The sequence below is a fragment of the Buteo buteo genome, chromosome 19, assembly GCF_964188355.1.
Source record: "Buteo buteo chromosome 19, bButBut1.hap1.1, whole genome shotgun sequence".
Classification (NCBI taxonomy): Eukaryota; Metazoa; Chordata; class Aves; order Accipitriformes; family Accipitridae; genus Buteo; species Buteo buteo.
Window position 1 is genome coordinate 19,400,710 of NC_134189.1, and position 72,089 is coordinate 19,472,798.

Sequence of the window (72,089 nt, forward strand, 5' to 3'; positions counted from 1 at the left end):
ACCCCCTTGCGTTTGCAGGTATATAGATACAGGTTGCAGAATAGAAAGTCTGACTACCCTGCAAGTGTCAGACAAGAGACACTGACAGACAACAGAGAGAGGAGGGATACTACTGGTATGGTTGTTCAGAGGACCAGAACTCAGTCCTCTGAGTTATGCTCAGGCTCAGATGTATGCTATTAACACCATATTTGTATTGTGGCTTTCCAAAGCAATGTACGTGAATGAGAGGGAGCTTGAGTTTTCCACCTGCACCTCCAGAATGTTGAGATAAATGAGTAGCATCCTTTCCTTTATTATCAGTCTGCATAGCAACTGTCTGCAAGCTTAGTAAAACAGCAGTGCTGTTAGTGGTAATCAGCCATTACCCAAGCAAGAGGTGGGCTTGTTCTGAGCTCAGATGTAGTGTTAAATCTGCTGCTTTTGTAGTAGTCAAAGGATAAAAATGGGGCAGGGAATCGAAGGCAAGTTTAAACAGTGAAATAGTGTTAAAAAGAATATGTAGGTGTAGAGCGATGGAAAATTTATATATGCATTTTGCTAGACTAGTAGTGCTTACATGATTTTCATACTAGCTAACTTAGAACTGTGTTTTATAAGTGGGTGACTTGTGTCTTAAGTTCCTCACAGAGTTCCCATTATCGTTGTGTTTACAGACTTCATGTCAGCCTTGTGCTGCAAAGAAATGCTGTTTATACAGATATAAATCAGAACAATTAAGCCGCAAATTCTTAGTGGAATGTAGATGCTGAACTCTCACTGATGTCAGCGTGACCAGGAGCCCAAAAACATTTCAGAGTCAGATCCTTATATTGTAGTCCAGAATGACATAATGCCATAGTATAATGGCCTCTCAGGGCAATGCCCAATTTTGGGCATTTCTTTCTTCTATGAACAGTTCTCCTCTAATGCATGTCTGTGAATCCAGCCTTATGCGAGTCAAAACTTTCAAAGCTTTTCAGAGACTACAGTAGCCAAGGTCTTCCTAAAATCCACACCAATCACTGTGATGCACTACATTTTTATAAACCGTTCCTGAGATACCATTGTTGTGTGAGTTGTTATTCTGTGCAAGCAAAGGAGTTGTGCAAATAATTAACTTAGATTGGTCTATTGGAGAGGTCAGACTCAGGAGGGCTGGATTTCTCAGTGTCTGAAATGAATAATTTGCCTGCAAACAAAAGCAACAATGCATAGTCTGGCCCAGGCCACTGCTATGCAAAAAAAGATTTTTGAGTAAATATTTTCTCCCTTATGCTCTCCTCTTTAATAAGGCTTCAACATTATTTAGACGTGTTTACACATTCAGTATCTGAGGTAAAAAATCCAGAAAATTTGTCAAAATAGCATGAAGGTGGATTCCTACCAGTATTGATTTCTGAAAGGGAATATTCGTAATTCTTGCTCTGTGAGATGTGCTACATGAAAACACAAAGGGAAGAAAAGAGACATTTTGCCTGAGATAGTTTTCTCTGTGTTGCTAATTCTGTATTTCAGACAGTAAGACAGAAATGCAATGAAGTCTTTGTTCATTCAGCAGTCTCCACTAGTAGTAGATGCTGGAGCACTCTCCCAGTATCACTAGGAATTGGGAATGATTACCATGTCTAAGAATCACGTCAAACTCATTTTCCTACTTGCATATGACAATAGAGTAGTCCCTGATCCTCTCAGACTGAAGATCGGTCTAGAAGAGTATTTATTAGTTGACCTTATGATCATTTTACTGAATTTGTTTTTCCTGTAGCAAATTGTTGGGCAGTAGAAGGAAATAAATTTTTTTAAATGGCTTCTGTACTGGTCCAATTCTGAATGCTGCAGGGTTTTTGTTTTTGGTTTTTTTTTTTGAAAGATAAAAGTCAGAAGAAGAATAAACAGAAACATCTCTGTCAACATGCTTCAAGGGCACCCAAAGTCAGTAGAGTGGTTTTCAAACAGACGGAAAAGAAGTTAAGACCACAATCATCTTAGATCAAGTGCCTATATTCCACTGAGTAGGATTTATGCTTAAGTGGTTTGTTGAATGGGGTTAAATTTCAACACATTAAATTTCAATCTTAATGCTGATCATGGGCTAACCTGTTTTTTATTAAGTCCTTAGTATACTGAAAGTCTTTACTATACTTACATAGCTGAATGAATGGAAATGCGTCTTTCAGCACTACACCTTTGAGTTTGCAGCATAGTCTTTCAAAGCATAGAAACCTTTGTTTGCAGCCAGAGAAGTAAAATGATGCAGTCCTGGCTACTTGAGGAGATGCAGATAAGCTCTGTGAAGCTGAGCTGCCAGCCCTGATAATTCCTCCAAGGTCACACAAGATAAAAGAGATGTACTAAGAATTCATACCTCGCCTGAGCTTTCTAACATTTCTAACAAAACCCCACGAACCTAAAAGAGTCCCCTTTGATGTAACAGAAAGGAATAGCAATTATTATGAGAAAAGGAATCATGAGAAAAAGGGAAATTCCCAGAATATTAGGCAAGTGAGGCTTCAGTCTTTCTGTGGTTACCACTTGCAGTTAAGGAGAAAATACCACAAGTTACACCAACAGACTGACAAATCCCCATGCTAAATATGATACAAACACTGTACTGACCACAGAAAACAAATCTATATCAAAGCAAATATGTGTGTGTCTATCTAGACACAAGTGTTTGTGAGTGTCTTTGTACACGAGTCTGAATTATAGGTGGGGGCGTGGCATTGTACAGAAGAAAAGACAGGCAAAATAGTGTATTAGTCTTGCATTTTAGTTTTACAAGTTACAGCCATATCAGACATCACACAGAAAATCTTGGATGTTTCTCAGAAATTGTGTTTGTGTGTGCCTATGCATTTATTTCCCAAAAGAACTAGTGGGTTTTCTTCAGTCTCTAATGCCTAGTGCCTGGCTGGAGATACAGAAAGGGAGACAGCTCTCTCAGAGAATGTGGGCTGTATGTCCATCCTTTGTGAAGAGATCACTTCAGGTGCCTGGGATGAGGTGACTTAAAAATGGGAACATTCCCAAATCTCAACTCACAGGGGAAAATGGCATACATAATTTGTAGCATAGCGTTTATGCATTTAACAGTCCTGTCCCTCAGAGGGATACTTGGTCATTGCAGCATTTATTTTAAACTTTAAATAGGACAGTAGCATTCTGATGCTTATCCAAGTTGCAGGATCCAGCTTAGTAGCCAAGCTACCCTGGCATCCTTCTCCAAAGCCAAGTCTGAAAGGATTAACAGTAAACTTGGCCCTGGTGATTTGATACCTGCAGAATGGTTAGCTCTTCCTCTTCTTCTCCTGGATGAAGCAGCAGAGGCCACAATGCTCTGCAGAGCTGGGAACATCAGCCTCTCAGACCATCTGATATGAATGTCTTTTGTTTGGTGTGTCCTGGAGTCCATGCACTCCATGCCTGTTTGGGACAAAATGTATACCAGAAAAGTCCAGTGTGTCACATCACTCCCCAAAACTTAAGATGTTTCATAGCCTCTTCTCCCTATTGGCCATTTCACAGGGTTGCTGTATAGCCATCTTCTAACTGGAAGGAACAAATCTCCATTTGTGTGATTTGGAGCGTTTTTTAGACTCGCACAAAGCAGGCATGAAGGCCATCACTTCACAGCTGGAATGATCTGAATTTGCTGAGTTCAGGCAGGCTGTTAGGGCTGGCCCTAGAGCATTTCTGAACAACTCCCTGATCTTCCCTAAACTCTGCAATGACCCTAAATGACCAATGTGCTAGAAAATGAGCTATTCTCTCAATGAGTTATTCTCTCTGCAGACAGCTTTGTCCTCCAGCAGCTTTCTGGTATGCTGCTAAAAATGCTGGGGAGCCCTCAGCTGGCTGCTCAGGCAGCCTCACTTCGCATGACATTTGCACAGCAAAGCTAGCAGCTCAGGAGAGCCCACACAGTAAACAGGTAAATGGCAGCAAAAAGGAACAGTCTACCTGACAGGGTCTGATTCTGCAACAGCTAAGGCCCTTATGATCAGGCCTAAAAATGCCAGCCATTGCAAAAAGAGCGGTCAGCAGCACTCCTAGCAGTTCATATGCTGTTCTGAAGCATGAATTCCTTTTACTTTCATAGGTGTTCTGCTGTGGTAGGAAAAGAAAATTGTTTAGCTATTTGTCATGCCACACAACTGCTATTATCCTCTCATCAGTAATTATGGTTTTGAACAGGCACTTTTCTCTCTAAAACTAAATTATTCCTTTCATGGCAGCCTAAATGCCATAAGACCTGGATTTTTTTGATTAGTATTTTAACAGATAAGTAAAAAATTGTTAGCAGTGCTGATATAAAATTATGTCTATCAGTCTGTGGCTTTAAGGGGCTTATAACTATATACAGTTATCCTTAATGTGTTTGGGATTCAGGATTGAGGGAGTCTCTACCGATTTGGGAGTATCCTCAGCCAGGATTTTCTCAACAACCATTTACCCCATAATGCAGGGATCTGAGGCTGAGTTTGAGGCTCAAGTCTTCTACCAAGGTTAGAGTGCTTAATAATACATGATTTTGTAGTCTACAGTATTAGGAAAGTAAGATCAGGCTGATAAACACTTATGATCCATCAAAACTAATTGATGGGGGGAGTGTACATCCCCACCAACAGATTTTTCCAGAGTTCCCTTGGGTAAGCAATTTACCATGGGTATTGAATGGAGCAAAATCATAGCTGTGTCTCAACTAGAGAAAGAGAGAAGGCTAGCTGAGCTATCAGATATGCGTTCCCCACTTCCTTACTACAGGTCCTGATTTTATCAGCTACTAGGACCTGGATGTAAAGCTCCCAGAATTTTTTTCCAGACGCTTTTACAACAGATTTGACTAGAGTTTGATCATACACTGAATGCCAAATGCTTAAAGGGTAACTAAAGACCCTCCACATCTCAAGCAGTCTTATGCATACCTGTACACTCCTTCTGCATTTCATAAGTTTTATTTATTAAGGAAAGTCTGTCCATCATAGTCCAGCTCTCCCATTGGGTTTCAGACCACATGACAGCTTGGTAGGTGGCCAGCAGAGCTAAGATGCCTGATCACAAAGCCCCTTTAAAAAAGGAGGAGGATGCTGGTGAACAATTTAGACACATCACTTAGGCAGGTTTGCTTTATTATTCTAATTTTCATACCACTTTGGGATTTATAATGAGGTTTACTAGATTCTGAAGCAAAATATAGTAAGACTTTACCCTTTTCTCTTTAAAACAGTTAAAAGCAAGTGCAGCTGACCTCTTAACTGTGGTTGTATAACATAAAACTAAACCACAGAAAATAAGACATTTCTACCTTAAATTCTGGAAAATATTTTAATTAAGTAAAAATCTGAGTTTTCTTATAAAATATTTCTAAGGAGGTTCATCAGTACACCTAAATTGCAAAGGTAATAAACAATGAGGCTTCCAGTGGGGTCAAAAAGATGCCTACATCAAATGAAGATCAAAGGAACACCTTTGAAGGTTAGGTAACTGAAGACAGGAAATACCACAATGAAGTTCAAAAGGGGAAAAGAAAGAAGGGAACAAAAACCTGGCGTCAAGAGGGGAAAAAAAAAGGAAATAAAATGTTATCATACTGCTTTTTTAAAGTCAACAGCATCCTCAGCAAACAAATGTCTGTAATGTATCCCTTTAGAAGAGTGGATATTACTTGTAGGGGTACAAAATAGAGCTCAGCCTCTATCTCTGAGTTCCTTAAGTTTCTTCATAAGGGTTGCTCTAGCCTTTGCAGCCCACACTGCTGAGTACTAAGAGCTCATTTTATTAAGGATCCTGTCTTTGCTCTTCTTTTCCTCTCTTCCCCGTGTCTGTCAGCCTGAGGCAAGGGCTTTTCTTCCAGATCAAGATCACCCATTTTGCTGATTGTGTTGTGATTCTGTTTCCACGGACTTCATAGAACTAAGGTTTGTCATGAACCAGGATTTAGTGAGAGGGATAAAACAGCCTTTTGGTCAAACAAAACTATAGACACTAGAGAACTCATGTTAATAAATACCATCAGTGCCACCTACTGCTCTATTTCTAAAGTACAGTGTGTGTATACCAGTAATTGCTACAAACCATCGTAGCTTCCTCCTGTAAAATTTGACTCAATGTGTATGAGCATTTTTAACACCTGTGCCTTTTCCCCTACAGTTAACGCAGGCAAACCTTGAAACCGCAGTTATGTTTAGAATAAGCCACACCTAGACAGTTAGCTCATTATAAACTCCCACACATTGAGAGTGTTTCTTCCCCTAACACACTTTCTCATTTGCAGCTTGGGAGGCTGAAGTTGATTTTCCAACTAAAAATGTCTGAAGTGGTTCTTCTGGAGGGACTGTGGTGTGAAGACAACATCCATGACTCACTTCCTGAAGTGATGTGTTAAGTTAGTTTTTGCAGAAAACTTTGCTCCACCCAAATAGAAGGAGTTGGATCGAAGCATCAAGAGGAGACAGCATCCTAGGATGTAACAGTTTCAAAAAGAGTTTTAGGTAGGGCAGAATGCACAGCATTGTCCCTCCATTGCTATCTCCAGAGAACTGTAGGAAATTTGGGAAAAGCAATACACACTTTGTACGATTTCTCCTCAAAGACCTTGCAGACTCAGCTCTCTTATTGTCCAGTATCCGTGCAAGCAAAATTATTTCACATCTGTGGACTGAAAAAGAATTTCATAGGATAACAAATGATGTCTGGCAGAATTGAGACACAGTGAATAATGCATTACCAGAGGGCATTTGTATACTTTGGTGATAAAAGCAATATGAGAACCTAGATAAGCCGGAGTCAAAACCAGTTTCACTGGTTTCCAGATTTCTGGAAAATACTTTAATCAATGTTATATTTTAAAAACTACTGTTTTGGGTAGGTTTCCATCTTCCCACTTCAGCAGTTGTTTGCTGTTTTTCTAAAAAGGAACAAACTGTACGATCATAGTCACAACCTTTCCCTGCTTCTATGACAAAAATGACACATTGTTCTAGTGTCAGCTGAGCATCCCTTGCACTGTTTGCACCTCATTGCACTTCGCTTGGAGGATAGTGAGTGACTACCTTTCTGTTCCTTTCTGCTCTTGGTGACTGCCCCTCCACTGTGCGTGCTAAATTTGCCCATTCTTAATGTCAGAATATAGCTTTGCTCCTGGAGAGCTCATTTTGCCGTAGGTGCACAGCTACAGGCATTATCTCCTTTATGGCAGTAAACATAGATAACTCCAGGCACATCACAGAGATCCCACACTTAATCCTGGCAGGCTGTAAATATAATGAATAGGGCCCTTTGCTCTCTAGCAGTTGAGAACATTTGCAGGGATGATAGTTTTTGAACTGCCTGTTGGATCTAACCTTTCCTAGGTACTTCAGATAGTTTTCCCTCACTAATAACAGAAAAGCAAGAATCTGGGATGGCACAGTGGGGAAAAAAAAAAGCTTAAGACATACAGATTGGATAAAGTCAAATGTACTCAGAATATGAAGGAATACTAATGTTCATAGTGCTATTGAGCACTTTTTCTCAGAAGATCAGAAACACTTAAGAAAACCCCTGAGTATTTTCGCTAACCTGTGAAAGATAAAAACAAAGCACAGGGTAGTTACGTGAGTTGCCCAGGTTCACGCAATGATGGTGTTGCCAGTGCTTGTGAAATTATCTCATGGTATCTGATGATTCTTTCGAATCCATTCTCCAAGGTTTAAGGGGCTATATAATCTTTTGCTAAATCCAGAAAGTAAAAGAAGTATAACCTAATTACAAAAAAAAAAAAAAAAAAAAAAGCTGGAAAAATGTGACACCTAAGAACCTGAAAACCACAGACTATATATACAAAGAACTTAGAAATTTTATTATTACAACTTCATTCCAATGTTCTAAAATTATGTGCATGTTTTTTAGGCTTTTGAATGCTTGAGGACAGTGATTATGTCAGTGAGCCAGCGCCACCCCTTTATCTGGCATCACAACAAGAGGTTTGTATGTCATCTGTGGAGAGGTAACTGGTAGGAGCAGGACGGCTTACACGTCCTGAGTGGGGCTCAGAGGGCTGTGGAGGACAGCGGCACCCAGCCCGCACTGACGATGGGGCCGCGCACCTGCAAACCCACCTGGTTTCCCTCTGGGAAGCTGCAGCTCACCCCAGTTACCCGTAATTAGAGTGAGCGGGTGTGAGTTCCTTGGGCGGCGATCTCATTTTTTTTGCTAAATAAAAGCTCGTACGTACGGCCTAACCCTACCAACAACCCCAGCGACGGTTCTGCTCGTGAGAGACCCCGGCCCCTCCGCCTGCCCCCACAGCAGCGGGTGCGCGGGGCCGAGGGGGCGGCGCGCGCTGACATGGCGGCCGTGAGGCGGCGCCCGGCGCCCCCTGTCGGCAGGGCTGGCAGCAGAGGGGCCCGGCGCGAGGGCCGGCAGGGCGGGAAACAGGCCGCCATGGTGAGGCAGTTCGGGGCCTGACCGCTCCTCCGCCTCGTTTAAAATGTCGGGGGTTGCTGTGTATTCGTTGACACAGGGCTGACGAAAGCCCGTGGGATTAGGACGGGCCTGCGGGCTGCTTTGTTCTTGCCTTCTCCGCTGGTCACCCGAGATGGCCTTTGTGAGACTGGCAGCTTTCAGCCTCGCCCTCAGGGTTTCCAGGGAAAAGCGTGAAGGATTTGATGGTTCAGAAATTAAGTGACCCTTAAAATATTACTGTTTTTTCTTCCAAGTAACACGGGTTTTAACCTCTAGGCTGATCTGGTTTCCTACCTACTCCAGGTGGTAAAAGCCACACTGTCCCCCAAAATAATGATTCTCAGCCAGGCTTTTTTTCATAAACTGGTATATAGGGCAACTCAAACCACTGAGACAAAAAGACACCCAGCCCATAAACCCCTGAATCCTTCCCTGCGCAGGCTGCAACGCCTTCCAGTCAGCCTAGAAGGGAAACCTCTTTCCCCCAAGGCACAGCCCAGCCGGCGCGCGAAGTGGCACGGTGCAGCTGAGCCCCCCTGCCAGCTCCACTGGCTGGAAAGGCCTGGCAGCTTTCACCCTCACCTTCCCCGTCTCTCCCTGTTCCCAGGGAGCTGCTCTATCTCCTCTTGCCAGGCTCTTTGCTGAGACAGCTCTAGTTCCTAATGTGGCAAAAAAGTTTTCTGCATCCTTAGGTTAGTTCAGTGAGCTGTATCCATCAGCTCAGGGGTGGGTCTGACTGTGGTAAGTGCAGAGAAAGCATGGGAAGTGTAAGCAGAAGAGCAAGTCTTTTGGGAGATAGTTAGCCGTTAAGGTAGGCTCAGCTGTATTATGTTATGTCTAAGAGACTTTTATGCAGGTGGACTGCCTGTCGTCTAAATCAATAGCCTTGGACTTGTTTTGTCTTAAGTGGGCTCAGAGCCTTTCCCTCTATGCTACTACGTAGTCTGTGCCTGCTGGTACAATATTCTCCACAGCGCCAGAGATGCCCTGGATCTCACCTGGAGATTTGCTCACTGCTGATCTGCAGGTTTTGGGTAAGTTGTGCCCTAAGCTCAGAATCGGATTCAACTTACACAGCTGTCCCAGAAGCATTGGCTTCTCAACCAGACGTGTAAGCACATAAGCATCTTCCAAGCAGGCAGCTGCTCTGTGGAGCTTTGAGGATCTCAGGTTGCGGGTTAGGGACCGACATCTCTGCAGATGTGTGTGCACCACTTGCAGCATCCCAGCTCTGTGCTGGAGCAAGACAGGGGCATACTGTTCCATGACATACTACTCACTAGTTTGCCTGAGCAGAGGGCATGGGCCCAGGCGCTAGAAGAGGGCTGTGGCATAGAAAAAGAGAAACCAGGCGCAAAATCAGGGACCGGAACTGCAAGGAGGGCTGAAGTGTGTGCCAAAGTAGGGATAAAGGCTTTGTAGCTCTGTTTGTAAAAGCTCTCAGGGCTGCTCGAGAGCAGAATGAAGCCAAGGACTTGTGCAGAGCCCTGGGAACACAGCTGGAGTTAATTGTGGAGATAGGGTATGAGGTAAACTAGTGCTTACAGACTGATGAAATGAACGAGAATAGGTAACAGCAGTTAACCTGGCAAGTAATCTAAGAGACATCATGTAGAAAGAATCTACTAACCCAGTTGGTAAGTGGCCAGCAGATAGAGAAGGTCCATGTGTGTTAATGGGAGGGTGTATCTTGAGGGGAGGACTCAGGGGCTGGACTCAGATCAGGTGGTGAACTCAAAGTGTCCTCCCTGCTGGAATTTGCTCAGGGCAGTGCTGAATATACAACTGTCGAGTTTCAGTTGTCCCTGAGGTGGTAGATAGTGAATGCTGTGGCTGAGGAGCTCAGAACCCTTTTTTACCTCCCTCTAAGAGAAGAAAAAGAAAGAGCCCTGGCCCCAAAACAGTCAAGGCCTTTCTCAGGTCAGTCTTAAATTCTTACCTCTACCAGCAGCTGCTTCTCAAGCCCTGAGGATTTCACTGAGCCAATTTAATGCTGGTGGTCAGACAGTTTAAACCCATTAGCTCCCAGCTATCTGAATAATTTTCTCCTCAGAGCCCAGCACACCAGCAGACTGCTCTAACCAGAACTGCAGAGAAGTGCTACATTAACTGGACATTTGCTAACTGTTGTGGCCTGCGTGGTGAGCGTTTGAGGGCTGAAGAAAATGCCACTGGCTAGATCACTGTCCATGACTTCTCTTAATGGGCTTCCTCAGTGGGAGGATGAAGACCTACCAGTGGAGGATTTGTTGCTCTTTGAAGTTTCTTGGGAAGTTACCAACAAAGGTTTGTACAACACTCATAAAGAGTTGGTATCGCTTTTTCCACAGGAGTGGAGGGAGGCATGAAGGGCTTGGACAAGAAAGGCATTAAGGAGAGATTGTGGAAAAGTCAGCTGCAGAGCTGTTGTATTGGAAGGAGCACATGTGGCAACCATGTGTAATCGTGCATCCTGTGTGTGGGCTGCATCTTCCTGTGCTTCTGTGGGATGAGCATGTAGTCAGGACATCTGTGTGTCTTTACATGTTTCACCACCAGGGACAGGTTGTTTAAACAAACATCTAAGTATTATGCCTGGGTGTGCAGATGTATGGATATATAGATGTTGCTTTGTACATATTTATATTTTACCTTCCATGCAAATTCACTTGGGAATGTAATGCATGAAAATGAGCTGTAAAACAGACATCAGATTCAAAGTAGTTTAGCAGTCTCCCTCAGCCTTCTAGAGCAGTGTGGAGAAGAGGCCAAATTTGAAACAGGTATAAATAAACATAGCTGCATTGAAGCCACTGAACAAAAAGCAGATGTCAATGACCAGCAGTCTTTATGTCAGCTGAAACCCTTTTGAACTGGTCTTTGCAACCACAGGTGGTACCAGCCAGGGACTTCATGCTTTGTGTATGTGTCCAGATTGAAAAATTGTTCACTGCACACAGCTTGTCAGGCAAAGTGCACACTGCTTGTTATGCAAAGATCTTTCTGCCTCCATTTCTAATTCACTCATCAAATCATCCCCTTTCAGCTAGGTGTAGCTCAGCAAGGGTGAACAGGCTCCGTTTTTGCCACAAAAGTTAGTATGAGTAAATGATTGACCTCATGTGTCTTACTGTCCTGGCAGATAAATAGAGAGATTAGTCAGGAGAGGGGATCTGTAATCTATTAAGATTTTAACTCTAAAGGGGAAATGTGTGTGAGAGGAACAGACAGTACTAGGGTTTATCCCCATGGTGAAACTGGAATTACTATTCTGTGATAGCTTCCGGTATTTAATCTGCACTCCAGTACAATTTTACATTGCTCTTTTTAGGGTGGTGAGGTGTATCAATACCCAGAGGCAGTGCAGAGTAGCTTTTGCACTTCAGATCCCTGTGGGCTTATTTTTCAGCAGCTTCAGTCAAGCTTTTTGAGTTAATTTACTACTGTCAGAAATTGGAGCATGCAGTATTTGCTTTTGCAGTGTGCATGGTAAGTAAGGCACTGGCAAGCAGATGGCAGCAGAAGTCTAGGAAATTCAGGTGTTCTTGCTAATATCTCTGAACTCCATAGTATATATATTTTCTGAGTCATCTGAACCCACTGCTTATGGATATCACACAATATGTTTAAGAAAAAGTAAAACACAACTAGATTTATCTGTCTTGCTGTGTATGTACAAAAGGTAGTGAATCATTTAATCATCCATATAGCTCTTGTTGACTTCACTGAAGCCAAATCAACTGACACAGCTAAAATTTATTATTCTTACATTTTATGAGATAATTAATATTTATGAGAGTGAATATTTATTCATTTAGTTTACAAATAAGGTGCTGTTAATTACATCACTTACAAAACCTATATATTCAAACAGGGCTGGCTGAACTAACCATTGCAATTTCTTCATTAGAACTGGATCTGTGTGCAAAGTTTCCATTAACCAACCTTGACTGGAAACATCTGTGCACAAACTCTTTAATAAGCCTATTTCAGCTTATTTTTCTGGTTATTTCTTGATACTGAAGGTTTTTCTCTGAATCTTCCAGGCAACTGAATGTCTAAGTCACATGGTGGGATACTGTTCCCTGGTGACCTAACTTTTATAAACAGTTCTTGGAAAATGTTAGGGCACTGTGTTTCTTAGGAGAGAGAGTAGCCAACAAAATACAGGGACAGTCATCACAGAAGATACATAGGCTTAGGAAATAATAGGTTACACTGTATGACCCCACATAGATTTGGTACTGCTACATGTTTTAGTTTTAATGTTGCCGTATATGTTCCTAACATAGGGGGAAAGAAAAGCATTAGCTGGGCTTATTGCCTGACAAGCTAATTTTGAGCACTTAACGTGAAGGTTTCTTTCTTCCTTTCTGGCAATGCAAAGGTGTGTCAGAGTAGTTCAGCGTGAAGTTGGTTTGTGCTGCTGAAGTGGTGTAAAGCTGCTGCTGCCTACAGGAGAGAGTTCAAGTCTTTGTGTTAACTTTGTGCACATCACTAGGTGCTTGGCTATGGGTACATTTCCTCATTGACCAGTGCTGCTTCTTAGTGATTCCTCCATTTCTCTGTGGCAGTGACAATAAGGCTGAATGTCTTTTCCCCTGTGAGGAACATGCTACCAGAGCTCATAGATAGCTATCTATTCCTGTACCTGTAAACAGTGCCCTTTACAGCTGGTGAGCTGTTTTCTGAACCTCTTAAATATATTCTCCCTCAGAATCTGAGGATGATGAAGAGGTCCTGCAAACTAGAGCACATCTGATTATGTAGTGTGAGAGGGTCTTCATGTTCCAGGCTGCCCATGGGGAGCAAGCATTTAATGAGATTTCCCTGATGGTGCTGGCTGGTACTGAGGCATGAGATGCAGCTGTAGGGAAGGACAAGTCAGTTGTATGAATTCAGTGCTTAGAGATCTACAGGTATCTGTTATTTCCAGAGTCTCATCACTTCTTTCTCAGCAGCTGGTACAGTGAAGGTGTCGCTCTTTTTTTAAGTCTAGATCATTTAACACATGCTGTAACAAGGCATAGCTTACTACTTCTCCGTGCTTCCTTTTTATATTCTCTGTCCTTGCTGCTGCCTGTGCTAAGTGACAACCTCTGACTTATGTGTTGGAAAGCACCGACATCTCAGTTACTCTTCTCTCTCCTCTTCTCTGTCTGGAGCAAGCAAAGATAAAGTAGCTGAAGGAGAGAATGAGAAATAAAAAAGGCTCATTCTCCATTGTCTCTCTCCCTTTCCCTTCACCGAAGTCATGTGAAAAGGAACTTGCCACCTAAACCAAGCACAACATTGAAATCATCTTGTATTGAAAGTCCCCTGCCAAAGAAATGAGAAAAGTGTAGTTTGTTTTGCAGGATTTTCCTCCCTTTATTTGGCTCTTCACTGATGGGCAAGAACCCATACCGTGAAGTGGATCTACTGTGTTTCTGTGGTAGAAGGGGAAAAAAGCAGGCAGGCAAGGGCCCCAGTGCACTGCAGTGCCACGTGATCTGGTGGTAATCATGGGGAAGCTCAGCATTTTTCACCCTTCGTCCTCTCTCCTGGCCACCATGCTCTGGTAAATACAGGTCTGGTCATATCTCTCTGCACATTGGGAAAAAAGACTGGTTTTCTTTCCTCCGTAACATGAAGACCAATAAAAACTTTAAGGACAGGAGCACAAATCAAATGGCTACGAGCTATGTTGATCTTGTGTCTGAAGCCCCACAGATGGAAATTTTCAACAGGGAGCAGTCAAAGATGATTGCAGGAGTAATGGCAGCAGTCCTGGACATTTTCCACAGTGAAAATGGCTCCATCCTCTTTAAGCTCTTTTAAATGTTCGCCCGTTGAAAACCGAAGTATTTAATCTGGGTAGGGGAGAGAAGTCTAAATCTGTAAGTTAGAATAACAGTTAACTGTGGTTTAGTGGGTTTTCTGATACATTAATGAGAAGGGCTGAGAATGTTCAAGATCTGCTCTGTGCTCTATAAAGATGTCTTTAAAATCATTCCAGTAATATGTAGATTAGTATCTCCTGCTGTACTACTAACAGCTTTTAGATAGAAAATAGAAGAATGCTTAAAAATGCTGGGCAAACAGCCAGTTTGTATCATCATTCATCTGTGAACAGATTAGCTCAAGAGTCACTGGTAGATGAATCCTAAATAGTTTTTCCATCCCTATTGGAATGAAGACTCTGCTAAAAACAAACCCTGGTTCAGCTCTCGCTGGAGCAGAGCTCTATGTACAGTTTCTCTGGTGAAAATCTGGACTCTTGTAAATTAAATCCTGAATCCACTGAAGTCAGTAGGACTAGCATTTTACCCCCTCTGTGGTAAGAGGTGATGAAAGTTCCTTGGGAGAAGGTGAATGCTGTAATCTGTGACACACCTGAACTAGCACACTTTGGGGAGTGGGGATGTGCTGGCATAAACTTGGCATAAGCACAGCATCAAATCTCTGCATTTCTAGAGTGGGGTGGTATATCAATGTCAAATCAATCTTAAATGAAATCTTGTGCATTGGGGATGATGCACACAGAAATAGCTTCTGCATTGTGGACATCTGTCATAAATTTCAGTGTTTCAGTATTATTTCAAAATATGTTTGAAATGCCAGAATTTCACAGAATTTCACTTCTATCTTCTGATGAGTCCTGGCCACAAATGTAGCCAAAAAATACAGGGAAAAACATCTGCTCTCTGAAGATGCTGGGGTTTTTTCACCTGACACAATTTACAACCTTATTCTGTAAGTGGTCCCCAGGTATCTCAGCAGGCAATCAATCAATCAATCAATAAAATTTCAACCAAACATTAAAAAAGGATAAGTTCAAGCCCAATTTTATCCCATCTCTATAGATCAGAGAGACATTCTGAGGGGAAGGGGCAAAAGGATAGTTGATGTAATTAATAACTGTGGCAGTGAAATCAATTTGAACCCTGAACCTGGGGTCCCACTGCTCTCTTGGATTCCATGGCAGCCACGGTCCTCAGGAAAGCTACAGTACCTTCAGAGTGGCTCAGTCAGGCCATAACAAAGAAGCTGAAGAGCCCTGGGAGCATCCTCATCCTCTGTCTCTGTGTAGCAAAGATGTGTGAGGAAGGACTTGGTGATCAGCAACAATCTCCCCATATCTCTGTCTCACTTGCATAGCTTCACTTATCTCTCTCCTTCCTTTTTGGTTTCTGCTTCTCTGTCCTTTTGTAATGAGGGGTGGGTGGGAGAGCAAGTAAAATGAATGGTGGGTATCTTTGGCAGTTTTGAGAATTTTTGGCAATTCCATGCTCAAAGGATCGCAGCTCCAGAAGACACTTTTTGTCAGTGGGATTCCTAGGTAATCCTGGAAGCTGTGGACCCTTCCTAATCAGGCTGACAAAAAGCATTGGCAATGCATCTTTCCATATAACAGCTTGCAGCAGAAAGAGCACATCTATGTATTAGATCTTGCACGAAGATCTCTGCTTCTGCCTAATGTTGTCCTCAGTAGTGATAAGATATCAGGGGACTGTTCTTGACTCACAGACTTTTTATTCATTTAGATGGTTCTGATGTCTATCCTAGAGGGCTCTAATGGCTGGATTTTAAATATACAAAAGAAATAATGCACCAGGACTCGAAATGAGGAAAGAAGAAAATGGCTGGAGTGATGCAGATAACTCCTTTAGATAAATTCATGATAGTGGTAATGTATATGAAAACATTCAAACTTTAAAAAATAATTTTATGAAATATTTTCTGAGAAAATACTCTGGTTTTATCTTCTGTTTTTTAAAGAGGTCACTAAAAAAAGTCAAACTTCTCTTAAATGAACAAAATCCTTCTTTCCCAAACATTTTAGTTCCCCTTTCCATGCCAGTTTATTTTTCGCTGGAAAAAGAGGAAGAATGGAAAATAAATAAATGGGGAAAAATATTTGTTGTTGATTTTCTTTTTAACTTGATTTCCTTCATTCTGGTGGGAAAGTTAAAAACCTGTTTTAAAAAGAAATAATAGAAGTATTTATCTCTCAAGGACACTTTAAAATGATTAAAATTTAAAATAATTGAATAAAGCATTTTGGTGGAGATCAGAACACTAAACTAGACCTGTATCCACATTTTACTGCTAATTTCCCATGTTTGTGACAATCTGAACCTATTCTCTGGATCTGATCTCTCCTGATTCTGCGTCTATTTCTCATTTTGTCTTTTATTGTTTGTTTTAAAACCTGTTTCAAAGTACAAAACTTCAGAGGCTACATACAGAAACTTGCAACATCATGGGATTTTGGTACATACCTGTTGTTTGGAAAGGTTTTCTCTTTATAATATGACTTTAAACCATCATATGAGAGAAGAATAAGGAGGTTACCAAATTGTTGCAAGTAATTTGAGACTTCTGTTAGGCTCCAAGTGAATATGTAAACCCTTACTCAGTAGGATATGTAATGCATTCATTACTGGCACAGGTATTTCCAGGGAATTCAAAGTAACTGAGCAGATATAAGCTATCTCTTAATGATATATAATGTGTTCCTTGAATTTGCTATGGAGAAATGTAATTTCAAAAGTCAATATGTTATCCTAAACATTACTCTGTTCTTCTAAAGATGTCTTTTAAGTTATGCCCAACACTTTCCACATACATAGATTCACTTGCATGGTTTCCCTCCCCTGTAACGTAAAACTTATGCACAGCATGCTTTGAGAGTCATATTTCCACAGTAACAGAGAAGGCAAAAGCAAATTTTGGGACCACGTAACCCAGAGCTTTTATCACAGCTATCCTCTGAAGAGTTTTCACAGTCCGTAAAACGTACTTTTTTGTTTTTATCCTAAGTACTTTTCATTACATTTCAGGCAAATCAGTGACCTGAAATGTTTTTTACCTTGCCATGCAACAGATTATAATGGCAGAGCACAGCATACTCTCCTCTCTTTCCCTCAGAACAGGTCTTCCATACATCTTTGGCAGGGCACGCTTTATACACACCATGATCCTAAGGAAAACCTTGTGAAAAGAAACACTCAGTTTCTGGCTATAAAAAACAAAGGTCTGGGCTCTACTCAGCTCCTGAGCTGCAGCTTTCTTACTACTCTTAAAATTAATAGCTGTGGAAACTCAGCTACCTTGCTGATCCCAATGTTGAATACCTTGCAGTATGAAAGAGGCTGATCTCCACTCTTGTGGTGGTGGGGAAAGAGCTTTGCACCTCTCTAGTCATATACAGCTTGCAGGTACATGTTTTCTCTTTTGCCCAGGTCACCAAGCTGCTTTGCACAAAAATATTCCCTTATTGTAAGCTCTGTATTTCTGCCAATTAAAACCAACTAGTTGCATGACTAAGACTTCTCCCAAGCCCCGTATTTATCCATGTTGAAGTGCCTTATGCTCATATTTACCACCCCATAAGAACAGACTTGTCATCATAACTGTATCACTTTATGGGTTGAACATTCTGACTTGTCTCGTATAATTAAAATTACATGTTTATCTGAATACAAGCTATTCAGGTAGTCTCCCTCGGCTTGTGAGCTGATGAACTTGGAGGGAATATATAGTGTCACTTACCTAAGATTTCTCTAAATCCCTGTCCAGAGCAGCCATGGAAGAGTATGATGACTGTAAGTTAGTTTCTTAGCTTTCTGGTCCTAATGAAGCAGAGAAGAATATTGTAATGCATAAATTTCCTTCTGCAGTTCCATGTCTATATGCTGTGAAACTCTTGAACAGTGAGCTTGATTTAGGAACATATATCTGTAAGATTCTTGTCATCTTAGGTCTTGAATTACTATGTAGGGTAATAATTTATTGTAATAATTCTACTTAGCAAGCTGGTAGATTGGAACTGCATTTGGTTTTCTTTGTAGAATACCTAGAATCCTGAGAGATCTTGACATAAAAATAGTAGGGCTAGGGATCCTTCCAGCATTCAAAACAGATGGAATATTTGTAGAGAAAAGGATTTTAAGTGCACAATTTCTTTCCTAGGAGCACAGTTGAAAATGTAGGTTTGTTGTTCAGTTCCTCAGGGCTGCAAGATACCAGGCTTGGCAGAAGGTTTTCTGTAGTTGTCTGGTGATACAGGTTAATTAACTTGGGAACTAATCTCCCAAAGTGCTGAGCAACTTCAGCTGCTCTGTTGTAAATAGTGGTCATTTGTGGCAGATTTTTAAGAAGAATCAGGTAACTTCTCAAGATTCTTGCCGTACGCAATTAGATGCAGTGCACTGGCACCTCTGACTACCTTAGTATCTTTAAAAATGTAAGTCTGGAGTTCCTACTATCAGTCACTGGCAGGTTCCAGTGTTGACTTCTTACGTAATTTTGATGTCACTGCTGAAAGGCATAGCACAGTCATCTTGCCTGGAGTATTACCAAACATTTCCAAATTCAGTGGAGGATGAAATTTTTATGTAGGAACACTAATTCCCTTCCTATTTTTAATTTTCTTGTTTGCTTGTACCTTCATTTGAATGAAGCTCAAATGAAGTTGAGCTTCATTTATCTTACCATTCTTTAAAGTCACTGGAGCTATGCTAAGCTTGTCTCTGATATACAGCAGCTACCTAGCCTCTGTACATGTTGTTGTAGCATTCTCTTATACATTTTAATATTGTGTTTATTTTTAAAGTGGACAATATTTTGGTAGAAGGTGCTATAGATATTTATATTGGCAGCGTAGGCTACATTTGTTACAAGTTTAACAACTCTTTAGAATAGTAATGGAACATGACACCTTTTGCTTTGAGGATACTGGTTTAAATCCATTTTTATAGTCAGTAGTAAATGAAGTCCATCAGTCCCCCAACTTCTCTCAGTGACTGGTGTAAAACAAGCTGGAAGTGCCAGCTCAGTTCTTACCACATGTGTTTCCACATCACGAAAAATATGATTGAAAATTATAACTGCTGCAATAAAAAAGCAGAAGGCTGTGCTTGGGATGTAGTATAGTCAAGATTGGGCATGGGAGAGTGGAAGCATGAGCCCCAGGATTTGAATCCCACAATCTGAGTGTAAAGATTTCACAATCCAAAATGGGGGGAATAAGAATAAAATAATATATTGGCTGAACATTTGTGGTGTGACTTTGAACACCTAAAAGAAATTTGAACAATCATAGACTACCTAAAAATAACAGTTAAGGATAGAAAGCATCCATTTGAGATTAGAGGAGAAATTCAGGGCAGCCATATGTAGTCACCCAGGAGTGAGCAAAGCGTTAAATTGTCATTTAAGAATTACACACAGTCTGCTATCAGTGCATACTCCTCAGTTGAACTGTGAAGCTCTGATTCCATTTAAGAGACTGAACTTCTGTTTATTTGATAGAGTCTGGGTTTCACTTAAAATCTGAATATGTGAAGTGATTTAACTAGAGGTGTATCTGATCCACAGGTGAGTTGGAGCTTACTCCAGAGCTTTGTGGCCTGTGTCCCTTTCTACTTTTTGTTCTTTGTGATCTTCTTTTGCAGTGGGAGGCATTTACACTGTGATCCAGACAAAAGCCAGAACTACGGCAGATGAATGGGGTGAAAACTATTTTCTGGTTGGTCCCTATTTTGAGCACAATGTGAAGACTCAGGTGGAAGCATGTGAACCTCCAAACCCCGCAGTTAAGAAGGCAATGGACACCATGAAAAGCCAAGGGTGTCAGGTAAATCAGATGTGCTACTGCTTCCCAGGGCAACAAAGCTGACTCTGAGGAGATTAGAGTTTTGGTTAATGCTCTTGCCGTTCCACTTGACACAGCAGTCCTGGTCAATGTCACAATGGGAAAGGCTCAGAATCCACTGTTAGAACAGCAGAGTCAATTCATTAAAGGTTATTTTTGAGGAAGAACCAGTTTATCCAATTATAGGTTTTAACAGTCATTTATCTGCAAGTCTGCTTAATTGGATTAATGACTTATTTATCTAGTCTCTAAATGCAGTGAGATTTTAGTAGATATAATATGACCTTAATTTGACTGAACCCTTACGTTTGGCATTCTTGTGCTGGAGAGAGGAGAGCGCTCCATTAGTTCACAATTTTTTTTATGTAGCACTATATTGAGTTGAAAGCCAGAAAGGGACAAACAACAGGTAGACGTAAGAAAAGCACCCAACTGACAAAGAATCTGCTTCCTCAGATCAATGCAACTAGCTGTCTGTTCCCTAGGAAGAGAGGTTAAACCACAGCACGAGTGAATTCATCTGTTTCCTACACAATTTTTAACCAGTGTTTTCTGTGTGATCTCAGTCAAACCTCATAGCCTTTCTGTCACTCTGTTTCTCCAACAATAAACTAGGAATAAACTTCTTCCTACAAAGGTGATCTGCTGAAAGGAATAGAATCTGCTGTGTTGATGGGCAAGCTACTATGCTGCAAACAGCTGCAGCCTTGAGGACAATTGATTACCTGAAAATGGGTGAAAGATAACACATGCTAAATCAGACCTTCTTTCTTGAAAGTCTTCATCGGAGATCTAGAATTCACCTTCACTCTGATTCAGCATTGAGTCCCTCAGACATAGTAGTTTGCAGGAGGAAAAATTGTGTGCTGAACAGATGCAAAAAGCATTGAGATGCAGCAGCAAGGAAGCATTCTTACAAGGTTCTGTGGCTGAGGGGCATGACACACTTTAATGTAGAAATTCAAGTTCTTGGACTGCCACCAGCTGTGGAACCGGCAATGTTATCTCCTGTTGTAACAGCAGTTCTGCTGTTCTTAGGATCTAATGCCCTATTGCATATTATGTAGAAGTGTACTGTTGGATGTGTATGTGCCACAGCTTGGGAAAGTGTCTGTTGGGGACGCTAACATGTGATGCTTGCATTGTTCAGGCTGAGGTTCAAACTGAGAGGTCTAATCTAACTGCCATTTCTTATTTCTAATCAGATTTTTGTAAGTGATTGATCAAGTTTTCCATGTTGCCTCGGTTGCTTACAGAGATGTCTCTGCACGCTGTGTAACACTCCTTTGTTTGGAAAACAGCTAAAGACTTGTGGGGCAGATTAATTGCAATGTTATATATACACTTCATGCTGTCCCAGCAATATATTAAATTTAAACAGCTAACTCTGCCACCCTAACATGTGCATTGTGCTGCTGGAGTATTCCTATATAGCAGCAAATCTGTCCCAGGTACGTCAAGTATAGCTTTGATCTCTAATAATGACGCTCTAGTTTCCAGGAGCTGTGCTTATCCTATTAACATTTATGTCTGGATTTTGCTTATGCATCACAATGGATCCCTTTAAACAAGGGGACATAGGAATGCTTCCAAACTTCTTGGGTCAGGTGTGTTCCTTGCCACAACCTGACTCCATATTTAGATGAAGTCTGGGTTTACACAAACTCCCTGCTTTTTATCCTCATTTTGCTGAAAAAGAAACCTGGATAGCCTGAAATAAGTACATAAGGAGCTGACCCTCCTTCACACACGTGTTTTTATTACAACCTGTGGTTTTTTGTGAAAACAGGTCTAAGAGCTTTCATCTCACTGTTTTCAAGACCTGACCTCTATTCAGCCCATTCCAGGATCAGGGCTGGGTTCAACCCTTGAGGTCCCAGGGGTTAGTGAATGAAAAGAGATTGAACAGTGGCATAAAAGATTCCTCTGCATGGGATATAAACTGCACTAGCCTCCCTATAGTACCTTGTTCTTCCCAGTTAATCTGTTTCTGCTGCTATAGCCATTTTGATGGTAGAATTAATGTGAAATAATTTGACTGCACAGACTGGTACAATCTGTAGTGTGGGCCCAGCTGCATTGTGTTGCCTTATGACAGTTCAGCCTGCTCTCCTGGTTGGGCAGGTAGGTTATATCAGTGAAGTTCTAAATAGTCTTAGAGATGTTTAACTATACCGATGCAGATAAAGCAGAAAAGCTGTATTTTTAGGCTGATGTGGGTTTAGGTATTATTACACCTTCTGACTGATCCTTCCACTCTGCTGAAGGGCATCAACTGTGCTGCTTGGGCAGAATGAGGAAACGTTATGGTAGATACTGGTCCCAAGCACCTGTCCTACAAAATCTTTCACCAGTAATCTAGCATAAATGGCAAAAGATTGGTGACAAATCTGACTGAAACAAAATAATAATTTTTAAATAAGAGCAAAAATGGCATAAATACTTCAATAAGAACATAAGACCTCATTATTCAACTAAGTATAGTCTTCCTAAGCTTCTTTTCATGAAAAAAAGTTAACATTGCAATGAAAATCTGAAATGAAAGTCTTAAAAACAAAATGTTCCAAAGATTGTAGTTTCCTTTTACCCCTGCCTTTAGTCCACTGTATTTTGCAAGGAAAACCACAAATCCTGGTTATGTAGGACTATGATCACATATTCTTTATGTAAACCACCTAAGCTTTGATGGAAGAAAATAGTTATGCTAATTGGCCTTTACATTCACTTTAACATTTTCTTCTTATGTCCTTGCCTCTTTCCCATAGGTCTTTTTTGGAAGATGGTTGATAGAGGGCAGCCCATATGTCTTATTGTTCGATATAGGATCAGCAGCTTGCAATCTGGACAGGTGGAAAGGTGAATTTTGGGATGTCAGCAACATAGGGATCCCTTTTCATGACCGAGAAGCCAACGATGCTGTGATTTTTGGATCGTTAACAGCCTGGTTTTTAAAAGAGGTACAGTTTTTAAATCTAGAGATTTTCAAACCTCAGCCTTGTCAGCAGGGCAAAAAAAGCTTTGGGATGTGGTTCCTATTTTCCAGTTTGAAAACTAATTTTAAGGAAGTTGACACCTGATGTAAATCAAATTTGTATTTAAAACTTAAATCTTAACTGGTCATTTAACTATATTTTTCTGGGACAATGGGGGGGACTGCCCTATGTGAAATCTGCTGTGTCTTTACTGTCACTTCCCCCTCTGTTCTCAACTCCCTTATTTGTCACCGGATGCTCTTACAAGTAGGATCTCAAACTCCCTTTTTCTCTTCGATAGTAGTCAAGTTGTCACACTTACTAACTGTCCTTGAAGCCAGTCAATCCATATCTCAGCAGTTAGATACTACCTTGCACAGGGAATATAGACAGAAAGAATTAATGGTAGCACTGTGACTTCACATGTCACTCTACCACAGCCTACCTGAAAAGACAAAACTTTGTTAATCTGCAGAATCATCTGTCTGTCATAGGTGCTCATGATTTTCTTATGCAAACAAGAGTTTCAACAGCAGAAGAGCAAGTTACAGAAGAGTAACTGTGCTTGCCAGAGCTGCCCAACACTCTAGGAGGATACTGTTCTGAGGCAGTACTGAGGCATGTGTGCTTCTTGGGCTAAGAATTAGCTTTGATGGGAATCAAGACATGTGACCACTTAAAACACTGTACTGCCTTGTCATATGAAAGAAAGCAAGCACACAGAAGGCAGCATGAAAAAAAAAAGGTTCTGGGGCTGGATGATGAGCAGGATAATGTGTGTTTCATGTATGTTCTTTCTAATTATTTTCAGCTTTCCTGTCAGTTTGATGACAAGCCCAACATAATTGCCCACTTCCATGAGTGGCAGGCAGGAGTGGGCTTAATACTGTCTCGATCTCAGAAACTTCCTGTTGCCACAATTTTTACTACCCATGCGACTCTGCTTGGGAGATACCTGTGTGCAGCCAGTATAGATTTTTACAACAATCTTGACCAGGTAAGAGACATTTTTCTCATTCCTTCTTTTTTCAGCTAAACAGCTCCTGGCCTCTTTTCTGTATACTGTGCTACACCATATATTGTAGTTTCTGTCTTGTGTGATCACTTATTATTGACCCACAGCTGAGTGATAGGTTGTCAGTTCCAGAGCACAAGAAATGCTATTTGTAAGACCATGAGGTGTCTAGGCATGAGTGCCTTTGTCTCTGTGTCATCTGACAGGTCTTAAAGCTCAGTGGAGTCTAGAATACTTGCACTACCTTCAGTGAACTTTGATTTACCAGATTTGCACTGCAGAGCACTGAAACTCATTCAGCCTCCAGTCAAGTCAGTGCCTTAGCCCAATCCACTGATATACAGAGTGTTATTGTAGCAGTATGGGATTGCCAACAGAGATTCTTAACCTTCTTTTCAATGGTTTGGGACATTGTTCAAAAGCAAGGGGAGTTACAGGCTCAGACTGCAAGTCAAGTGTCCTTGAGAATCTTCCCCTTTGTGTTCACGAAAGCCATCCATTGCTTGAGTTGATTGCTATGGTTTGGGAATTACTGTTAGCAGCATGAGTAACCAGTGAATGTAAAACCTCTTCAGCTGTAGTCATCATCTGACTCTTCAGGTGCAGCCTCACAGCACTCTTTCTTAATGAAAGGCAGTATAAAAAACAGCTGGTAGCCCTCCCCTTGCTGAAATTACCCTGGAATTCCATTAATTTTTTTTCTCTTCTTCTTTCCCCAGCCTACTTCTTAATTCTTGCAAGTCATAATAAGTCCTTCTGCTTTCAAAGTTTTCAGGTTAGGCTTAATTTGTAAGTGGCAAATATAGGAAATATTTTCTAAGTTCAAAAGACCACATCTGTTTCTTGGAATTTTTGTAAACTGTCTAGTGGTTTTGGTTTTCAGTGTTCTCTTTCCACACAAAGCATTAACACAAACCAATATTTCAAGGACCCAGACGTCTTTAGCACTGCCTTCACCAGACGTGCCTTATATGATCTGGGATTTCTAATAAGGTTACAGACAAACTGAGTTCAAGAGATTTTTGCATTCTAGCACTTATTGAGGGTAGAGGTAGTTAAAAGGCTGAAACAACTGCCTTACTGTCCATGCATTTCCTTGGCTAAAATCATTGAAGAAAAGTACTTAGCTGGCAGTTTTCAACTGGATGTTTGAAACTTGACACACTGTGGAACAATGTCTTCCAAAGACAAGGCCCAAGCAGTAGCATGCTACTGGCCTTTTTCAGAAGCACAGAATAGACTGCCATTCTCTTGTACTTCAAGGAAACAGTCATTCACCTTTCTCCTCTTACTCCTCCTTTTTTTTTTTGTTTTCTTTCTCACCAAAGGCAGCTACTGAATCTCCTGAACACATTAAGAGTAAAAGACTGTCTCTGCTCATTTACTCCTATGCATAAAGGTTACAGCATGGTAGTGTGTAGGGGGAATTCTCTCTGCCCAGTATGAGGTAACTAACATAGGTGGTTACTCCTTCTAGGCTCCCTATATCATCAGTGGAGTTACACTGGCCTCTTCACAATCAGTGTAAGGCAAACATCCTCAGATTACCATCTGAAAGATCTGCCTCCATCACCTAGGAAAACTAGTCTCCTAAATTAGCTACATTTGTTAGGTGCATTAATGAGGCAGCATGAATAACCCAGTCAAGCTGTCAGACCCAAGTTTCAGGAGTCTAGACATTCCTACTCCCTCATATTCTCCTTATGTGTATATATGAAAAATCTAGCTTTAAAGTCACATTAAATTATTTTTCTCTAGATAGAGCTAGATTGAAAGAACTAAAACCATGCAGTTTCAAGTTTAACACTTGAGAAAGTGGGGACTTTTCAGCAGTAACTTTATTCATTCACCCTTGCATTCTTACAGATAATTTGTTAGTAAAGAACCCATAGTAAAAAAAAAGGGGGGGGGGCATTTAAAATGAGAAATTAGAGTTTAAAAAAAAAAAAAAGAGAATGCCGAATGTTTTACAAACTGGTGCTAAAATTACTATGTCAGAGCCTTTCCTTCCTTTTGTAAAGGAAATTCTAAAAGAAATTTGGTTTGTTTTGTATTCTGGGTAATTTGGTGAGCTACAAGTGGTCTGGCAAAATAGTTTGCTTTTCTCAAAAGCAACTTTTTTTTCCCTTCTTGATAACTTTGGGGGCCTCACCCTTTTCTGTGTACTCAAAAGAAGAAGTAATGATCTTACATCTGAGCAGACTTACAGATTTTAATATATTTATATTCTAGTCACAGTATTAATATAATTTTTACTGTTCACACATGACATGGCCAACTTCATGTGACAAGGTACTGTCCATCCTTCTGCAAAGCTTCACAAATCCCATTGGAAACTTATCAGCTACATCACAAATACAGAAATTTCTATTCAGATTTTATTCTAAGAATATATGGAATGAAACATATGTATCAGTTTAAAGTATTATTATAAACTGCTGTAAATAATATTTAAGGGAGGAAACGTGGATTTCTAGACCATAATGCTTTATGCCCTCTGTGGAGAGATTGACATTTAAAGGTACTAATAGAGGAAATGATGCCAAGCTGTTACACTACTGTTTGACATGCCTATAGGGTGCTAAAGCTCATCCTGGCAAAGCTGACTTTTAGTAAGAGATCAGATATCTTAATGAGGGCTCCTTTGGCTGTAAAAGGGTCAACGTGGCACAAAAGTCAGTTGAGAAACATGAGAAGTTGATCTAGAATACAGTAATTAAATGATACAGATAGCGAGGTATTCAGAAGCTATTCTTGTTGCTGTCTTCTAGTAGTAAACTATTAAAGTCAAACATGCAATTTGTCCAGTGAATAAGATTCTCCAGGGCTTCCTAATGTTTAATCTTTGGATGAGACAATATATTTTTAGGGTGTGTCATCCCCTCCTACCCCAAAGTATAATAGCTGGTTTTCCTGTTTCAGTGCTATTGCATAATTTTATTCCTTTGAAGCATAATAATAATTGACTTTAAGTTCTCACTTTTGATCAGCATTTCATGGTTAGAACACAATTTCCACCAGCTTTAAGCACAGTAACTGAGATAGGTGGGAAAGATGCAACTGTAGTATGTGCTGTGCCAGATATCACAGAAAAATGGTTGCAGCACAAAAGGAAAGGGTATGGCCTAATTGTGCCTAGAGACAATCAGGCATGTACAGATCCTACAGAGAAAAGAGGAAACCTCATGTTCCCTTTTCTAGTCCCCAACACAGTCCACAAAAAGCTGGCTTAGAACCCATGCTAGAGGGCTCTACTCAGCCCTCTGAGGCCAAGCACTTTTCTGCAGTGTTGAAGGATTTAACAATGGGATCCACAGGCAAAACCACGACATGATTGCTTGATGATAAAAGATATTTACCTGGCATCTTCACAGTCCTCTCTCTCCTTTCACAGTGCGCTGGGTGTGTGGGACCACTGTGCTGTTCCTCACCATAATATTTCCTTTTAGCCCTGACACTGTAACACACTCAGCTTGTTCTCCACTGTCCATCAGCCTTGCACGCTCTGCACACACACATGCATGCATGCGCACATGGCCACACAATGTGGCACTCTTCCATGCAGTGTTAAACCACTCCTGTAGATAAGCAGGACCAGAAGACACAGATGAGTTGAAAGATCTCTTTTAAAAATGTAAAGGATTACTGAGATTTTCTCTATTTCTCTGTATTCCACAGTGAGAAAATGCCACTTTAATTTACCTTCCTAGCAAAGTTCAATAGGTGCCACTTGGCATAAGTATAGAAGGTACAAATGTATTCCCTGAAGTAAGCCAGTGAGGTCAGTAGTTTTAGACCAGAGAATACTTTGGCCAGAGTCCCAACCTATTTGGAGTGAACATCAATACCAGTGATCAGGCAAAGATCTGTACAGTGCAGGGTGGCTGACATTTTCTCTAGCACTTCTATGAACAAAAAACCCAAGTGATCAGCCCCTGTCAGGTGATAAAACTGGAAGGGAAGGTTCCATGTGGTCTTCTGATAGCCCTCACGAACACTGAACCTGCGAAAATTTGACCTTCAGCCTTACTAGTCTTTTGGGGAAAGGGAAGAATGATTTCATGAAGGATTGCCACACTGTGATGCATGATTCTTTATGGACTCCATAAATCATGTAGAGGCCTCGACTGTAGGCTAACAAAACTCTTTGTTTCGTGAGCTGAGGGCACATGTCAGCCTGTAAGCTGTAAGAGGACATTTTCTGGGGGACTGAAAACCTAGTCAATGTAGTAGATCAGAGCTGTAGATTGCTGGAAGAAAGGAGGATGCACTACGGATGTAAGACTGTGATGTTGTCTGACTCCTGACCTCTTCCTAAGCCATCTGCTCTTTGCCTCAGTCAGACAGCATACTGGTTCTTATACAACATTACTATATGAGATTATACAATTCTTATATTCTTACAGTCTTAACTCAGTTCATCTGGACTGGGAGAAATTTAGCTGCCTCTGCTCCAGTGGAAACCTGGGTGTTAAACTCTTAACAGTTTGCACAGGAGCATAGCAAACATCAGAACTAACTGTTGTGTCCTCAGCAGCATCTAACAAACAGATGGGCTGTGTTTGAGCTAAGGAACCCGGAGGCACTAACCATATAACAGCTATTCAGTGTATGGTTTATTTTCTAGATTTACATTTAAATCACTCTGATACTGGAGAAAGGAAAGGAAGGAAAACAAAAAGAACAAAACAGAAGGTGACTTGCACAGTAACTGCTAGTGTGTGATTTTTTTATTTACTTTTAAGCATCTGAAGAACCCTGGGTAAATGGCTGGGCCAGGGACTGCTAACTGTACCTACAGGTTACTTACTTGAACCCTTCCAAAGTCAACCCTTTCTAATTTCAGTAACAAGCAGGGTATGCTATGAGCTTAATTCCCAACAGAAATATTATCATAGATTTAACTATGCTTAAGAAATTTTGTAGATCTAAGTAGTCTAACCAGCAATGCATTTTTTTCCCATTGTCCCCATGTCCAGTGTAGCTTTTACACCAGTGAGAGTAAGGTTACGTTTGTTGCTAAAATAAACTGAACCAAAATAGCTAATCCAGAAGGTAGGAAGTTTTGTGAAAAAAGTTCTGAGCCTGTGGAGCCTTTTTCTCTTCAGGAGGAACTGACTTCTCAGCTGAAGATCAAGAATATTAATCTTTTATTGCTTTCCCCATTGTTTAAGGGGACTGGCTTGTTTAGGGTTTTTTTTGGTTGGTTGGTTGGGGTTTTTTTGGTCTCATTTCACCCCTCTAGGGTTTGAAATAGACCAACACCTTTCATAAATTGACTGAGAGACACTGATGATCCAGGCTAGTTCATAGGTGAATAGCCAGTTGTATTGGGAATAGTCTTTTTTGGCAAATGATCTAACCTGGAATTTAATCTGAGAGGTGACTATCTGAAATGGTTTTGTGGACCACTGGCCCAGCATAATGGAGAAGTTTGTAAGGTTCAGCCTCTGATGCTTCTTTCTAAAAAATCACCTTGAGTTATAATGGAAAAAGTGCTCTAAGGAGAAGAAAAAAAATTAGCCTCATTCTTCATTGGCTTTTTCCTTATAGCATGTTGCCCTGCCAATGTGTAACACTTTTATTTAGACCAAGCAACATTCTACATTTGGCTCATACAAGTGCAGCTGAATCTAGTTTGCAAAGTGGTGGAGAATTTTATCCCAAGAAGTCTAAAACGAAAAGTACTAAAAATCCCAATGAAAATGAGTAATCAAGAACTTTTATGCTGACAATATAGGATCACAAGCTCTCATTTCATTTAGTACACTACTGTGAACGGCTGCCACTGAGCTCACTGTTATGCAAAGCTGATCCTCTTTGTTAGTAGAGCAGCTAATGGAAATCTGATTTAAGCCAGGAAGTGTAAATTTCATTCTTTTTTGGCATGGCAGAGCTATACCAGAATGAAAGTTCTATCTGCACAAGGTAACAATCAATGGGTGTTAAATTTGACGTAAACTGGATTTGAAAAAGAGTAATTCTTACATAATTCAGACAATGGGAGCAGTGAGATTATGCTAGAAGTGAGGATCGTTCCATTCTACCTTTTGGGAATTTGCATTTCAGGCCTATCTCTGCTCCTGATTCCACTGCAGAATCACCTTGTGAACTTGAATGCACCACTATTTTTAAAGACCAGAAGAGATAATTTCATTCTCTGCCTAAAATCCTCAGCTAAAAATTCATGCATCAAAACTATATCTTTTATTTGAGATACAAACTGCTTACAAAAATATTACCCATTCTTGAGGTAAGGTTCAAGTGGTGAGGGGAATCTATATCATTTATGCAAAGGTGACACAAAGTTACTTATTATCAAAACTACGTATTTTAATTCCAGTTTGAATTTGTCTTGGTTTAACTTCTGTTGGCTTTTATCATACTTTTTTTTTCTTCTTTATGAAAGCATAGTCTAGTATCAGTATCTGGACATTGTATGCAGACTGTGACAAATAATTTATCTGTTTTTCAGGAAAGTATTTACATAGGTAGCATAGTCTTTCCTCCTTTTCCACTCTCAAATATTCTTCTTGTGCTTTTGTAAATCGTTTGCAATTTGTATTTTTCATTTTGAAGTAGGAATGTCTGATTTGGATTTATTACTTCAGTGACTGTTCACTGTTTCCAAGAGAAACATAGTACTAGTATCCCATAACTGCTTGATATTCTCTTCTTTATGCATTCAAAGATCGTCTTAGCTTCTTCAACAGAATGTCATACTGGGAGGTTCATTGATTACCTACTGTGCCCCCTAACATGCTAAATTTTAAGACATGAATGAAATGTTATGCTCATCACATGGATCCATAGAAAGGACAGAAATGAGCTGAAATTTTTCCTCAGAATTGCATTGCAGCAAATGCAAGTTTTACTCCAAAGCATTATGCCTGCGGAACACCTTCTTGTTTTGCTTTGAAATTAGAGTGGCCTTATAAGGGAGGCATTTTCTCCTCTAATTCTTGCCATTATGTAAATTCTAATAATCTGCTTGGTTTCTAACAGTCAGAGTCAGAGGGGTTCCTCACTGGGAGTAGCAGTGGAATATTTACAGGGAAGTGACTACTGAAGTCAGTCTTTAAAAGTCACTGAGGGAGGAAGCAGTTGGACTTAATGATCTTAAGGGTCTAAATGATTCTATAAACAGTTAATCCGACTTAGATCTGTTTTTCTCTTGATGCAGCTTTCATTTGTGGCTTTTCTAGTGTTCCCATTTGCTGATAACGGCAAACAAACAAAAGTAAGCATGACGCACTTTACAGGTATTTTGCTCTGCTCTTGCTGAACGTGAACACTATGGAACATAGTCCAGAGGTGCCTGAGCTAGCATGGACAAGTGTTCAGACAGCAGAGCCAATTGCTGAGCAGAAACATTGGTTTGGGGGTGAAGAGCAAACTAGCTGCACTGGTGTTCTGCTTCTTTTTGGCATATTGGCTCAACACAGTGCCATGCCCCATGATGCCTCTAGTTCTGGGGCTAATACTGTCACAGCAAGCTCTGCTTGTCTTTGCACAGTACTGTGTGGACTAAATTTGTCTCCTGCACTGTCTCATCAATTAAGTTCCATTTAACCTGCCCTTCAACTTGTCTAAGGCTTATTTTCTGAAGTCACTTATCTAGCCTGCTCTGAAGTGCGCAATGAGGTTTCCTACTCCACACTATTAATGAGGTCAAAGGTCAAGATCTTGCTTTACCAGTTGGTAGAGGAAACTGCTGGAGAGCGAGAGCAAATGAAATGTGAGAACTCTGTGACCTTGGTTTACACTTGCTAATAGACATGGAATTGTGTACCTTTGAAAAAGCATGCCAAAAGTCATGCAAGCATGTGCAAAATAAAATATTTCCCATTTCCAGAAGATGAAAAAATGAATAGCAATAAAGAAATAAACATCATTATGTGTATGTGTTAAATGTGTAAACTGCTTTTGTGCAATCAAAGAAAAAAGCTGGCAAGAAATAAGCCATAGTGCTTTGAACAATCCTTTTGTGAACCTTTTTCCCAGTAGTGTTGGAGGGAGTGTTTATCTACAGTTAGTGAACGTGTCCCAAATTTAGTTTTTAATTACATTTTGTAAAGAACCCATTCTTGGTGAGAAAGGGAAAAGAGAACAAAAACCTTTTAAAGTTTGGCCAGCTATTTGTTTGCTAGTGATTTTTAAATTATTTTTAATACAAAGTCAGATGTATTTGGAAAAACTTCTATAGTTTTGACTGTGCAGTGGTACCCCATCCCATTGGTGTGTTTGCCCAGCATGCTAAAGAACTGTCCCATTTTGTATCTTTGGTACACAGAATCGTTGAACAATCATAATGATTTTTGGCTTTGTTACTGTTCAATATGCAGCTTCCTACCTTGTTTATAACATGTAATTAAGATTTCTGCTTTGAAGAACGTATCTGTGATTTTCTTAAGAGCTGTTTTGCAGCATTTATCAGTGGTATGTGTATGCTCCAGAAACATTAATTAATTAGTTTACCACACTCATATGAGGGGAGGTAGCTACATCATGTGTAGCGTTCGCTACATATCAAGGTGCCACGCTTAGATCACTGGTCGGCCCGGACCAGGGAAAGAGACAGATAACACACACAGTGTGAGCGCCAACTTCCGCCTTTTATTGTGCAGTTAATTCCTTTTATACTAACAAGGGGAGGTGGGGTTACAGGTACATCACAAGGCTGCGACTAACCCTCTAACTTTCCGTGACATCGCGAGATCTTCCGAACACAGACCCCTACAATCATGCACATTTTTTTAGGGAAGCTTTTACTGGAGTTAGCAGTACCAAGTACTTTATAACCTCAGAGCATAGGTCCAGTGGATTTCAGATGTAGATGTGAATGCTCAACACTTCAACAGATCAGACTCAAAGATATCAAGGTAGTCTCCCAGAAAAGGAGGAATACACAGTTAAGAACTGCATGTGAGTCAGTTTAGGGTAAGCGAAGCATTGTGTTAGAGATCTGTGGCACTCAAAGGAGTCAAATTAATTCACTTTTATTTTTCTCTTCCTCTACCCTCCTGCTCTGTGCTTTTTCTACCATTCAACCTCTGTGACAAATGAGATGTATGTTCCAGAGAAAAGATCTTCTTTTGTGACACAGTTGTATTTCATGCATCAAAATTCTCATGGGGAATGCAGTAAATACAATATATCATGATACAACTGAAAAATGGTATCATAATGTATAGCATATTATGTGGTAAAGCATATTTCCTAGCTTTTCTGAAAATATCTTTGGCAAGCTTAGAAACTCTTGACATACAGAATCATCAATACCAAAAGAAAGCATCTAGTTTCTCTAGGACTTTTTAGCCAAGATTTTTCAAGACTCCTTTTTTGATCACATTAGGGTGGCATTTTCAACTAATATCGTGGAAGCCACTTTCCCACCAGCAGCATAGCACCACTGCAAAATTAGAGTGCTCAGTGGATAAAAGCACCTAAGTTTCTTAGCAAAACAGTTGTAAGATATCTATATCTACGTATATATATATATACCTGAGTAAAAATGAAAAATTATTTGCTTAAATCTTGTTCCCTGAAATGGTTCACATTTGCTGAAATTTCTTAAAACATGTTCTATACCAACCTTAAGCGTGTACTCAGCATGAGAAGTCGTGGCCTAAATAGCTTTACTTCTGGCTAAGTTCTAAAGTACTAGAAGCAACTAGCCATGGCAAAGGTCAGAGTGTCCTAACTATAGAAAGTGCTGTCTGCCCAGCCTATAATAATGGTTAAATCTATTATGGTCAATGAAGTTACAGAGTCAAATGCAATCAAAATCAGACTGTGCACCTAGCATTAGGCATTGATAATGACAGAGCTCATTGAGAGTCATTGTCACTCTCCATGTAACTCACACAGTCTATTTGGTGCCCATGCTGTTGACCTTAGGAGGTCAACGCTTCTGTTCCCAGAAGTGAAACATCATGTAAGACTAAGAGGATTGTAATGTAATTGTAATCATTGGCACACCATTAGCATTATTCTTTTTTAGATTACATTGTAGCAATTTTGCAGTAGACATCATTATTGAACATTCGAACCCTTAAGCATGGGTTCAATAGGTATTGTGCATTTTCTTCCCATGAGGATAACATAAGCTCAGTTAAAAAAGGGGTAGCTGCAAGGTTTAGAGGTGATTTAGAAGTACTTTGGTTTGGGGGATTGTCTTATCTAGCAGTTTAACTTACATCTGCCTCTAAAAATTAGTGGAGTTCAAATAAAGTAAAGGGAGCAGCAAATAACAGTGGTGGAGTTGGAGAAAGAACATCTCTGAGTATAAGAAAATATCTCATTTACTATTTTCTTTGTTCCCTTGGGATTTGTGACCGAGTCCTTACATCCAATCTCTCCACCACAGCTCCATTTCTCTTTTGCCTACTCATGATTCCCACCATTCTACGTAATCCCCAGGTTCTCTCCTCATCCCCATTCCTTTTTTCTTCTCTCCCCTATACCTTCAGTGACCAGCAACTTCCCTGCTCTCCCAAGTTTTGCAACAAGCCCAGGCAAGATGGAGCATGGCATATTGCCAGCCAGCAGGCCAAATAGCACAGATCCTTACCTTTCATGGGATCATTAATCTAGGTCTCCTTCCAATGCAGAGCTGCCATTTTTTCACAAATATGCAGGAACTGAGACCTCTCTTGCTCCTTCAAGCTCTTTGAAGTCGATAAAATGGTTCAAAAACCAGAAAGACAAGCCAATCGCATGATTCTTATTCCATGGGGAAATCAAGCTTAAGAGAGACCTTTGTGGTAATAAGTCTGATGAGCATATCACACAGGTGTCTTTTTTGTTTTATTACTTAACAGTTTGACATTGACAAGGAAGCGGGAGAGAGACAGATTTACCATCGGTACTGTATGGAACGGGCATCTGTACATTGTGCCCATGTGTTTACCACAGTCTCACAGATAACAGCTATAGAAGCAGAACATATGCTTAAAAGAAATCCTGGTAAGACCTGAATTGTTTTCTTATTATATTTCTTCCAAGTACCTACATTTCCTCAGACTGAATGAAAATAATAGAGACAGGTATACAAACATGAAGAGCAAGGATACATGCATAGATATGTCTGGCTACACTACAAAGAATAACCAATTTTAAAAAGAAGAGTGAAGATAATATCACTTGAAAAACATTCTAGTAGCATATGTAATCCAGAAGAAATCAGGTTCAGCACCTTTTAATAAATGCTTTCAGTACCATTTCAGGAGAGCATTAGTTTAACTCCATGGATGTTAGGCTTTCTTTGCAAGGACATCTCAGCTTCAGGAGTTTTGTCTATAGCAGGGTTTCCAGTGATGGTAATGTATTCAGGTCAACTGACAAAAGCAGAAGCTGGAACCTTTGTAATACATTTCACCAGCTTTTACAGTGTGAGATTTGTTGCTTTGCTAGAGGTGAGTGATATATTCTTTTAGAAATGTAGCAAAAAGTTTCATATGCAAAACAGAATGTTGGATGAGTTTTGCTTTCCAGTGCTAATGCTGGTTTTCTTTACTTAATATTGAAAGAGGTGAGAAGGCAAAAAACAAACTGTAAATCAATACAGTTTGTTTCCCTGTATCTCTCACAGCTAGGAGTAGCAGTGTGGTTGTGGTCATCATGATCTTGGGACCTAACCATGATAAGTTTCATAGATAGATATAATATTTTTTATTAGACCAACCAGTACAGTTTGAAAAAATAGTCAAGATATGTGCCCAAGAGTTTGTCTGATTTTCCCCTTTGTATTCGTCTCATAAAATATGGAACTTACCAACAAACCTTGTTGTGTTCCATGCATGGAGTTTGAATAAGGTCATGAACCCAGTTTGATGTGTCATTAAAGTTCTCTTTAAATCAGCACAGTGCTTTGTAAGGACAAGCCACAGTATTCCATCTGCAGGTAAGCATCATCGGGGAAAAACTGCACAACAATTTTGAGACTATTTAGGTGTGTTCACAGTTTGGTTGATTGTTTTAAGTATAGCAATGCTCAAATGACTTCGAGTTTTTTTGGTTTGCTTATTCTTTGTAGATTTTCTTTTTAGGTGAATCCCAGTGCTAATTATAGTTTGGGACTGTTATTCCTGTTAACTTCAATGCTTCAAGCCACATTGTGGTTCATGCATCAGGATAAAAGAGTTGTCCATTGGATCCTTTGCCTCATTCCTGACTAACTGTCAATAGGATGATGAACTTAGAAGTTTTTTTCCTTTTTGTTTAAAACATGAAAGCCACATCTTAAAAGTAGTTTAAGTGTTCCGTCATCTAAGCTGGGATATCTCTGAAAGGTCTTGGTTTTTACCAAGTGCAGAGCACTTGACCTCTGAGAATCAGACTTTTGAAGCTGCTTTATATTGGCATGAGGCTTCTCCCCACTCTTGAAAATCATAGTTTATGTTTTAAGATTTTAGGAGACTGAAAAGAGTCTGAGTGGGAGAGAAAATCTGCAGACTGCTCACAGATAGAATGTCAGTTGAAGCTGAAGAGAATTCTATGCACAGAGATTCATAGGCCTGAGCTTTTTTTCATTATTCTTGCAGCTTTGAAGAAACCAAGTAAATATATTTAATGTTTGGGTTAAAAAATTGTTGACATATCATGCTTCATGTTGACAGAGCTAGAAAGAAATTCAATAGGAATTGGTACCCCAAATCCTAGGAGACAATTCTAAGTGGAAAATATATTCTGATGGGAATAAGTACTTTAATAGTTTCTTTGAATCTTAGACCACAACTAAACTGTGTAGAAGTCTATTCTCACACTATTTATTCTCTCTGAAGTTGTGAAATCAACATAGACATTGGCTGTTCAGAAAGGTCAGCAATCCTTCAGTAGATCATTAAGCTTGAATTCTGCAAAAGAACATGAATACTGAAAGAATGTGTACACTTCTCAATCCACTTTAAAAATAAACTTTTAAAAAGGGAATGCAGAATTGGCACAATTAACTTTTATTTGCATTAGAATTTATTGAGAGGTAAACTTTGTAACAAAGTTGTTAACTAAAAATAACTGAGGAAATGTGTTTAGAGCAGTCTTTGCTACTTCTCATTAACATTAAACTTGGATTATAATTTAAATTGTAAATCTTATCACTTGGAAAAGCCCCTTTAAAAGTCAGTAGACTCGATTGCATAGAGAGCTTTTGCACCAGGACAAAGGCCGATTTGCCAGTCTAAACCTGGCAGAATGACTGCTTGCATTACACTGATTTCACTTGCTGCTGTTGTTAATTGATCAATAATTTATCAAACTATATTTGTTAAAAGCTTGAGTATCTGATGTTGAACCTGTTTGCTTTGGCGTATCATGCAAGATTCTGTCAGTGATCATGTTATATTCCTGTGATTTGGAAACTGATATTATGGGATTTCTAATATTTTCATTCAGGTATAAAACCTGTTTCTCACTAGCAGTAGAGAAGACTTTGAATCAAAATTCCAAGAGACTTAGGTATCAGTTAAGATCTAGATCTAGACTTCCTATCTGTATATATTTGATCAAAATCATAGAAGCAAACTCTGAAGAAGTATGAGTCAACCCTGAATCTTAGTGGGCATGGTGGTGTTGGGTTGACAGTTGGACTTGATGATCTTAAAGGTCGTTTCCAACCTTAACAATTTTATGATTCTTAGTAACTTACCAACAGAAAACAGCACACTGTGCTATTATTACTTAAATCAATGCCAGTTTATATCCTATAAATACAGAAGTCAAATAATTCTAATGTGACCTACTTGGGACAATTTTAAAACAAAAATGTCATTAAATCATTAAACAACAAAAAACCCAAACCGCTTAAAATAGGAACAAAGCTCTCTTTCATCACTCCTTCCCTAGGGCAAGGGCACATTGCCTCACACATATTCAAAATATTATTGTATGTTGAGCAGAAATAGTGAACTGAGTGCTTTGGGCTACCATGTCTGTTCTGTATCTCAAAGGCTTCAATAAGAGATGGATTGAGCCCTAATCCTGATGAAAAGGTAAATGAAGCTGGAGTTGAATCAAAGAACATGGGAGTAGGTTATATACAGGCTGATGATGATGGGTGAGTGTCCAAAACTCCCTGATAAATAAATGCAAAAGAGTGGATGGAAACTGGTCAGAAATACCCAGTCAAGGATTCTTACTTTATTGGGAAGAGCTTGAAATTGTTACAGTCTCAAAGCTATGTCTTGCATGAGCTAGTTCTTCCATGCTGAACAAGAAGCAGGTCAGAGGAAGGAGAAGATACATTGTTGGTGAAGACAGAAATGGAGGGTGTTTCTGCTCTGTTGGGTCCTCCACTCATATGCGGCCACACAGGTCTTTGTTCAGAGCAGCTCCTAGTGCTGGGCAGCAGAAGATAAGAACTCAAGTTTTCTTGTCAGGCCCACCAAGACTCTCCTTTCTTGACACTGAGAACCAAATCCTAAGGAACTAACAAGTAAAGATTTCCTAGTAAAGGCTGGTCTTTAGTTTTAAATGTAGTATTTCATCACAGATCCATCAAAATTTTTGGTATTTCATGGTTACCAATAAAGGTTATACTTTTATCTACTGCTGTTTAACCTGGAGAGTCTCAAAGCACTTTACAAGATAAAGATTAATCAGAGATCACTTACCTGGCAGAGAAATCCTTCTCTGGTAAAGTAGACTGTAAATTTCAAGGAAGTCGTTAAAAATGGCCATGGCATTTGCATGGAAAATGTCAGGCAAGTATATTGGACAGCATATGGAGAACTGATTGTACTTATTTTAAGGTCACCTTGATATGTAATCAACCAAAGGAACCATAGATGTTTTAAAGACATCTCCATAAGCCTCTCCAGAAATAACAGACAGTTTTGTATTAGGTCAGATGCTTAATGCTAGACATGCAAACCTCTGCTTTTGGGGGAAGGGATGGGAAACCCTGAATGTCAGGCATCCTTGACTGAAAGACCACAATAGAAGTAACATTCAAGTCCTGTATCACTGGCAAGCAAGAGACTGTATCTCCATCAGTAAACCTGATGTATGGGGGGAGTTAATCATGTGCACTGAGAACAAAGGAGATGCTATTTTGTTTGTATGAACCATGTGTGGAGGGAATGATATCTTACTGAAGGTCCTTTGGATGATGCATAGAACTTTTAAAATTACTACAGTTAATGGTTGTGGTTACTAGACACCTGATGACACTTGCCAGGAGAACAAGCATTAAATCGGCACCAGTGCATCCTCTAATATAGCATTTCTTGCTTCTTTGAAGATTCTTTGTATTTGAAGAATCTCTGGTATCATAAATTAGTATAGGTCTATTTAAGTCAGTTGTGTTACTATGAAATACATCTGCTGAGGAACTGGCCTTCCCTTTCATTCCTATACATGGATTTCATAAGCCAACTCAAAGAAAAGAAAATGGCATTCTTTCCATTTACTTCAACTAGATTTAGGGCAAGCCTTTAAACAGCTGCTGTGATCTACCAGAAAGGTGAAGAGTGACTGAATTTCAGTGTTGGTTGGAACAAGCTATGTCTATCCTCTGTGTATATTCTATAACTCTACCTTAGAAGATACTGGAAATGAAAAAAAAATTAATTGTAAGATGCTTTGGAATCCTTGAGGAGAGCAGCCATAAAAGTGTAAAGCATACTATTCTGTGGCTATTTTTAGGAGAAATCCAACAGATTACTGAAAGGTGGTCTTTTTAAAAAAAGTTTCTTATATTCTCCCTTTTCTGGTAAATCTTCAGAAATCTTGACAGAACAGACCTCTTCTGTGCCATGCAGGAAACAAGTGCATAATACAGCACAGTTTCTGCTTTCATGAGCTTTCAATCTATAGTAATAAAGCAGGCAACAGTGATACAAGAATAAAGAGCATATTGCACAAAAAACATATGGCTAAATGGAGACATTACTTAAGTCTTGACAGTACAAAAGGGCATGGGGAGACCTCAGTGTTCAGCAGGGTCTATGCTAATGTTGAGTACAGGTCAAAATGGTACAAAGCCACTTCAATGCTGTAGACAGTGGAGTGCCCCATGCAATAGCTTTGTGGAGTAAGCTGGTGGAGACCATTGTGTTAGACAGTGCTGTTCTCTATGCATGAGTAATAAGGATACCTAACCTGTTCACATACTGACAACTGAAAGACACGTTGGTTCTTTCCTTAAAGATTTCTCTGACTCTGAAGATGTCTACCTCTGCCTTTTCTCTGCTTTTCCAGATGTTGTCACCCCAAATGGCTTGAACATTAAGAAATTTTCAGCAATGCATGAGTTTCAGAATTTGCATTCCATGTACAAGGCTAGGATCCAAGAGTTCATTCGAGGTCATTTCTATGGGTATGCTTTTACTTTTCAAAAATTAGCAATGGTTGTCCAACACTATTTAAAGCAAGAACCAAAGCAGGAAGACTAACATGTACTTCATAGAGAAGTCGAAATGTTACCAACTTATACAAATATCTGTCTGGGATTTCTCAGTCAGAAGATAAATGAATTTTAGACACTGGTTCTAACTCTGCTTAATAGATTGTGGGATCAGGCAGAAGGTATTGATTTTTTCATCATTTACCCAAGATGCAGTTTATCCGATTAAGATAGTCAATTTGAAGAACAGCAGAAAAGCCTCACTTTCATTATTTTCCTGGGATAATAAATTGCTCCAGAATAGAAAGCTGTTGTGTGTTTTGTTTGATTATATCTTGAGAAATAGTTTGTGCTTGTCTGTTTGCTTGGTTTCAGCCACCTTGACTTCAGTCTTGAGAAGACCTTATTTTTCTTCATTGCTGGGAGATATGAGTTTTCCAACAAAGGAGCTGATATGTTTCTAGAAGCCTTATCAAGATTAAACTTTTTGCTTAGGGTAAGAAATCTTCTGCAAATCCAGATAACATAGAGCCTATGCTCAAATTTACCATACTATGGAAGTCACCTGCAACAATTTCCATGCCATACTTTGGTTTATAGGAAAATAGTTGTGGGATATTCAGTTTTCATAAAGCTCTCTCCCTGAGTCATCAGAGTATATAACAATCTCGGACTGCTTAAAAATAATTGAATACGTAGTTCAAGAAGTTAATCCGTGGTTACCTCCCTTGTTTTCAGAGAAAAATACTGAAAATATGATTCAAGAATTTACCCTGGCGGTTTACACATTAGAAGGAAAAAAAAAGTCCTTTAATGATGCAATTTAAAAAAATATTTTTAAGCAAATTGCTTAATTCATTAGGACCTGACAATATTCTTTTAAATCTTTGAGTACTATTATCACATTGGATGGGAATCTTGCTTTAAAATTCACAGTGTGGCAGTGGCCTGATGAATAAGCATGGGGAAGCTGCTTACTCCTCCATGCTTCTGTTTCCTCAGGTACAAAATAAGTGCAATGTTTCTAAATGCCTTTATGGAATACTTTAATGAAGATAAGGCCTAGGCCTTGTCATGATCAAAGAGCAGAGAACTTGCCACCTACAAATGAGATCACTGAAAATGTCTCTAGATGTGTCCCAAAGACTGGTACATTAGAGTGAAAAATAAAAAAAAATGCTAATCAGTTTTTAGTCATCTAGCAAGGATCAACTGGCTGTTGTCCCAGACTCTCTCTTTTGTACTCTGTCATTTAAATGATACAGAAAATCTGGATAAAAATCTTGATACTATATTGTCAGCAGGGCTGAAAAAATATTAATTTTCAAAGCCCTAAGTATACTTGTTCTACCACCACCTTGTCCTGGTTTCAGCTGGGATAGAGTTAATTTTCTTTCTAGTAGCTGGTATAGCGTTATCTTTTGGGTTCAGTATGAGAAGAATGTTGATAACTCACAGATGTTTTCAGTTGTTGCTAAGTAGTGTTTAGACTCAGTCAAGGATTTTTCAGCTTCTGATGCCCAGCCAGCAAGAAGGCTGGAGGGGCACAAGAATTTGGGAGGGGACACAGCCAGGGCAGCTGACCCAAACTGGCCAAAGGGATATTCCCTACCATGTGACATCATGCCCAGTATATAAACTGGGGGGAGTTGGCCTGGGGGGATCGCTGCTCAGGAACTAACTGGGCATTGGTCAGCAAGTGGTGAGCAATTGCATTGTGCATCACTTGTTTTGTATATTCCAATCCTATTATTATTATTGTCATTTTCCTATTGTTATTATTATCATTATTAGTTTCTTCCTTTCTGTTCTACTAAACTGTTCTTATCTCAACCCACAAGTTTTACTACTTTTTTTTTTTCTCCAATTCTCTCCCCCATCCCACTGGGTGAGGGGGAGTGAGTGAGCAGCTGCGTGGTGCTTAGCTATCAGCTGGGGTTAAACCACAACACACCTTTTACAAATACACCATTAGAGCCTGTGGACTTTCTGGAAATACTTAATCCATTCACTCACACAACAGATCCCCTCGCATAACTTAAGTGTTTCTTCCACAACTTTGCCAGACAACTGACTTTTGCTGTTTGGCAATGCTGTGCAACATCAGCTACCTGTTAATGGCATTTACATAGATATTAACTATGACTGCTGATAATGTGAAAGGTCTTATGCGGTAAGAGGGAATGAATTGCTTAAGCATTGATTGCAGCAATCTCTTATGGTTTCTAATGATTTATATGACATCAATGGCCAATGGATGGTCAAAGGAAACTGAGGCTAGTTTTCCAAAACTCTAGAACAGTATATTGGGACTTGTTTCTCCCATAAGCTGAGCCTAACTTTGTTGCATTACTGTTCCAATATGCATGCCAGCACCTGATTAGCTGTTCAAAGAACACTTGCTCTGTAATTATTTCAAGAGGTAATTCCATTGGGAACAGCAGAATACATGTACTACTTGTGAATCTGGGAACGATGCTGCTTCTTAAACAAGTCCCAGCCTGAACCTAAAAAATACATATCACTGAATGGAATTGTTTTATTTTATAGAGTCCTTTTCCTTTGCTACTTGAAAACCCTACTAACATTTTGGAAATGTAATATGAATGTTGGGACAGATTATTAATACACACAGAGATCATAGCATGATGGACTCGAACCTGCCTTGAAGAGAGGGAAGGGAAGAACCTTAAAATGATAGATGACTCCCATAGGTTATTTTATACTAGACATTTCCCTGTACCTCAATCTGAGAGAACACATGCTAGTAGCATGCATGTGTGTCTAAAGTTTAGAGTGGAGGCAATTCAAAATAATTTAATTTTTATAGCTCTGAACAGAGTTCACCCTTAGCTTTTCTTTAAATAGTTGCTGACAGGAGTACAACCTCATTCTGCTCCATGCAAGGAATCCCTCAGGGACCTGGTATTCTGACCTTCTTAGTGCACAGGAGAACCCAGCAAGTAAAACCATCTATAAGTAAAGGGTCAGATTTTACAGAAAATGCTTTTTGCCTTTGCAGTATCTGGATGTGAGACATGAGCGAGAAGTCACTTGCAGTTTTTTGTGTGTCTGGCAGGTTCTTTGCCAGGGGTTCAGGTAGATAGTGGTTGCTACCATGCCTCTTTCTGCCCATACAGGTGGGGCACTATTCCTGTAGAAAGTAGTTCTGCTTCCTGCTGTAGGGAATCCCTCACCCCATACCTGGGCATACCTTAGCTAGTAAACTAATTGCTGACTCCATTGAGCCAACATAGTTTGTGTTAGGTGAGAAAATATGTGTAGGATTTTTATTTTTTGTAGTTTATGTTCACATTGTAAGCCATGGCCTCTAAACCATGAGAAGTCAGGAAGATCTCTATTGCCCAAATTGGAATTGGGTGACACCTGTTTACCTGTATCTATCCTCAGGTATAGCTCTGACTTGACAAAAACTTCATAGCTAAAGGGAGACGTATAAGATCAGAGCCTTCCTGGACAAACAAACAAAGTGCACTGGCTTTTCCTATGACTAATTCTTAGTGTTGAAGTTGGTTGTGATACCTTGTAGTGAGATTTTTTTTCCTCTCCATCTTGTGTCCATGTAGGTTCATAAGACTGATGTTACAGTTGTTGTGTTCTTCATCATGCCAGCAAAGACAAACAATTTCAATGTGGAAACCTTGAAAGGACAAGCAGTCCGGAAACAGCTCTGGTAATTGCCATTCTCACTGAGGTCTTTGTACAGTGAATTGAGGAGACATGCAAAAGTTTCTGATGAAGAATAATGCTCTTTTTGCTTTGCTGAAATTGAGAATTGTGGGTAACTAGAATGTAGTTGTGGGAATGAAAGAGATAGGAATGAAAAATAAGGTCAAATATTTCTCTTTTTTTGTCCTAGGTTATTTTTTGTAAACTTGCCTTGCCATTCTTTGTAACAAGTTAGCAAATAGTACTTGTTTTGCAGTGGCAAAGTCAAAGGTTCTAGAAAATCCAGTGTTCTGGATGTCTTCTGACTGTTTCTGGTACTCCCTTTGGACATGCCATTTAGCTCCTACAAAATAAGGACCACCTGCTAATTTATCGGAGTGAGCTTCTCTGCCAGTGGTGGGAAAAAAGAAATTACTTGCACATCCTCTTTTATTTAGAGTTATGGAAATTGTACTGTCTAATCCAGCAGAATAACGGTTGGTACCAATTGTCTATCATTTTCTATATAGCCTACAATAAGCAATGGCCATACCCAAGCAGTGAAACTTACACCTATAAAGGGAAAATTGTCACAGCCCTTCTCAGTTTAACAGTTTTCATTTTACAACTTCCCAAACAAAAAAGCAAAGCACAGACAGACTTAACCTTCACCTCACTTTAACTGCTATGTGATTCTATATAGGAAAAGATATATGTTGTGAGGTACTTCTGAACAGAGAGACATGGCAAAACTGAAGGTTCAAATTCATAAAGAAAATCAGTAGTGGGTTATCAAGGATGAATTTTGTTTAAAAAAGTGAAAATGCCATTTCACTCAACATATTTACAGATTCATTATCTAAGCAGGGAAATGGAAATGTGTACCTTATCAGGTGGCTAGAGCAGTTAAACTCTGCTGCAGAAGTACGGAAGCTGGTCTGAAAGCTAAGGGACTAAAACCCACAAGACCTAGCTTCTGCTTTTATGCCTGTGTCTCCCTGTGTTTAACCTCTGTCTGATGCCATTTCTATATTTAAAAGATGATAGAAATCTATACAGCTTAGAGGTCTGTAGACGAAAGTCACTTTGTAAGAGAAGGATACTATTTTTCTTGTTATCTCATTAACTGCCTCCAGCAGATGATCTTTGGCTCAGTTTCTGGATAGCAGTAATCAAGTTGAAGTCTTTGATTAATGAATACTAAACTTGCACAAAAACAGTGACAGAAATAGTTTAACAAGGATCATTGAAATCATTTAGCTTTTGCAATATCTGGAAAAGAAGACAGGTATGAGAAATCTATCTACTCTCTAGATTATCTCTGGAGTCATTACACAACATCTTCTTGGGACTTACAGGAAACATTCTACCTGCTTACCATGCTGGAAACAGGTACCACAAATGTAGAGGTTGGAATTAATTGTCCAACTCTGGCTTCTTAAAAGTAATGCATCTGAGCTGCCTTCACTGCCAGTGGAGAGTGATGGTTCACTCCAAATGATGTTTCATCCTATACCACTTCAGGAAGTGTCTAAGATGAATGAAGGGAATCATCCTCTGAAACGGACTGTCACCCTCTGCAGATGTGTGGAGAATCTGTACAACTAGCTTAAACCGTAGATGGCTAAAGCAGAGTAATGTAGCCAGAGTTTTTAATGAGAACTCTGTACACAAGAACTGTAGGAAAATAATGTCAGTGCAGTGAGGAGCAGCCATAACTGCAACAAGTGCTTTTGGCCTCTGTTTTGTCTTTGATATAAAGTATGTAATGTTTGAATATAATACAACAGGTACATATTAAATAAATAATATATGGATATTAGGAAAGTTTAAATTAAATTAAATATGCAAAGGTTTTTCCATGTTGTATCTCTACTACATGGTTATTTCTCTGGTACTCAGTAATGCAGCCACAATAGTAACAGTAAAGGTAAACCTAAAGATGTGAAATCATGCAAAAAATGCTGCTTCCAGCTATTCTTCCCACTGTGCTCTGTGAAAAGCAAAAGACCCTCTGCATCATCATATGCAGCATTATCATGGTGATAATCTGGAGCTCCTGGATAAAACCACCTGATATCAGTATTACAAAATAATTTTAGATGATTTCAAGGATGCCACAGAAATTAAATACAAGAAGAGGTTGGCACTCATAAAGGAATAGACGATGGCTGATCTGGGATATAAAAATCCCTTGTTTCCTCTGCTTCTGAAAAAGCAGTCTATCCTATCTGGGTTAAGTTTTGGATATTTTGCATGGCATGAGTCTATGAAAATACAGTCATGAGGGGACAGGCTTGCTGGGATTTGGATCAATTTCATTTGACATTTAGCTGCTTTACAACTCATCCAAAATTAACTCATCCACTATTGTGTCTATAAGCAACTAAATACAGGTATGTGGATTCTCAGCTTGGTAAAGTTTAGGATTTCACTTAACAAGTTTTGTTGTAGCCCAAAGTATAATTCTTAGAAATCAGAAAGGCAGGAAGAGTTCCATGAAGTGGGCGTTTCACTCAAATTGAGAGTGCATTTGCTATTTTGACAACAGCACTTCCAGCTGTACTTTCAAGTTACTTCAACTAGGGGTAGGATAATATAAATGACTCTGCATTTAGAACAGTTGTTCACTGGAGTTCTTTCTTAGCTAAAATATAACATTTGTCTGGCATGGGCTTTATTATTAGCTTAAAACATGGCCTGAGCTTTCCAGGATGTTTTTGGTTTGCAAACTAATTTATGACAAACTACCTTTTAGTCTAATGCTTGTTTTCAAAAGTCTTTGAGTCAGGAAATAGGGCAGAAAGTGAAGGGATGCTTACTTTAAAATCCCCATTTGTTTAACTCTTATATTTTACGTCTTTCTACTAGGTCAAGAGAAATTGGAGACCTTTCAGTCTTGATTAGTGCCCAATGTTAATGATCATGTTTCTCTACGTAGAGTCATATATATGCTCTCTTTTTCATAGCTGAGATGAAAGTGTGGTCTACTGATGAGAGCAAAATATTAGAAGTAATCACTAGTGAGGTCTGTTCCTGGCTTTCACAGTGCATTCATCTTTGGATGCAGATCAAATCCTCAGTTGTGCTGAAATCCATCAGTACGGCTGCTGGCTGGATAAAAGAATTTTGAGAACCAGACCTTTATCTGCTTCTACCTTCTTGGTTCCATCAGTATATATGAAAGCACAATTTAATTTCCAACAGCAGGAATCTCTTTTATTCTTTGTCCTGGATTTTTCTGTTTTATGCATGTATTTATTTATTTTTCTAGGGACACTGCACAATCTGTGAAGGAAAAGTTTGGAAAGAAACTCTACAATGCCCTGCTAAAGTGAGTGTATAGGTTACTTCGCTCTGCCTTGCAGAACCACATATTCAGCTCGCTTACCTGTGGTGTTTCTGTGCTTCTACTCTTTGTGTAAGAAATTTTGACATCCATAGGAAGGGCATAGGAGAAGCGTATGGGACACTCTGTTCCATATACTTGTTACTTGTCAATAGGCAAATCACAGAGAAAAAATTTAAAGGTACTAGCATCCCATTGTGGAAAGAGTCTTAAGAGACATGGGGGATGTCTAAGTAACACAAAGGCTTACTCACTGTCAAAAATGAACTACTTCAGCTTAAAAAAGCACCAGTGACAAAGTAGTATGTATTAGTGGCTTAGTCATATCCTTTCAGAAGACAGTTGGAAGTGAATGACCCAAAGAATAGATGAGATGACTGGAACTTCAGCAAAAACAGGGTGTGTCTGAAAAACAGAAAAAAAATTCTTTAGCTTTGTTGGAAGCTAATTGAAAAGTCAGCAAGTGTATAGGAGAATAAAATGCTGGGAATATAGAAGGGCCATGAAAAGAAAGGAAAGATTCATGTTGATATCAGCAGACTTCAGATCAGACCTCGTTTGCTGTTTCTTCATCTTCTTTATACAACTGATAATAAGTCGTTTGGTAAAATAGGTTCTGTGTTGCCTCTGCAGAGGAGAAATTCCAGACTTGAACAAGATACTTGACCGAGATGATATAACCATTATGAAAAGAGCCATCTTTTCAACTCAGGTCAGAAAATGTATTATTTACACAAACATCTAGTATAAATTATAAATATGACTATGTACAAGGATTGTGTATGACCTATAGTGATATGCATGCATTGAAAAAGAAGTTTTCAGCAAATATACTTCTCATCAGTAACATTTAGACATCAGCTGTGAATGTTTTTAATGAGAGTATGACCTAAACTAATTCTTTTGGGGAATTCATGGATATTCCTCCAGTCACATGCAGGACACCAAAATTCCTAATTCTTTTCTTCTGCACCAAATGTGAACTTTGCATTGTTCCTGGACCCTGGATTCATCCATTTTTATTAAATATGTAAAACCAATCTCTTAAGGAGACATAACATTGACTAAAAACGTTTAAAATTAAATGGAAGGCCTTTCTAGAAGTTAGTACAAATATATTTATTTTGAGGTAAATGAAACAAGTCCTGTGACAGATTTTATAGTCTCATTTGTGTCCTTAGTTATATAGAAGACAACATTATATGATCATAACTTTCCTTTCTTACTTTAAAATGAAAGGGTAAAAACCTATTCACATTGATGACAAAATCTCCCACTGTCTTCCACTAACCTTAGAAAATGGTAACAGGACTCTTTGCCAACAGTTTTGTCTGGCTTATGGATTGCCTTTTCTCTCATCAGCGACACTGTCTGCCTCCAGTGACCACCCACAACATGATTGACGATGGCAATGATCCAATCCTCAATACCATCCGACGCATTGGCCTTTTCAATAATCGGACAGACAGAGTAAAGGTACATTCTGTCACTTTCATTTTAGATATAAAATGGAATTTCTTTAAACAGTCTCAGTCTGGATTGTTAGCATGCGGAGTGCAGTCAAATTCTTGTTAGGCAGAATAGACTACTTCTTCTGTCTTCCTCCCTTTCCAGGAATGACAACTAGTCACTTCACAGATATCCCCAGTTGCTGTTCAACCAAGTTAATTTCAAGTTAGAAATCTCATGTTAGGGAGTTGTTTGCATTGCTGCCTGCTGTACTCAATGAGGAGCTGCTACTCCTGAAATCCAGAAAGTGCCACAGGTCATTTGCACCCAGATGTAAAACTCTGTAACAGATTCATTTGCTTAAAACTGGAGGTCCAGTGTTTGAGCACAGACATTTCTGGAGTATTGGTTCATCTCTTAAGAACTGCACCCTGACACTCAGCATTTGCTGTAGAAGGTAATCAGGGCTTTGATCCTGAGCAGAAATACTTCCTGTTCATGCTGTGCTTATGTTTACGTTAACTGTTGAAGCTAAATGTATGTAAATAAATCTTTCCTTACTTCCATGTCTATCTTGCCAGGCCACAGAAATTATCAGCTCCCGCTTTCACTAGTCTGCCAAAGCTTTTTTTGGTCTGGCAATCTCTGGCATTCCCTCTGTTAACTATGACTATCTCATCATCTATCTATTCAAAGTAGAACCTAAAATTGCAAATTCCTCCTTGTCCAAACCTTTTTAAAGTCAGATCCATAGTATCTCTGACAATGACATATCACTTGTTCTCAGTGTTTTGGCTTTTAAATACATGACAATAACTGAGTAAACATTTTTCTCAACTTACTAGATGCTTTTTCCTGGCTTAACATATTCTCTGCTAAGTGTGTGTCTCCAATGAACTCTGAGAGCATAATATGGTAATAATATATTAGATGTAACAAAAGAAGGGTGGAAGGATGCACTGTATATAAATGTAATAAAAAATTCCTCAGAACTAACTGCTTGAAGTCCTTAGAAAGCAGATAGCATATAACGCTGCAGACACCTCTTCCTGCTTCTCGGCAGGCTTGGTTGGCTAAGTATATGTCAAGTTTGTACAAAACTGTCATTACCACTGGAAAATTACCTGCTGCATGAACAGGCTTAATACTTAATGAGCTGAATGTCATGGACAAATATTCTGTAAACTTCAAATGGAAAGTCATTTTGAGAGGTGTATGACATACCCATGCAGACACAGCTGGCATGTGAAAAATAGCCTCAGCAATTCCAATGGAAAATATTTGATTCACTAGGATCAAATAAGCTTGCATAATGAGTTTACAGCCCATTTACTGGTTGAATACAGTCATGCGTTGATTTACTCAAGTAAGTAGCATGACTATATTATTAAGAAAGGATAAAAGCATATGCTTGATGTGGAATAATGGCTGCAGTATGTTTATGCTGGCAAAAAAGCCCAGAGAAGATTAAACCCCTCCCTCACACTTCTTCCTCCCAAAGCTGGACAGCATACAAGGCACTTCTCTACTTAGCAGTGGAATATGGGGCAGTAACCCCAAGCCCTGCAGAGTCATGCAGATAAATTAGCTTGGGTCCTGAAAGTGGGACATTAGCCCTAATAAGCTTTGTCTTCCAGCAAGATCAGTTAGCCTAGGCACAGGATTGTGATGATGGGGCTGTAATAGGTCTGGTTTCAAAATTCTCAGTTCTTGAGAGATCCACTGAGTACCATAACCACTCCTATATTTCAGTTGGATGCTGTGAAACTCAGAAGTGCTGTATCCTCCTGACACCTCCTCTGGAACAAGATGTCCCAATATTCTGTAGCTTGGTATAGCAGACCAAGAGAACCAATTTAGTATTGCTAAATGCCACAGCCTTAGGCGTAATTCCCAATGCACATGGTCTTCTTTGATCAGCAAGGATAAAGCTGGAGACCTGTCCAGAAAAAGGGTTCTTTGTCAGTACTATTTCCAGGACAAGATGGTACACAGGCAGGATACATTTTAGTGTGGGAAGTGAATTAGGTAACAGATGGGTAGAGGAGATGTCCAGATAATTAGGAAAAAGACCAGAATGAAGAAATTTCTTAAGCTTATTGATCATTAAAATGTATTGATGAAGGTTTTCTTTCACCTCTAATCTAAGTTTTGAATATCCAGGTGATCCTACATCCAGAGTTTCTTTCTTCAACAAGCCCACTGCTGCCCTTGGACTATGAGGAGTTTGTTAGAGGCTGCCACCTTGGTGTATTTCCATCATACTATGAACCCTGGGGTTACACTCCAGGTAGGCAATCTGTACACTTAACTAGTATCAAAAGATGAATACCCATTCTGTTGATGCAGAATAGCTTTGCAGCCAGTTTCTTCTGGAGTGCTGAAAAAACTCTTTTGGCTCTGTTTCCTCTGCAGTGCAAAGGTCTTACTGCTGGCAAAATTTGGGGGCCAGGTGGTATAAAATGGCATCTACTGACTGACAACTACTCACATTTGTCCCTGCGCTGGACCCTTTCCCATACTAACATGTAATCTTTTGATTTTCTGTGGCTTTAGAACAAAAAATCATTTTTTAAAATTAATTCAAATTAACTTAATTCAATGATTTTAAAAGAAGATTTAGAGGAATGTACATATTGAAAAAAGTACGGCAAGAAATCTTGATGCTACCAGCTGACATAGTTCAGTGGATTTAATTCAAGATAACAATTAAGTGTGATAAAATTTATGTAACACCTATCTAAGATATTTACCACAAATACATGCAGTGGTAGAGAATCTCACAGAATTAAATGGACATTTCTAAAGATACAGAGAGCATATAGTTTCTGACTTAAAAAATTTGGCCCAGATTTACAAAAGGCACTTAACACCTGATGAAATCGGTGCGAACTATAAACTTGAATATCTATGAAGATCAAAGCCTAGGTGCCTGGGGTTTTTATGTCCTCCAAAATACCTTCTGTAGTGTTGATACACATCTGAAAGTTGGGATGACCCTCTGAAGAGCACTTGTTGTAAGCCAATTAATCAGAACAGTTATTTTGCAAGTTTAGTCATTCTCCAGAGCTATTTCTCTCCAAGAGAGCTATTCAATTCCAAGTAAGACAACTGTCTTGCATTCCAGCCATTTCTCTTCCTGTTCTAATCTCAGCTAAGGTATAAAGAAAGTGTGGCAGCCATGGATGATTTTGAAGTGAACATTAAAGTAAACCTGGACAGAAATGTTAGACTGGTACTTAGAAGTTCTGAGGAAAGCTGTGATTTGCACTAGTTAAAAAGGTAGTTTCTCTTTCCTTTACTAATGCAAAAGCAATTCTCTTTGTTGATACCCATTTAATTCTCCCAGAAACAAAAAGTGATTTTTTTTAAGGTAGATTTATAGCTCTATTTTATAGACACCAGTTTTATTGTCATATGAATGAAGACCATGTAGATGGCTTTCAGCATTTCAAAAACTAGAGTATTTACTTTATCTGCATGCTGTCTTAGGTTAGGCTTATGTTCATCAACAAAAACTGTTTAAGCCTGAGTAAGCAGTTATCCTTACTCACAGCGATGATAGAAATAACTACAAAAGATGCATACATTTTCGAATTTTATAAAACTAGCTCCACATCTACTTTGAATGCAGTCCTGACTTAATGATGGTGTTTGTTGGGGTTTTTTCTTGCTATAGGGACCAGTTTACAAACAATGAATATCAAAGTACAAAGTTTAACATGCTCTTGCACTTAAGATATTCAGTTTTGTAAATAGTTATGAACAACTAACGAACATATGTGTACATCAGGCTTCAATTTAAAATCCAAACAAACAGTCCAGACCCTATATTGGGGTTCCCTGTTTCAACACTGGACTCCCAGAAAGTTTTTAGTTTATCTGCTGGGAAACACAAAGATATGTTTGCAAAAACAGGGTGAAATTTTCTCTTTAAAATTTCTTTTTCTTTCTTTCTTTTTTCTTCTTCTCCAAATCCACAACAAAGCATAATAGTTTTCACTTGACATTTTCAGAGCAGCTCTAGTGTTTTGGGACCTTCTGTCTGCCTGTGTCTTTTTTTTTTTTTCTCTGAAGGTGAAACCATTCAAAGCATGTTTCCCTGAAATGATTTTTGTCTGTTTCTTTCGGCAGCTGAATGTACTGTGATGGGTATTCCCAGTGTAACCACAAACCTTTCTGGATTTGGCTGTTTCATGCAGGAACATGTTGCTGACCCAGCAGCTTATGGTAAAATTTTTAACACCATATAAAAATACCACCTCTGAGTTAGGAAAGCAAAAAACACAGCAACGATGCTGTTACTCCTCAATTTCCTGCTTTCACTAGTGCAATGGAGTTCATCGGGGGAATATATTCAGAGCTCTGAATATCTCGTTATGTTGAACATGCCATTCAAGCTTTCATATTTATCCAAACCCTTTCCAGGTTCTCTCCCATTTGTCTCCCTTTAATCTTTTGTCTGCTTTACCTTTCCAAATTCACCACTCCTCGTACTACTGTAGAGTCTCCCAAGGCTTCCCTTTAATGCCTCTGGTTACACTATACCACTCTGAGCCCTTCAAAAGAAGCAGTGAAAATCTGCTTCTCTTTGAATGGTCCAAGAAGGATGCACTGGGACTTTGAGGCTGGTGAAACTTGCCCCCACCAAACAAAGAGTAAATTATCATGTACTCTGAAAAATAAACCTGTGAAAATAAAAGGAACCTACTTACAAATAAGAATCTGCTCAAAAAGGTTTAGAAATGGTCTGTGATTGGAGTGTGGTGAGGAGGAGGCTAGCCAGCTCCTGGTGTGTCAAGACAATATTGAAAATGTGCCCAAACTAGGGCCTCTTTCTAAGTACCTTGGCTTGTCTGCACAATCAGGCAATGACAGATCCACACTAGTACCAACTATGCCCTGACCTAGGGGCACGGGTAGAGTCACTTGCAAAATATAGCTATGCCTGCCTGGATAGACATGTCTTTGAGAGCCTTCAGAAAGGTACAAACTGAGAGCACAGTTCACTTGCTCTTCTCTGCCAAAACATAGCTGTGAATATTGACATAACTTACTGTACATTCCTAGAGGACACTGGGCACTTCAGTTAAGGTAGTTGTGCATCTTGTCTCGTCCCTTAAGATAGCTGAGGTTTAGTACCCTCTTCTTCCCAACATCCTGGTGAAAGGAAGGTGCAAGAATAAAGTATTGATCTCTACAAACTACATAGAGGCAAGGTTTACCTTGGCCCTCTCTCTGCCAGAATTGTATATTGATTAATGTATGTGAGTTAGCTATCTCTATGGAAACACATGTATTTCTACAGAAAACACAGCCTCTCTTCTACAGGCTGATCCTGACAATCCACACCTATAAATTCTACTGCAAACTAGGAAAGCACTAGATTATTTTTTTTAAGCAGTCAGTATTTTAAAAATTATGGGAGATAAAAAATGATATGTCTTTACCCAGAAACCCTTGAATCCTTTTGGACATACTTACACAACAACAACAAAGCCTCTGAGTTTTGAATAAATTGCTGAATTTCAGCCTGAAAGGTAAAGAAAATTAAAATAAAAAATACATATTTCTCTGTAGCTTTCCATTCCATTAGAATAGTAACAAATGTTCCACTTACAGCTGCCTTGTAACATTGAAAAAAACATATAATACATGTAATGTTTGTAAGACTGTGTGACAGAAGGTGGAATGGAAATGTAAGACGTGAGATCCCATTTTCAGCTCCACTCATCTTCACCTTTTTTGTGTCCTTCAGGCATCTATATAGTTGACAGGAGGTTCCGCTCACCTGATGAATCATGCAACCAGCTGACTCAGTTCCTGTATGGATTTTGTCAGCAGTCCCGTCGCCAGAGGATCATCCAAAGAAACCGAACTGAGAGGCTGTCAGATCTGTTGGACTGGAGATACCTAGGCAGGGTGTGTGAAACTATCTAGCAGAAGTATTAAAAATTCCAGACACATACATCTAACTAGCAGTCTTCAGCATCATGCTACAATGCAAGGACACATCCCTGTTCTGAAAAAGCACCTTTCAAAGGTGCTAAAGGCAAAGCCTGCCTTTACATTTCAGTGTAATGCTCCCATTCTCCAGTGGTAAGGAGAGACATGAGTTAATAGGTTAGAACAGAAGCCAGTTACACTGAGGTCTTGGTACTCCTGGTGCTAAAGACAATGTAAAAAACTTGTGTCTCTGACAACGCTGGCAACCCTACACTAGAGTAGGATTTGTGCCCCAAAATCATCTGGCCTCTTTCAAAAATCCTACCTGTTCTTCCTAAAATGCTGCTGGGCCTTGTTGGGCCTCCTCAACACTCCTAAAATACCTCTGCGCCTTAAAGGAAAAATAGTGGTTTTAATTTGACATAGAAAACACCGCAGTACCACCTACTAAGAAGACAGTAGGAAAGCAGTATTCTCAAGTCCACAGGGGCAAAGAAGTGGATGCACATATATCAGTTTTGTAACTATTTTGGACTTTCTCCTGCTCTGATATCTGTGTGAGAACCTTTCTGTTTATATGGTTCCCAACACAACATAATACCCTGACACAGCAAGCTATTTTTTCCCATATGTGTGATGCAGACTTGTGAATATAGTGGATCCATGAATATTTTTGCTGAATTCTTAAATACCAGGCCTCCATAAACTCATAAATGTTACTTCTCTGTAACTGTTATACATGCTTCCTATGCGAGGATAAGTACAAAGTTTATGTGTATAAACATGCACATTTAAAGATGTAAATTTTCCTTGTTAAAAAAGAGCCAGTTCTATCCTGAGGGATAAAGAATACCTAACACTCAATAAGTACTACAGTGACTGAGACAAGTTCTGGTTTCCATCTTAATACATCTTAGTCTTACAGAAACCTTATTCAACTTCTGTTCCAGACTCTACTTCAGTGTGTATCTAACATGAATGGCTCACTACTTCACAGCAGCGTGTTCATTACAAGCAGTGATATCAGTTGGATTCTGCTTAGCTGAAAACATGTTTAGCTTTTGTTCAGCATCATCTTTTAGAAGATACTCATTTTATGTTCCTTTTTTTCCTGCTTAAATATACCCAAGACTTCCTTGACTTGTAAAGGCTTCTCTTTTATGTTGCAGTATTACATGCATGCCAGACACTTGGCCCTCAGCAGAACATTCCCAGATAAATTTGAGATGGAACCAAGTGCTCCACTAAAGGTAAAGTGCTTTTGGAGATGAGTTCATTGGCATTTTAGCTACTTTACAGGGGACAGGGGGGGACAGGAGGAGGAGGGGGGAGCAGAGACAGAAGAGAATTAGCAAGTTTTGTTTTAACTGAAAGGAAGTGGGAACTTATAGTTAAAAGCTCAACAAGTTATAGACCCAAGCTCCAGTCAGGAGTTGTAATGCTATCAGATGCAAACACGAGGGGTACCAGGTGCAATACAGGAAAAGTTCTTCAAGCGACATGGATGGGACTATGCCATTTTAGACCAGCTGAGGAATTGACCCTTGAAATTCCTATTATAAGAGTGGCAGGTTCTAATTTTGCTTCTGATAAATGCTATGGAGATGTTCTGCCCAAACCAAACAGAAGGGGAGCTGAGAAAAGATGATCTAGGGAAAGCAAGGCAAAGTATTGCCTTCATCTAAACATGGTATGTGGGGAAGAGTCTGTGGCTGGAACTGCAAGGCGTCAGTTTAAAGGCACACCTTCAAACAGTTCTTGCATAGGGCATATTAGCACCAGTTTGAGGAGGGAGGCAGCTCAGATCCAATATAAGAACAATGTTATTTGAAACCAAACCTCCAGACACCTCCAGAGAGTGACTCAATTTTTTTAAATAAGAAGGAGAAAGGAGGTTCAGACCAAAACCACTTGCTTGTTTCTGGTTTTGTAGATATTGACATTATAACTAGAAAACTGTTTTAAAACTTCAGACTGAATTCTGAATTTCAGTAAGCATACTCTGACTACAGAGTACAGAAGGATTTCATGTTGTGTTGATGGTTTTAAGGCTCAATAAAGATAGTTATATTCTGCAAAAAGCAGTGCTGCAAGGGCAGCATATTTTTTATGGCATAGGCTAAAGATCACTGCCATACAAGCGTGTACTTACTGACAGAGAAGGACTGAGGGTATCTGGGTTCAAGGGATTTTAATTTTAGAGTGCAGAGCAGGTCTAGCTTACATCCCACCATTGGTTTCCTTTGAAGTGTTGATAGCCTTAAATTGCTGTATACAACCAATTGAGGATAATATCACCAATTGTGATAATATATACAACTTGCTTCTCTCTCTGCCAGACGGAAGGTTTCAGGTACCCCAGGCCTTCATCAGTGCCACCATCACCTTCTGTCTCTCAGCATTCCAGCCCTCACCATAGTGAAGGCGAAGATGAAGATGAGGATGAAAGATATGATGAGGAAGAGGAAGCCAAAAGGGATAGGCAAAACATCAAGTCTCCCTTTTCTCTTGGAGTATTGCCGCAAGGAAAAAAGAAGCAGCATGGAGAATACAGGAACTGAATTCGTTGCTCTCACCATGACAAGGTCTCTCCATCCATTCAGCAGTTTCTCCTGTAGGCTTGGCAAGCTTTGTGTTAAGGACAGCTGATATAATTAGGGGAATCTTAAATGTTACTTGAGCTACACTGTTGGAAAGCCTAATATTATTTCACCTTGAAAGTAGTTTAAATGACAATTCTTCTGTGCCCCTTTGAGGTAGAAGAGATTTCTCAAGCTTAATAAACCTAGAGAATGCAACAATCCCCTCAGGGGCTTATACAAACTGCAGACCATACCTTTGTCTACATAATCATCTATATTAATCATAGTCTATGCTGATAGCTCCATTATGGGTCCCCAAATGAATTCCTGCTTCATTTATGTTTCCCCTTTTCCCCTCCTAAACTAACATGAACTTTAAGCCAGAGCTCAAAAAATTTAGAGAAAAAAGCGTTATGCTGGGGAAACCTTGGCAGGGTTAAAAAAGATACACCGAAAAGAAAATGGTCATTCTTTTTCCTTATGCTGTTTATTGTAAGCTTACATCATTTAAAACATTTTTTTTACAACACAAAGAAGTGTCTTGATCCAGTGGTAAAATATACTTCCTGTGGAACCATATAAAGTTTTATGCAGTGGGCATTTGAATTTTAGAGATAAATGAAGTCATCTTTCTGAAGGTATTTAGACCCACAATAAACAGCAGACCATTTATTTTCTGATTCTTCTGGTATGTGTCTTTTGTTGTTTTCACCTTGTCTTAGATTCTAAGTTTGTTAACAAACTAGTTTGGGAGGAAATTAATGTGACTTGGCTAAAAAGAATGACAAGATTTCCTTAAGTAACACCTTTCCCTGCAGACAAACCTACATGCCATAAAGCAATGTGACAACATCTAAAGATAAGTAACTCTAGCTCTTCCAGTTGCCCCGTGAGCACATGGTCTAATTCACTTCTTCTAGAAGAGACCTAATCATAACAAATAATGCTAAAAGAATTCCAAGAACACATCTGCCCCACAGACTAATTTCAAAAAGCACCTGAAAATTCAGAGTGCTTGGGGAATAACTGAACCTCACAATGAGAACTAGACATTTCATTTGCCTTACAGAAAGCTTTCAAAAAGTATTTCCATTCCTAGAGATGCAGAGAGTGCCTGAACATGTTCTTCAGAAGTAGATCTTGACATGAAGACATTAGGAAGGAGATTCATCTTTTATTTTAGAAGTTTTTGCATCAAAAATTTCTCATGCTGTTCAAGAAAAGACATTTCCAGGAATTGATTCAGCCTGTTCTTCAGCAGGTAGGATGATGTAACCTTTGGAGGTATTTACCCTCACTGTCAATCCCAGGGGGAGCCTAAATGTCCAGCTTTGATTAGACACCTACCTTTCAAACACTTAACCAACATTTGATGACATGGTTCTTACTATAGGCCATATAGAATAAAAGTGATTAGGTGCCTATTTGTATTTTTGGCCACCTAAAATCAGTTTTAAAATTGGATTCTCATTCTTAAGCTGATTTGGATACCTGAAAGAATAACTATTCTCAGAAGACAGGTTCAGGCTTTTATGGCAAAAACTTAATTGGATTTAAAAGGAGTCACTATTTTTTAGCCTTTTAAAAAGTAATTAAAACAATGAGTAGTTATTTTTCGTATGAAAGTGGTGAAAGCAAAGATACTGCAAATATTTTCCTTCGTACAGTTTACTAAGTGGAGAACATTTGCATTTTGTGAGTTCAGAAATGTATATTCTTGCCCAAAGTGCTTTTAATCAAAATTCCCTTGCAAAGTCAAAGAATGTAATGGATGAGAGTCCCAGCAAAAGAACTTTTAAAGGGCATATTGATTGAAAGTTAATGTTCTCTTAAAAAAAATAATTCAAGAAATCTGCCATTATTGCTTATATTTCAATGCACTGTTGTACAGAAGGAAAGCATTTCACCCCAAATTCCATCATCAAAATTGCATTAGCATCATCTGAGTGTGATCCAGCACTTCCTTTGTTGCCTAAAAATGTTCTAGCCACACGCTGGTGAATATCTGTTTATCATCATTCCAGACCAAGCTTCATTGCAGTGCTGGAAGATGTGATCACTACACACATATTGTAAATATTGCTAAATGATGGAAGCACAGCACAGACAATATGGAAAGTAGGAAGGTTTTGCTAGTGTTGCACTAAGACAGCTACACTTGTTCTTTCTGGACAAGTTCCAGAGGAGAAAAATAAGCAACTTGTATGATCCAGGTTGCAGGTTCTCTTAGATGTGCTTATGGTAGTTGAGCTCCCTGGGAAATGCAGAGAGCTGGCATGACATCTCGCACAAATCCAGGTGTGTTTGTTTCAGCATACTCACATGCTTTGAGCACCTCCCTGGTGACAGAAAGTGCACAACTTTTGAGGTACGACCGATGTGAATACTGTGCCCATTCTTCTCAGAAATGGTCCCGCAGTGGCCAAAGTGACCTCTACCTCATGCCTCTAGGCTTATTTTAGTTCTGCCCTGAATGCTAGGAGTAGCCATCAGTAGCAAGGCAAATTAACTACAGCAAAACATTTCTGCCTTTTGAATTTGCAGTGTTAGAGGGAACGGCTTTTCATTCAGTCAAGGCAACAGATTGCCTAACTTAAATGCCACACATTTCTAACAGTTACTGACATCTGACAAGCTTGGTAGCAGTTATCTGTTACATAAGTGATTATCTGCCAGATTGAAAATACTAGGGTTTCACAAACAGCTCATCAACAAGGCAGAATGTTTATTCTGTTTCATGATTTTTGTAAAGAACTGTTTAAGCTAGTAAGCTTAGATCAGGAATACATACAAAAATCAGTCAACTAGGAATGTGATTAGTACAGTTTTTGTATCTCTGGGATGTTTAGAGGCATATGAATTTCATGATACTAACAAACCAAAGGATGTATGAGGGTTCTACTTTTTGTCTGAGCACTGACTGATTATACTGTAAAATATGCTGAAAAATAACTTAGATGCACCTGAGATATTCAGAGAATGCTTGAAACAAAGAGCAATTAAATTAATGAAAAGATTTTGGTGGATACCATTGGTCTTTAGATGAAGTCCATCATGAATGCATTCTGTCATGCATCATATACTACTATTGAAAGATATGTTAGTGCTTAAAAATGAACAAACAAGGACATTTTGATTTCTCTGGTTACGTTCCTCCATGAAATGATATAAACAACTACTGAAAGTGCCTATAGCCCCATGATAGAAATTAATTCCTCTGTTCCTTCAGCTGTGTTTCTTTGTGTTGAGGAGAAGCAAGATTATAGTTAGTGTGAGTTAACAAAATTAATTAGCAGTGTCATGAGAAAGATCAGAGGAAAGTACCATTAAAAGATGAAGAGCACGACTAGGGCTAAAGGTTAAAAAAATAAAACATAGTTGCTTGGACACGAGAATCATGTGGCTACTTTTTAATTACATGAGAACTACAGAGGGCTTTCCAGTAAGACCACAAAACTACATAAATAATGTTAAATATATCCTTATCAGCATGGAATGATAATTAACCAATTTATGTATAATTCCAGTTTTGCAATTCAAAAACCAGGCCAACAAAAAAGTGCACTAACGATGTGATTAATATTCTGTGTGCCTGTTGTCATGCATGACACTAGGTTTGTACCTAGTACACTACCACTAGCTCCAGCAGTACTGCACCTCCTGACAACAGTAGTGACTGTACGCCGTAGTCATTAATGAGGCCCTGGTCCTGTAAGACCTATCCCCATACTACCTTTATGTGGTGGGACTTGCTCAGTAGGGTTGTTCAGAGTATACATTTCTGTATGCATGTAAATGGGGCAGTACTGAGGTCTAAGTAAGTGCTGTTGCCTATTCTTGAGTAGTGACAATTATCTGAAAAAAAAAATAAATCACTGTCTTTGCAGTCAAAGATAGCTGGATTGCTTTAATATCTCACTGACTTTATTGACTATCAGCAACTTACAGGGCCAGCAGTGAAGTGGTGAAGGAATCTACCTTTATCAGAAATAAAAAGGCTTCAATATACAGCTGGGTGGAAGGTGGTAAATGGTTTCCCAATGACTATTGAAAAGTTGTTTTTAATGAAGTAGTTGTCCAAAAAGACAGTTTTAATCATCTTTTCAGGTAAGATGGTACAGTGTATTTTAAATTTTGGGTGGGACATACGAAATGGTCTAAACAAAGCCAGAACTTTACAAATACTTTCCTTATCTGAACAAATAACTTTTAATCTGTTTGCATTCAAAATTTTGCAATGTGTATATATGTCACCCTTTGTGAACTTAAGTGAAGATGGATGAAATACTCTGTTTACACAAGTCATGATTTCAGGGTATATGCAATACAAATCTTAAAGACATTTGAAATATTTCACCAATTTGATAGATTATCTGTCAAGTAGCCAGGGTGATCAGTGTTTTCTTCTTCAACTGTAAGACAAGACACAATGGGGAAAAATAAGCTGTAGATAAATGAAAGTTCAGTCAGCCAGAGTTTTCAGCAGATAGATTTGCCTCAGGCACAGGCCTAGTGTTATGTGACTGCTTAGCTAAGAGATGCAGGCATCTGTAGAAATAATCATGTCTTCTCTCATTTTAAATGTAGGAATTTTTCTGTTTGCTGAAGAGCAAAGATACAAACCATGTCCAGAGGGGTATCTTAGTACAAGGCACAAATTTTTTATGCAGAGGAAAAGAATGTGTTTGTTCTTTATTTGCATATTTCTCTCAGTCCAGAGGATTCTGAAATCACCTGAAAGTGATCTTCTGAAAGTGCATGGCTTACCCAGGTTTGACTGTCTTGTTATTCCTTACTACAATGATGGCAATGTTATTCCACATAGTATTTTTCAAACAAGCTGCCAGTTCTGCTTAGCTCTCTCAGATATGTCACCTTTTTTCTTAGAGGGCTGTTGCTGTCCACCATCTCCTCTGGAACAGCAACAGCAGGCAGGAAAATACCACTAAAACTTATGAATCGTGAACTTCAGAGGATTTTCTCTTTTTGTTAGCACACAAATGACACTTACACTGATTTATCTTTAGAACTGCTCACATATTTTGTCCAAAGCACTATGCTCATTGTCAATTCTGCCTTTCTTTCTCAGTCAAAATGCCACTTAATTTTTTGGTTATAGGAGTTCTGCCAGGGCAGGAAAGAGAGAGCTGAGCACAGAGCCCCAGCATTACATGAGGTACAGTGGGAGATTTTAGGAAGTGGCGAAAGACAGGAGTGGTTCCAGCATATCTGCACATACACCAGGTAAATTCTGTGAGGTGCTTCCTCGCACCTTCTTTTCATTCCAGGAAAGGTGTGTGCTTCAGATATCTAAGGAAAGGTGATATTGCAGTGATGACAAGGCAGTGTTTTATTACACATTGTTGATGATGTCAAGGGCGATGAGACAGTAACAGGCCTGTCTTACCACTCATCTGTGTGAAAGGTACAAAACTACCTCATATTTTACTAGGGTTTTACTTCACATTTCCTAATTCAAGTAAAGCACTTTTTTTTCCTGTCGTGATGATAGCAATTAAGAGTCTGAATAAGGAACTCACAACCAGGACAATAAGAAACAAAGGTAGCTTTTAGCCACCCTCTGTTTCTCCCTGTCCTGAACCAAAGAGGGGAAGAGTATAACTTAGACAAACTCCTGGGCTTGCACATGCTGCAACAGCCTCCCCAGCACCCAGGGGTCAAAGCACAGCACAGACTCTCCACAGCCACCTGTAGGGTGTATTGTCCTTTTACAACCTCCATATCCCCAGCTCCATTTCCAAAAAATAGTCTATATACCTGAAGAGGTGAAAGGTAGAAAGACAGAGGACATGGATAACATAGATTTAGGGTGTCAGCCTGGTGAGCTGTATGTATGCATCGAACAATGAGGGGTTCAGGATAATGGTTTTGCAGGAAAGCTGGTCTAGGGAGAAAAGGCGAACTACAGCAGGGTGAGGGAGCTGGGAAATGTAGGATAGGGGTCCCCATCTAGGGGAGTGCAATGTGCATGAAGGAGATGAGGATTAAGCCTGACTCAGTAGCTGAGTTTTGCTGGGGGTATTGTGGCGGGAGGGCTTTTTAGGATTCTTTTAAGCCTTTCCACCAGGACAAAAGAGCCAATGGAGGATGAAAATTTCACAGGCAAACAATGTTCTACAGAAAAAGGAGCCCCAGTAGAGTTTTGTTTTGGAAAATTCTATCAAAATAGCCATTCACTTGAATCTAAACCAATAAAAATCTGAAAAGCAAATTAAAAGCAGAATATACAAAGGTTTACCTACTATAATTTATCTGATTCATGTTCTAATCTGTAGAAATGTACACCCTAATATAATACACTTTGTAAATGTACACTCTAACACAATGCACTTTGTGGAACAATATCTCATTTCAAAGCAGGCCTTTTAGATCAATTTACTAAATTGTTAGTAAATAAAATACTGATAAACCCCTTTTAAAAACATCAGGGTAAGACAAAACATGCATTTACCTTCTTCTTGTGCTTTCCGTAAGGAACCAAGGAACAGTGCTGCAGCTTCAGAAAGAGATAAAGGATTTGTGTTTTGGCTGCGTGTTTCTAGAATTACAAAATCAGACATGCATGGTTTGTTAGTGTTTACTGGCATTTATTTATTTTGTTCTTTGCTTTTTTTATCTCTTCAACTAGAAACCCAAAGAGAAAAAAATACTGTCTCCTTCGCTCTATAATATTCTCTGCTCAAAACCAGCCTGGTAAATATCTAACACAGAAGAGACCAGCAATCTTTTTTTAAAAAAGAGGCTATTTTAAATTCCCTTAGAAGGTAATAAGATTTTCTTTTTTCATATGTTCCTTACTTTGCTACAACATTGTTTCCTCCAGAAACATTGTCTAGCATGGACTAATGTTGTCTGCTTTTGTCATTTGTCAGTTCAGCACAATTAGTAACTTGATTTGATTTTTTCCAGTAGAAAAAGAAAGTCAAAGGTACTGATGATAATCCAACTTAAGTGCCAGGTCAGTCTGGAACATCACTTATGTAAATGAAGTCACACAGGTACACAAGAGAGGAAAATCAGACAGTCTTTATCATGTGCTTTTTGGAATGAAGAAACTAACAAAAGGGAGTTTAATTCCTTCCTTAAATAACATTGCAGGAAAACAAATTTCCAGTTTCCACAGATTTCTCCCATAATCTGAGGAAAGAGTGATGTGTAACATATACCTGTGCACATGTACTTACCAAGCTGCATTCTGTCATACAGATCCTTTCGCTGGCTCTCATCTGAGATGAATCGACGTCCCTCTACAAAAGCAGTGGGAAAAGGGTGAAAACAACCTCCCAAATCTGTTGTAATTCCTACTTTACAATCCCTAAAGCAGTATTTTCAAAATACAAAATTACAGCAATCCTCCTACAAACGTAAAATGGAAGTCATAAGTCCATTTCAGAGTCTTTCCAAATCAGCAATAGCTCATCCTGAACCAGAACACTCAAGACATACTTTATTCCATAGAACTGGTTTTTCAGCACTTTTCGTTCTCTATTAACCTGCTGTAGGAACTGTACATAGGGAGGAATTTACTGTCTTTTCCTCACTCTTTCCTCGACTGCTGTACAGTCAAGAGCCTTCAAGCCCTTTGCTGGACTATAAAATATTGCCTTTTAAAGGCATATTTCTATTTAAAAAATGAAAAAAAATGCTAAAAAAATAAAATCACATTACTTGCTGTGCATCAATAAGAATGATACACAGGTCGGTGTAGAAGTAACACAATGCATTATTCAGTTGGAAGCATTAAACAAAACAAAAAAGAGCCTACTTCTTTCTTTTTATGAATAGAAATAATTTTATTAATGTCACTAGAACTTCTTTCCGTTACACTGACAGGTCTTTGGAGCCTATATTTATTTTGTGTTTTTATTATTTGTATTGTCTCCCTTTTGCATTTCTCTCAGGGTTGTGAGCTTCAATTTTATTTTTTTTTTTTTATTTCAAGGAAGCTATTTTTCTTGCTCTCTTAATACCTACCTTACCTGATAGCTTTTACTTTTGAAACAACAATACAGTATAGAATTTTTTAAAATACAAATATTTCTGTTAAATTTTGTGGGTTTGCATCAAAGGACAAAATCTCTCTTTGGCTCTAAATTTTGTCTTTCTATTTAATGCTTCTCTAATTCTAAACTAACAATAGAAACTCAAAAGTTCATTGCACAACCTTAACACCACAATATTGATAACTGACATCCAAGTTCTCCTTAGGAGACGATGCTTGTGGTCTTAACACCAACCCTAATGCAAGATGCTTGTAATAGGAATGTGTGTTCTCCTATCGCTTGAGAAGATGTTTTAATAAAGCCTGAATGAGAATAAGGAATGATAACTATATCCACTGTATCTTAACCCCCCTTTAAGGTTATTTCGGCTAAGGAAACTGCTTTTCCAATAGGTTTTACAATCAAGCTTCAAACTCTATATATTTTCAGTACTTTGTTTTGCTTTTCTTCTTCCACACTTGCTTTCTTCAATTTGATTTCTTTAAAAAAAAATAATAATACTGCCAATGCCACTGTTTCAGAGGCAAGAAGAAATAACTAATTAGCACACCCCTGCAGGCCTCAGAACTTCAACCTCCACAGCATCCTCGGGGATTTACTGCTTGTGTGGAGCCAAGCAGATCAGGAATAACCCAGTGTTAGAGAAAGTTATCTCCTCAAAATAGAAAGAGCTTGGGACTTACGTGCACCCTTCAAATAGAGCATAGCCTGGGGAGTCCAGTTTCTCCTTTGGAAATGAGCCTTTATGCCAAAAAAGAGAAAAGATCCACGTCAAGGTTTCATGCCATTACTAACCAGTACAAATACTTAAATGGCACCGACCTGTGAGACTCATGCTGCACATTCAGCCTGAGCGAGCAGTTTACCTGAGGTGCGCTCCAGGAGAAAGATATGAAGGATGCTGCCAGAAACAGTGCCATTGCAGATGCTGTCAGTTTATGCAGTCCCTGTGCGCAACAAAGAACCACAAGGTACAGGAAAAACCTTTCAGATCTGTAGATCCTCTCAACTTCAAATCTAAGTGTGAGGGTATTTCCAGTCGCTCCTTTCTCCCTGTCTTGCTGCCAAACCTCCTCTTGCTCAGTGGCTGTTTCAGCTTCAATACACAGTGATCGGACAGGAAGATGAATGTTAAATCAAACATACTTTATTCTCTTTACTAATATTCATTATAAAGGTTCCATACCAGTGAGAACTGCCATTGAGGCAAGCACCTTTTGTGCTCCAATTTACAAGGACATTAGATCTTCCAGAAATGAGAATAATGTGCTAGCTAAGGGAGAAAGACAATATAAAGTATATCTTGATTTTACCAAACCAAATCATAGAGTTTAGACAACAAGCAAATGTAGGGGACTTGCCATTCCAAACCAACCAACCAACCAACCAGGAGAGCGGATCACTACTTCCTCAGGAAAAGAAAGTTTTCAAACTTAGCATCTTATTTGCATCAACCATGATTACACACATGTCACGAGACCGGCTTTTTTGATTCTTGGAGTTTGTTCGCTGATGCAGCACATGCAAATGAAAGCATTGAGCATGAATCCTCTGAGAACAAATTGCATCTCTGCTTGTTCGCACAGACTGTGTTGTTATTCATGTATTGATAACAGTGATGGGCAACGGAGAGCATCTTACATTATGACTGACAGTGGTTTATTTCATCCTGGTTTTGAGAGCACATTGTGCTATTAATGGTTTTTTAATGCAGTTGTTTGAAGCACACTGAATATAACTGTGTATATTTCTCTCAGGTTATTTTTAATTTAAATTATTAAGCTCCCCCCCCCCCCCCGCGTTTCCTAAATATTATACTCACATGAAAAAGCTTAAATTGCAAACTAAATATTTCCCACACACCCAAAGAGTCTCACTCACCTTCATACTTAGTTCAGTGGCAAATCTTCAGTCTTCTTTTCTTGGGATAATGTGTGACAAGATCTCCTACAGGTTTGGGGGTCCCTTTTTAAATCTTCAGAGTGAAAGTACCCTCCCCTTCTGTGGCAGGGCGGAGGAGTCTAAAGGGATCTCATCAGCCCTGTAGATGGAGAAGTAGAAGGTCTGATGACTCCTGAGGGAAACCCGTAGTCTTGCAGGAAGTCAGAGAAATGATTGAAAGATGGATACACTTGGAGATGCACCCCATTAGCCAGGTGAATACCTTCTGAATACATTAGCATCAGCCCTGTGCATTTGCAGTACATCACCTTCTTGCTAGATGATCGATAACCACAGCCAGAAGCAGGTATTAATATGGATGATGAGTGTTTACCTAGGATAATCTAGCATATATCAGATGGCTATCCATTGCAGGAGCTGGAAAAGTTAGTAAATTACTCTCCAGTCATAACATGCCAACATCAAGAAAAAGGTGACTTATCCAGAGTCACTAGCTTGAGGTTATTCCTAGCATACATTCAGAAGATGTAGTCTCTTGTTTGATTCTCTAACGATCTCTTGCATCTAGTTTTCTTACACACAAGTAAAAACACAAAGCTGAATTAAAAAAACACCAAAAAACCCCCAGCCCCTGATAGTCAGAAACACTTTTCTGTCTCATGGATTGGTTGGAGTAAAAGCCCAGATCGTGGGCTTGAATAGGTCAAACAGTGGAGCAGTAAACAGAAAAAAGGCAGGAAGAGGGAATCAGAGAAGCCATTTCCATAAACTACTTCTAAGTGATTGTTGGACTCATCACAGTCATGGACAGTGGGTTTGGTCCTCCGGCAAACAGCTAATCATGCTTGATGCCTAGCCTTGCTGGTTCTGTAGCTAGGATTTTTATCTCTACCCCTCCGTTTTTTCCTTTGTAAAATGGGAGAGGGAAGCAGAAGGGGAAGCAAAGCAAACAGGGAGCTAGAAATTTGCTGATTAGAAGATCGACCAATAGAAAGTTTACTGCAGCAGCCTCACAGACAAGACCAGCCTGTGGTGTAATAAAAATACAGGTCAGACCACATGTATGACAAACACATGCTCATGTACATGGAGTCTGAGTGAGGAGTGTGCAGATAGGCACTGCTAAGACTTGTTATGAGCTTTTCCCTGACATGATGTGTCTGTGGAGACTGCTCTGAAGCACACTGTTAGCAAAGGTGCAATTGCTCTCCTGCTTTTGGGGGGATATTGTTCTGTTCTCTGCTCATGCCAGACAGAATTGTTCGTTGAATATACAGAACTGGCATTAGCTGCAGCTCACTCTGGTATAGATGCAAGGAATGAGAGAGGGAAGTTCAGGTTTTGGCCTCATGTAGCTCTTGTGATGGCTGGAAGCTGCTATTATACCTCTATCCTTTTAAAAAGGCCGTGCCATGATGCATCCTAGCCAGCAGAAGGGATTCCACTTGCATCTACTTCAATGTGAAGTTTACATTTTCCCTGCTCTTTTCCTCTTGCTCTGACAGATCAGAGTTGTTTCTTGATTATTAACCCTTAGCCTTAGAAGGGGACTATGCATTGTATCCAGGAGACATTTAACAAGCAGAGACTTGGAAAAGATAAAGCTACTCACCTATTCCCTTGGGGACTGACTTCAGCGCTTCTTTTTATGCACAGACCACAAGGCCAGAATCAAAACATACAGCTGGGTCTGTGAAAATTAACCCCCTACCTTTGGTATTGGTCAGTGTAAAGTATATTCTCGTCTCAATGTTTCTCCTTGTGGTAGAAAAAACAGAATGTGTTTGGCACTGAAAATAAGCCCTGGTTCTCCTGCCACTGGAATGAGAGGAGCTAACACAAAATAAACTGTGAAGACAACCAGCTCAGCCCCTTCTGTTGGAACTGGGGAGAAGAGGAAGAGAACGGGAAGCATGGAGAAAGATTTATGTTGTTACCACACTGTAGAAAGACAACTTCAGCGTTTCTTATGTTTTGACCTCTTTGCAAAGTCTGAGCTGCTCTGAGTTGGTGTTGCTGGTGTCTTACTCTCTCTTCCAAACCTGGCTGTATTGCCAGAGTCCCACTCGCCTCCTTGTAGAGGCTGGGGCTTGTTTGAGGCTGCCTGGAGGGCAGCAGGGAGCTGAACTGGAGAGGTCAAACCTGAAATGCCTTATTGCAGGGTCAGGTGACCATCAGCTCAAAAGCAAATGCAGGGCCTTGATGGCATCCTTTTAAATCAAAAGGTTTTAATGCTGTACCATGAGATGTCTCAATGGCACTAAGGTGTCTAAAAGTGAAGTGTTTCATTTCAACCAATAGCAATTCTAAGTTGCTTTGGTGTTTCAAAATTATGTATTTCATAACCACTTCCCTGGAAATCTATAAGAAGTCTGCATGCAGAATAAAGAACTCCAGGTTTGTCAATTCTACTTTAGCAATTAAAATTTAAAAAACTCTTCTTCTCCCTTCATAGCTATTTCTGGTGTGATCCTATGAGAAGGTGGTCATTTCACTCTTCCCAGGAACAAAACCACTTCTAGGATGGTGTATGGGATATGATTTATTTGCGAATAGCAACAGGAGGCAATGCTTTGGGAAGAAAATGCATGTACTGAGAGTGTTTGCATTCACAAAAAAAAACACGTGGATGCGTACGGGCATATGTAAGCTTGTACTCTTGAAAAATGAAGTAGCCTATAATTGGGTTATGGATCATAACACACTAAAAAACTATGGCACTTCAGGGTGATGAGCTGTACATGAAACACTCATTGTCAGTGCTGCCATTTCTCAGCTGATTCACATAAATGAGGAAGTGACTTTGGCATGTAATCAATACCCTAAGTGAAGGAAGTAAAGTTTGCTGTAGCAGCAGGACCCCTTATTAGAAAGAACATAACCTATTCTTATTCTTAAAGATGATCTAAAGGGCAGAGACTCCTTATCCTGACACAGTAAATGATAAAAAGCCAATTTCTGGGATTGAAGTTCAGTGCTGAGATGGGTGAAAAAGTTTTCATGTGATAGAGTTTTAAGTAGTGGGGTCAAACATACATCACTGACTTGCATCACGACCGTGTACTTTCCCAAATCTTTCCCTAAAAATATAGGCTACAGTCATTGTGCCTATTTTTAAAATGCTGGTAAGGACACCAGTGATCCATTGCTTGCTCTTGAGCAAAAGGTGTAGCTGTTGTGTGTAGGTGGCCAGTAGGTACGTCAGCAAATACGGTACTCTGATGGTGTCAGGGTATAAATCTCCTGCAATTTATGACCTTTGTCTCTTGTGCTTATTCTCATTTCCTTTGCATTTTCCTGCTAGTTTGTTAACTCTTTGGGAAATACATGTCACTTTTGTCTGGCATCTGAACAGCACCTAGCACAGCGTAGTTCTGGCTCACACATGCTAACCAGAGCACCTTAAAAGGCTGTGAATTATCATGGCAGAGTCCGCAAAGTAGGAAATTGCAAATAAAGACTTTTGTGTTTAATTTGCAGTATGAGGATTTAAGTTAGATAGTAAGGCAAGCTTTCTAACAGTAGCACAGTGAAATATAAATAGATTGCCTTGGAAGGCTGTGGATCTATTATCACTGAGAAACTCAGAGAACAGATTAGCCAACTCCTTCTTAGGACTCACTGGTAAACTGATCCTGCCCAGAAACATGATGATGAACGGTATGACCTCTTAACATCTTCTTTGGGGCCTGTGTTTTTTGTGTTTCTGTGATCTTTCAAAGCTGACTCTGGACTTTAACCCCATGCATCCCACTCAGACTAGGGGGAACTTTATGTCCAAGTTCCATATTCGCCTTGTAAAATCTATTGACTGATCAAACCTTATCTGCAAACCATCAATACATTTTATGTCAGCCAGTTCATCTCACACGAACATGTTTTTCAGCATTATTTTTCAGAATAGGCCCTAACTTACAGAATCATAGAATGGTTTGTGTTGGAAGGGACGTTTAAAGGTCATCTCGTCCAACACCCCCTACAATGAGCAGGGACATCTTTAACTTCTCTGGGAAGTTGTGCTTTCATGGTGCAGCTCTGAAGAGAAGAGATACCCTCTGATGTAAACCAGGTGCATGATTACAGAGGCCGTTAGTTGCTGGCCCAAAATTTATTGGACTACACTGTTGCACATTCAGCACCATAATGTCTGTGGGCCTGATTCCAGTGCTACTGCGTAGTTATTAGAGTTGCTTTTCTTCTTTTCTCTAGACTGTATGAGAACAACTGTACTAAAACCTACCTGAGGTACAGAACAAGCTGTAGAAAAGCCAGTCTGCTAGGGATCATGTAAATGCCGCACACAATAGAGGTAACAGAGCCTTTGTTGAGGACTACAGTACGATCTATGCTACATTCAGGTCCAGGCACTACTGTCCTCAGAAGTGTATTGATGAAAGAAGAAACTTCAAGGGATAGTTATAAGTAAAAGTTACATATGTTATGTGGGATGAAGGATTTTTAAAATTATCAGCAAAGAGTAGAAATCCACAAATATTTGAAAGGTGTAAACATCATAGAAAGAGGTATTACTTCTGAAGTTCAGTGAACCCTAGGGTGGTACAACATTTTTTTCAGTAATGGAAAACTCTGGGGCAAACACCAGGAAAAAAAGACCAGCTGAAAAACAGTTTTCTCCAGTTTGCAAGCTGGAAAAGAGATCTGACCATCTAAATACAGGCATTTACAAAGTACATTAGCAGAAGCTGTACAGCTTTTCAGACAGGCAGATACTACTGAACGTATCTCACAGAACATACCTTTCTGTAATGACAGAAGCACCAAAGGCCAA

At 39.4% G+C, this 72,089-nt stretch overlaps 2 protein-coding genes across 2 annotated transcripts; one reads left to right on the top strand and one right to left on the bottom strand.

Moving 5' to 3' along the window:
- Nucleotides 1–10,592: 10,592 nt before the first annotated feature.
- Nucleotides 10,593–57,353, top strand: GYS2 (glycogen synthase 2). The gene is made up of 16 exons (XM_075050919.1): nt 10,593–10,713; nt 19,848–20,029; nt 22,813–23,004; nt 23,831–24,016; nt 34,858–35,002; nt 40,235–40,352; nt 40,755–40,875; nt 43,967–44,073; nt 47,323–47,382; nt 48,031–48,109; nt 48,760–48,873; nt 51,010–51,136; nt 52,981–53,076; nt 54,605–54,768; nt 55,962–56,042; nt 57,132–57,353. Exons 1-16 carry the CDS (start codon nt 10,593–10,595, stop codon nt 57,351–57,353), a joined length of 2,115 nt encoding a protein of 704 aa, XP_074907020.1.
- A 4,374-nt stretch (nt 57,354–61,727) lies between these two features.
- SPX (spexin hormone) lies at nt 61,728–66,762 on the bottom strand. The gene is given in 6 exon segments (XM_075051727.1): nt 61,728–61,786; nt 63,847–63,933; nt 64,580–64,642; nt 66,082–66,139; nt 66,265–66,345; nt 66,712–66,762. Coding segments are annotated over 6 exon segments (399 nt in total).
- Nucleotides 66,763–72,089: the final 5,327 nt, after the last annotated feature.

What these genes read in the sequence shown, in the direction of transcription:
- GYS2 (XM_075050919.1), top strand. Translation starts at nt 10,593, where the DNA reads ATGCCACTGGCTAGATCACTGTCCATGACTTCTCTTAATGGGCTTCCT. An exon ending in TGAAAAGCCAAGGGTGTCAG is followed by an intron (nt 20,030 to 22,812) that starts GTAAATCAGATG and finishes TCTTTCCCATAG; the next exon opens with GTCTTTTTTGGAAGATGGTT. An exon ending in ATTCGAGGTCATTTCTATGG is followed by an intron (nt 40,353 to 40,754) that starts GTATGCTTTTAC and finishes GCTTGGTTTCAG; the next exon opens with CCACCTTGACTTCAGTCTTG.